Here is a 72,089-nt window from a genome sequence, read left to right as displayed (position 1 = left end):
TTCCATGGATAATGTGATTCTTGTTAACTTGTATTCAAATATGCTTTTGTCATGTTGTATGGATTACTCTAGACCTAGTTTAATTGTATTGAAAATGCAGTTCATGTTAATCTATGCTCAAGCATTCTTCTTGTCGTGTTCTTTGGATTATCCCAACCATGATTCGTTTCATACATGTATGTATATCATGATTCTTATTGCTTAGACTCTAAGGTAGCTTAGGATGCTCCCCGAGTCTAACTTGGACATAGATGTTAGGTGGCATGAGCCCCTTTAACATGTTTCACCTTAAGGTGATAAATTTGTAAAATGCTAGGTCGATGCATGCTCATCTCCTATGAGTAGCTTTATGTTACTCATTCATACGATACTGGGGCATATTTCAGGTACGAAGACTTGGTTCGTGAAGCCTAGCATTCCTTGGATGTCGAGTAGCTTTCAAGTTTCCATTTCATGCAAATGTTAGCATGAAATGTCATTTTGTAGACTTATATGTCCAAAATATGTATATTTGATTCCATGTATGTAATGTGTACTTAAGTACACTCCTTTTAATGTATTTGATATGTATGAGATGAGGTCGGAGGCCAATGACATGTATATTGTGTTCTATGTACTTTTTAACTTCATGAAATATTGTGAAAATCTTGAAAAATCGCAAGTCATTGCTTCACCATGGTTGCATCGGGTGTGGGAATTCCATTTTCATTCTTTTATAGGGTCTTATTAATCTTGTATGAAGTGTGGCCAAGGGCCAAATGGTCATTTGATCCCGTTTTGCATTTTTGGATTCCATGTTTTCCATTCCAAGTCCCTTTTTGTATCGGCTATATTTTTAAGCCATGGACCATTGTAGCGCGTCTAAATAGGTAAGTTACATTTGCGTGCATGGTCGTTTCCGTGCAAAACCTTATCGTTTGTGTTTTGAGTCTCTTGTGAATTCATTTCGCATTTTTTTTGCATATTCTGATCTAAGGCCATTATGGACCTTTCACATCAATTTTATTTTCTTTTTTTGACATGGTTGAATAGAAAACATGATTTTAGGGGGGGTTTCTTCTTCGTGTTTTTCCAGAAAATGTCGTCTTGGTACCGGAAATCCCTCATGAAGTTTCAGCTTCCAGTTTTCATTTAGCAGCTTTATGACCCTCTTGTTCAGTTCTGATCTAGGGGCATTTTTGGGATTTCACAGTGAGTTTTTTTCCATTCCATCCGTACTTTCGGGTAGAAAACTCGATTTTAGGAGGGGTTTCTTCTTCGTGTTTTTCTAGAAAAACTCGTCTTGACCTCCGTTTCAAGCCTCATCGGGCCACCGCGACGTCAATTCTTCTTTTGGACTTTTCTCCTTCGTCTGGATTCTGATTCAAGTGAATTTTTTTTTGAACTTTACTAATTTTTCACTGTCTTTCCAACGGTATGCTCAGTTGCACCCGGTTCTTCCTGAATAATTACCAGTTTACCCTTTTTGCTTTAAGTGCTCATTTTTCTTCGTCATGCTGTTTTTCCTTCGTTCGGACTCCGAATCATGCGATTCTTGGGTCCATCTTGATTAGTTTTTCGTTGTCCTTCCAGTGGTATGCTCGGTGGCACCCGAATCTATAGTTTTTAGAAATGACTATTTTGCCCCAAGGGGCTTATTTGTCATATTTTTTTTATCTTTTGCTTCCGCATCAGTTCTTGTTGAGTTCCATGACCTTATGAAAGGTCACTTTGACTTCTTAGAGTCTTGTTTTCTGTTTTCGCTTCCACATTCTGATCCGTTATCGGATCATCCTTACGGTTCATCACAGGACACGCTAACCAGGATCGTCAAAACAATAGGCATAAAACTCATTATATAAGCATACTTCTCATATAGCACAATCAAGACATGTCTTCACATACTCACATATATACAACCAAGACAATTTAGGCTACAATTAACGCAAATAAGCATACTATAACACAATTCATGTAGATTAACTCACAAAGGTGCATGAATAATGTGAATTAGGAAGCCCCTACCTCTTAAAATGCGAAAATTGTCACAATGGGTCATGATTTTAGGACTCCCTAGGCTGCACAAAGACTAAAATTGTTGGTACCCATGCGTAGAGCTCACCGTACTCTCCGTTTTGCCGCAAACGGCATTCCAAAATACCAAGTGTTGAAGAAGTTATCAAGCCTCAAAGATTGGAGCCAAAACAAAAGGAAAATGAAATGGAAACGGAAGGGAGGAAGAGAGCTACGGGAGAATGAGAGTTGAGATAAAAAATGTAGTCTCAAGACAAGGAATAGGTTAGTGGTGGGTCCCGCCACTATCTCATTTTCTTTTTGCCTTAATTTTTACACTACATACACACACAAGTGCACCACATGCAAATACTACTTAATGCACATAATTTAAAATGTACACAATGCAAATGGACCCAACCACAATCCCGTACACATAACGTGAAAAGACGAGAATGCCCTTGGGGGGACAAACTTCCAGAAAAAAAAAGAAAAAAAGAATGGTGAAAATCGAAAATGTCACAGGGCTATCAGAAATGAAGTACTGTACAATGGAGATCAAATCTAAGCTCATCTTGCTGCACAGTCTATTATTTGGGAGGTGTTGACTCATCTCAAAATCAGACTTGAAGATTTCCTTCTCATTTTTTAATGAGGAAGGCTCTGTTTTCTGTCTTTTTGCTGGGGTCTTGTTTAGTGTGTTATTGCTTTTGCTGATATGCTGCAGAGTGCTTGAACAAATGTGTAGATTTGGGTTATCACATTAGACAGTTTTGTTAGAGATTGCTCTAAATCAACCTTGATCATTGTGTTTGCCAGGGTTTGTTTGTTAGTTGGGATTTGCTGTATCACATTGGGCTGTCTTACATGTTATTTTGCATCAGAGTTATGTTTTTCATGTCAAAATAGGATGATTCCTTTTTGCTTTCATTTGGTTTATGTTTTTTATTTTTCAACCTTGACTTTTGGATTTTGTTTTGATAATGGAGTTACTCCATTGCTTGACTTGTATTGGAGGAGTGACCTCCTTTTGTAATTGTACCTTTATGGTTTTTATATAAAATAAAAAATCATCCCATTCAGGAAAAAAAGAAAAAAGAAAAAAAGAGAGATTGTTATAGATATGTTTAAGGAAGATGAGAAGTCCATTAATGATTATGTGGAATATGATGTAAGGAGGGCTTGGTTTGGTCTTTGGACCAACGTCGCCTACCAAACCCTAATCTCTCTCGCCATTATCCTTTCTTTCTATTCATCTCTATCTCATAACTCGATCTGTCATTCTACCATGCACTGTGATTGAGGAGGGAAAAATTGGCCCCACTAGCCGGCTAATATTTTGTGTACTTGGGTTTAAACCATCAATTTAGGGCTTATTCTTGTTCATTGTGATAATACTGTGATTGGCGCAATTTGTTGCAACGGTGTTGGTGGATTCCCTATAAATTACAACATGACATAGATGAATTGGGGGCATTGTTTGTTATTCTCCATGGCCGAAGGGTATAATACACCAATGAGTAAATCGGTGTTTTAATTTTTAAAAATATTTTTTAAGAATAAATTGGTCTTTTTAACAAAGTCAGAGGGCAATATGGACTTTCTAGGTTCTTAGCATGCTAACATCATCAATTAACAACATTAATCAACTTTGACTTAGACGGACATCATTTTAGGGGAGGTGAATGATATTCTTAAAAATTGAGGGGAGCTATTTGAGCTTTTAAATAAAAAGAGAGGAGGTGAGCGTAATTTACCCTATTATCTATTACCAATGGGTATTAGCCCATATAGTAAGTTTTTTCCTCTTCAAAGATAACCTTGTTGGGGTTATGTTTTTTCTTTTCCGAGATGGTTAAACAAGTATATATATAATTTGTAAATGCATAGTGTTGATCCTAGAAGGGCATGGACCTAAGGCCAATATGAATAAAACTTGGGAAGTTTTTTTTTTTTTTTTTTTTTTTCAAATCCGAGGGAAGGTTGAAGGATTAGACCTAACATAACCTATATAAATTAAGTAGCCCAATAACTAAGCTAGCTTAGTCGACCAAGTCCAAGTGGCAACCCATAGAATGTTAGGCCTAACACTCTATAATTCAAATGACTATTAGTGCCAACAACTATAATCTATTCGGATACACTTAGTTTGAAATCTCACTTCCTCTGGTTCCAAAGGAAGCTAAACACCATCCACAACTATAATATATCTAGACTATTGGGGAAATTGCATGTATTTATAAGAACACTAAGAACAATACATCGATTATATTGAGACACAATTAATTCATGATTCAAGACAATGATTGAACAATATATCGATATCAATTAAAAATTCTTTCAATAAAATAAATATTACATCAATGTATCACAGTATTTCAATAGTGTGAATAATGGTAATATCAATAAGCAATATCGTTTATACAATACAAATAACTTACTAAGGGAATATTAATTCTTTAATAGAAATTAAATTAGAAAATGACATTAAAAAAAGGTAGGAAAGTACTGGCCATGATAATGAGAGGTGTCGCGCCAAGATTTTTCCTTGGTAACCCACTCGAGCTTATCACCCCAGGTTGGAGGTCAGCTGTCACACCATGGAAAAGATCATGAACATATTTTGCGACAAAGTGTCTATGGACTTGAGATTTTATGATGTGGGGTGTGAAGATAAGGCCAAATCAGAGATTTTATGGAGTCACCACCTAACATTGGTTTTGTCATGTTAAGTCACCTGGAGTTGCGGACCCTAAAATGACTACCGGTTGGTCTTCTACACTAATGGTGGGTTTCAGGAGTTTATTTACACTTCAGGAAGGGGTTAGGCACCCCTAGGATGCCCATACTATGTATAATTACCAATTCTCTGTGTTAAATTCCACTTTCATTCTATGATTGCATTATAATAATGATGTTCTGTATATTTGGAGATTTACATGGTATGGCGATGAAGATTGTTGGTCCCACTTTTGAACTAGGGTTTGCCTTTTAAATGTTAAAAAGACTGTCGCGGGTCCACTTCATTGTGTTTTAAGTGATTCTGACATGCATAGTGTTTTATATTGATCTACAAGGGCAGCTTGGTCATTCCACATTGTTGAGAATACTATTTAAATGGCCTAAGTAAAGTATCTTGTGTTACAAGTTCACACTACAAGCCAATCATTACAGGCCCCTATACAGAAGTTGATATTTGGTTACAGAGTCTTTCAGGAGCAATTAAGTCTTTTAACAAGTGTATTATATCATAATACACTTGTTCATTGAATTGCTCTGATTCTCAGTTTGATAAAGTATTCACAGTAACAGCTGCAGAAGACAGTGTATATTGACAAGTGTCTCTATAAGGGCATTTTGGACCATGCAAATTACTAAGAATTCTTGTGACACTTGTTTTATGGTTCTAGTGTGAGAAGATGCAGGCTGTTATTCATTACTTAGTGATTAAGATTGATATATATTGTCATATATATACATACATAAGTTGTCAATTAGATTGTTATCTAGTAGACAATTTCTGTAAAGGTGGCAGGGGTATTATGGTCTATACACAAAGGGAATTTCATATTATTCCGTAGCCAATGATTGGATAATGGTGCTAGATATATTTCCTCATTAAGATAGGAATTGAATTTAAGGACTACTATATGTATATTGTCACTATAAGAAAAATAGTTTTTTACCACACATTTTTTACCGTGGTTAATGGAAAACCGCGATAGAAATTATATTCTACCACGGGTAAGCCCCGCGGTAGAAAAGGAATTCTTTTTTTCTAATTCACGTGGGTCTTATTCCCGCTAGTTTGAATTGCAGTAAATTAAAATATGTATATATATATATATATATATATATTATATACATCTGTACCCACAGAAAGATATATATCATATATCAATCTCCAAAGCCCCCTTTTCTCTATACTCTATTATATATACTCGATATACACACAAAAATATATATATATATCATATATCTCCAAAGCCTGTTTCTCTATCCTCAATCAATCATATATCTCCAAAGCCCGTTTCTCTCTACCCTCTTTCTCTCCAAGACTAACTCCTTTTCTCTCCAAGCCTAACCCTCTTTCTACCGAAACCACTGATTTTCGAAATCTCCACTATTAAGGAGCAACGGAGGGTTGAATCGACGGGCAGCGCAGTGTTGGAGAGAAAATAGCGGCACAGCTGATTGAAAAGTTCCCTGAGTTTTAGGGTGTGCAGTGCCCCTGTAAGGTCTATCACAAATAGGCGTCGAGATTGAACAAGGATTCACCCCTTTTTCTCTGATTTGAAGCAATCTTTTTGTAACATATCAAAATAATTTATCCAAGCCCTAACCCTTCATCTCTCATTCGAAGGCCTAACCCCCTTCCTCCCATTCGAAGAAAACTTTGGCGTCAAACCGAAGCCCTAATTTATCATGTATGCATTGATAAATTTCAAGGTTTCTATCTTCATCCTCCATAAATTGTTATCTTTATCAAATTGATACTCAAACAGGTATGGTATGGAAATCAATGTGTTTACTCATTTTCTCAGGGAATGAAGCATACTAAATGGTTTGTGCGCTTCAGATTCGTCATATGGTGTGCCTATCTTCTCATTATCATTAAGGAAGCCCCTTTCCCTAAAAGAGAATACCAACTTGTGTGGGTAGTTACTTCTCAAGCGTGAAGCCAAACTACTAACAGAGACAGTTAGGAATTCGTGGTTAATTTGGTGGGTTATATATATATATATATATATATATATATATATATAGTTATATTTATATCTTCTATTTGCTTCTTTTTTCTCTTGAACTTATTTTCTCTCTAACTGAACCTTTAAATTTTCTCTGCAGCTGTCCCGTATCTGAAAAACCCAAGCTTGGATCCGCAGTTTAGTGTATACTTTTCACAAAAGATGTTTGTGTTAGTTGAGGTTTGCCTTTTTAATGTCATGTGCTTATCAAAAGGGTTCATGGCTACTCATTCATTATTGGTATCTGTCACAGGGGTATTTAAGTCATTACACTTTGTGTTAATGGAGTACTTTTCCTAAAGGTTCTGTTATACAATGTAATGGTCATTTTCTGGTTTATATTCACACACACAAGGGGTAGCAAATATAACCCTGAAGTGAGGGCATTTCTGGTGTTACATTGATAATTCTAGTGCAATGAAGGACTCACAGTATTGTGCCACGTGCACAGTGGTCCTAGAGTGAGAGGACAATGGTAAGAAAATGAAATTCTTAGTTGTATATATATCAGCATTGTATAATATAACGACCCACTCCACCACATGGTATGATATTGTCCGCTTTAGGCCAGAGCTCGCACGGTTTTACTCTTGGGCTTTACCCCAAAAGCCTCACACCAAATGGAGTGACACACCTATATATAAGCACTTCACCTTTCCCTTTCCCAGACGATGTGGGATTGTGCAACCATAGCTCACCCAATATGGTAGCCTATCAGTGTCTCGCACCCGCCTACGACACACCCGCCCACAGGGTTATCATAATCCACCCCCCTTGGAGGCCCAACATTCCCGTCGGCACACTTCCTGCTGGGTTAGGCTCTGATACCATTTGTAACGACCCATTCCACCACATGATATGATATTGTTCGCTTTGGGCTTGAGCCCACACGGTTTTACTCTTGGGCTTTACCCCAAAAGGCTTTATACCAATTGGAGTGACACACCTATATATAAGCACTTCACCTTTCCCTTTCCCAGACGATGTGGGATTGTGCACCCGTAACTCGCCCAGTGTGGTAGCCTGTCAGTGTCTCGCACCCGCCCACGACACACCTGCCCATAAGGTCATCACAATGTTTGTAATGGCCTATTCCACCCCATGGTATGATATTGTTCGCTTTAGGCTTGAGCCCGTATGGTTTTGCTCTTGGGCTTTATCCCAAAAGGCCTTATACCAATTAGAGTGACACACCTACATATAAGTACTTCACATTTCGCTTTCCCAGGTGATATTGGATTGTGCACTCGTAGCTCGCCAGTGTGGTAGCCTGTCAGTGTCTCACACCCATCCACGGCATACCCACTCACAAGGTCATCATAATCCACCCCCCTTGGAGGCCCGATGTCCCTTTCGGCACACTTCCGGCTGGGTCAGGCTCTGATACCATTTGTAACGACCCACTCCACCACATGGTATGATATTGTCCGCTTTAGACCTGAGCCTGCATAGTTTTGTTCTTGGGCTTTATGCCAAAAGGCCTCATACCAATTGGAGTGACACACCTACATATAAGCACTTCACATTTCCCTTTCCCAGGCGATATGGGATTGTACACTCGTAGCTTGCCAGTGTGGTAGCCTGTCAGTGTCTCGCACCCGCCCATGACATACCCGCCCACAGGGTCATCACATACAATGATAGTATAGGCTGTAGAAAATGTGTTTTTGGTGACAAATACTGAGAGAGTATAGGGGTAGTTTATACCATTCACAGTATATAGCATCAGAATATTTCCTATCCAATGATTAGTGGACAATGGCTCACACTTATCCACACTAGGGCAGCACAATGGCAGTATAAATATATTATTTTAAATGGCTTCAGGGAGTGTGCATAGAAAAATGCCTTATGAGCTAAAGTGTAGCTAGTGTAAACAAGAGGTCTCGAGAGCTTAAAGTTTAAAAAGTTTTCAGAGGGATTAATTGATGATTTGTGTAGCTCTTATTATCTGAAAACAACATAAAAAAGATGAAAATCCTGTGAAGTAACTGCCTTCAGTTTTTCTAGTGCAAGAAGCAAGTTTGGAGACCCAAAATTTGTTGTGGTTGTTTTTTAAGTTGTAATGAGGGCTAAACATGTGTAACTTGGGGATTTACATTTGCAGAAGGCATCAAAACATTTATACTTAAGCTGGTATCATTTCTCATACCTCAAACCTACTCTAATTTGTTTTTCTGGTGCAAAACTATTGTAATTGAAACTTAAACTGGTTTATCTTGCTGTTAAATGGATATTTGTTGTATGAGCATGCTTAAAATGATGGTCTAAAGCATTGAACTCATATATACATTCCCAAGAATTGACCAAACCTGTTTTGAACTCTAAAACCCTTGAGGTTTAGGGTTTTGTGTTGAAATAATTGTTAAAGCTATGAAGTAGACTTGAATATCTTAATGCATATGTGATGATCTTTGTTTGAGCAAGTCTAATATATTGATTCAAGTCTGGAAGGGTAAATTCTAGGGCTGTGCGACATCAAAATTATAGAATTACCTCTAGCCATTAAGTTCTGCAGAATCTTGTTGAGAGCAGTATTTAAGACTGATATTTGAATATACATTGTTGTTCTTGAATTCTAAGCTTATGTAAAAAGATGACCTAAGGTTGAGAGAGTAATGTTCAGACCTGAGACACAGCAGAATTACCTTAATACCCTCAGAACAGAAACTTCTCTATTGCAGCAAACCAGAACCTTATGTGACTTGTTTTGCTATTGTATTTAAGCCTTATTGTTATATCCTAGCTTCTACACATTGAGTATTCAATTGAGCATGTTTTAAATGCCAAGTTGAAGCTATGAATGTCCGTGTTTGGGAAGAATTGGAGGTCCTTGAGTCAATGTTTGGTAAAAGCTAAAAGTTAGGGTTTATCCATATTATTGCTGATATGAACTTGAACAATGATATACCTTGCGATGTTTAATGGGTTTGATACTTAAGCAAGTGTATATTACCTATTGAAGATTGGGGGAGTAGTGTTTGAGGTGTTCCTAAGGCAGAATTACATTCTTACCCTTGAAAGGTCCAATTTGGGGTTTTGAAGAGAATAAGGCTGCAAAGCTGTTATGTACGTTGTTATACCTGATGGGTAGTGTGGAGCCTGATAGATACTGTACACCAAGACCCAACTTATTTGGAGGGTATTTTGGTTATTTTCGCACTTGTTATGTTGCCTTAATGCGAGAGTATTTATTCATTCTAAACTTTCTATATCTGTAGTCGTTTTTTATCATCATAGTGAAATCCCTGCAACCCTTGGACGTAGCCCTGAATTTTGGGTGAATCAACTAAAATCTGTATGTGATCTTGTTATGTGTGTGTTTGATCTATTTCTTCTGTTTTTCTATTTAATTTCGCAACAACTGGTATCAGTTCGAATGGGAGCGATGGGTATAGAAGAAGGAAAGATCAAGATCGACAAGTTCAATGGTGCAGATTTTGGGTTCTGGAAGATGCAGATTGAGGATTATCTGTATCAGAAGAAGTTGTATCATCCTCTTTCTGGAAAGAAACCATAAGAGATGAAGGATGATGATTGGGCTCTTCTTGATCGGCAGGCACTAGGGGTCATTTGATTGACACTGTCATGCAACGTTGCCTTCAACATAGCAAAGGAAATGACAATAGCAGGTTTGATGACTGCCCTATCAAATATGTATGAGAAACCCACTGCGTCTAACAAAGTATATTTGATATGGCGATTATTTAACCTAAGAATGTTAGAAGGCGCTTCAGTGACTGACCATCTGAACAAGTTTAACATTGTTATGACTTGTGATACCCCTCGGATCCGAGACGCGGGTTGATCAGGCCCAGGCCCAAACCCGAGGGATATCAAACAATTAATATGTTGACCAATGTGTCGCTGCACCACAATCAAGTTTAGAGAGTGTGCATTAAGGCGAGGGCCAAGAGTTTTACATTTATCAAAACCACTACTACCTTTCATTATAAATATAGCTAGGGAGAGTAGGGATCGTCCTAAGGGATTGTGAGGGTCGAACAAGGTTGTGGAATTACAATTAGGGCTAGTAGGTCGAGTGATCAAACAATTGGTTGGTTGGTTGATTAGACTAGAGAGCAACTAAATTAAACTAAGTGATAACAAAAGAATGCAACTAGGAGTAAGTAAGAGAGAGAAGAGTCATGGGGTTTAGAGATCACCACCAAGCAATACATTTCTATATCATTGACAAGTGACTAATGAGGGCAAATGGTGTGTTCCAATATTGGTGTGTGTGTGTGTGTTTGGTTGATTCTACAAGCAAGGATGACTAGTTAAGCATGTATTGTCTAAACATCATGTGAAAGGCACAATATATCTAAGCAATGAAGCATATATTATCTAAACAACATGTGAAAGGCACAATAGATCAAAACAAGTCATTAATCTTTTCATTAAGCTCACAATCCAAATACAACACAAGGTTAGAGACATATGCTACTTGCATTCAAAAGCTTGGATCATCAAACAATAAGCACTCCTGTTTAACACTACACTACAACTACACTACATCTATACTACTAGCATGAAAATAAACTAGGGGAGAGGCACTATCCATCAAGGAATAAGTATGAACCATCAAGAAAATCACAAGAGCATTCCATTGAGCACTATGTTTTGACAATCTCTAAATCTATAGCATTAATACATATAGACATGCATCAATAACACAAAATCTAGAGACAAGCACATGAACATCTATTCTAACATACATAGACATATGGATAGAATGAAATGATCAATTGAAAGCATTTAACCACATAAATCATTGAACAATCAAGATCTATATATATCAAAGTGTCAAAACATTAATTACAACACTAATCCCTCAATAATACACAAGATTAAGATAAAGAAAGCCTGCTTGGGGCTAACTCTAGCCCCAAGAGGATGTCTAGCCACTCATGATGATGTTGCTCCAACCCTCAAGGGCTAACTCCATGGTTGAGATTTGCTCCTTTGATGATGAAGAGTCTCCAATGGTGTCTCTAGCCTCCTCCTCTTTTCTTCTACACTAAGAATAGCCTCATTTGAGAATAATCCCTAGAATTGAATATACCAAATGCTCTCTCTCTCAAAAAGTGCATCATATTCCTTTTGTAGGTAGGTCAAGTGACACACAAAATAAGCTGGGGTCGTGCAAAGAATATTCTCTAATGATTGGATAGAGGACGGATTGAACAAGCTGGCTTTTTAACTTTTTCGCACTGGAGGAAGTTCGATCGATTGAACCTTGGACTTGGATCGATTGAACTAGTTGAGATCCATCAAACTGAGGCTTGATCGATCCAACTGGTTGAGCTTTTTGGGAAAAGACAAATCCGAGATATTTTTAGGAAAAGGACAAAAGTGGTTAGTGGGTGGTATAGCTGTGGATAAGATCAATCATTTGAATAAGGACAAAAGTGTTCGATCGATCAAAGGGTAGTGTTGGATAGATCGAACTTTGGACTTTATGCTTTGGGTCAAGGTTTAGATCTATCTTGAAGTATTGAGATCAATCAGTTGTTCGATCAATCGAACCTTGAAGTTTGATCGATCGAACTTTGCTGCTTCCCACATTTGGCTTCATTTGCTTCTTTCTTTCTCCACTTTGCTCATTTCTTTGTTTAATCCCAAAATTGCTTCAATTAAGCTCTTATTTGGTTGAGTTAGCTTATTTTCGGGATAAGTGCCTGAAAATGAAAATAATACGAAATCAATCTAAAACGGTAAAGTAAGATAGATAAAGGTACTAGAATACCTAAGCTTAAGGGGTTTAAATACGCACTTTTCAGCACTCATCACACCCTCAAACTTAAATATTGCTAGTCCCTAGCAATGAACTAGAAAGTAAAGGAATAAAATGAACAACTATAGAAGTATGAATCTAGAAAATAATAAATGGATAACGCCACTTTCGTAGGGAACATGATTGCATTTAGCGTATGTAACAAGCCTTTTAAACCCCTAGGTTACCCCTAGTAGACGAGTGAAGTCTCATAAGGGTTTCCAGAAATGGTACCCACAAACATTAAGCACATTCTTTCAAAAGAGATACCAATATTGCAAACAAGCATTAGGAGAAAACTACCTCAAGTGTGCAAATTTTCAAACATTTCCAAGCAATCTTCCAAAATCTCAACATTAAGCAAGCAAATATGGTCCTCCACACATCAAGAAAATGATCATGCAAATCAAAACAACTCTAGAATCCTTTTTGAGTGGACCGGCATCAAATATGTTGTTATCTTAGCCAACTAGAGAAATAATCACATCCTTACCCTTAAACTAGCACACAAATCTAGTACCGATTATCAAGACAAAAAGTGGACCTTTTATTAAAGCTTTATTGTTTTAGGTGCGCTTATTCTTTTCACTCGAATTTTCTTTTTCCTTTTTTTTTTTTTGTTTTGTTTTTTTTTTTTTTTTTTTTTTTTTTTTTTTTTTTAGGATCAAAGATGGAAGTATGGTGTAATGTGTTGATCTATTAAGCTTTCTAGTGATTCATGAGGTCAAGCGTTAGGTCAATGACTCCCAAACCAGATGGCTGATCGGTTGGTCAATTAAACATCAACCTTCGCAATAGCACGACTCATTGTAAAATAGGGCTATTGGTCGGGTAAGTCGAACCACTGGGACTGCGCTAGTCTAAGGCAACCTAAGTGTCTAGAGTCATTCTTAGGATGATGAAGGGGTATAGAGTGTTTGTTTGTCACTAAAAATAGGAATGTAAAGATGCATAAATTAAGAACTTGCAAGAATTTAAAAGAGATAAAATGTGGGTAAAAGAGACTAGGGAAGTAACTTCACCACCTACAACATAAACATGCTAGAATATGATTCATTCGGGGAAAAACAACATAAATATGTGGCTATGATAAGTAGTTACTCATGGTTACTACATTACCTTCAAAGGATTCATGGAATCAATAGGCAAGAACAATTTATCAAAGATTTTACATGCTCAATTACCTAAACTAAAGTGTAATTTAAGACATGTTCACTAAGCTAGAAATTGTCAAACCATCAATCACATGACAAGAGCACATGAAGCTAAGAATTAAGAATAAGCCATCAAAGGAAGAACCTAAGCTATGGCCTATCAAATCTCTCAACAACATGCCATTAAAACCATTCCAAAAATCTCATCTTCATTGTCACCATGAAAATGTAAACCATACAACCATGAAAACATATATTCTAAGACAAGAAAGTAGGTCCAACATGATCATTAGATCAAAATCAATTCATTACATCAAGTAAGATTTCTAGATTATGGAATCACCACAAAAATACATTATTTTTCCAAAACTAGAATCAAAAGTAAAGCATGCTTACAATGAGGGGTTCCATTACCTCCCTAGAGGAGGAGTTAGTTACACATGGGAGCCTTAGAATGAAGAAGAACCATGGATCCTCCTTCCATTTTCGAGCTCCCCTTTCTTGCTCCAAGAACTCTCCTTCCTTTGCTCTATCCTCCTCCCCTATCTTCTCAAAATGAAGCTTAAGAGATAATGAGTGGCTTTGCTTCCCTTATCTAGATCACTTATCCACCCCAAAAGCTACCAACCAACATCTCAAACCACTTCATAAAGGAGGCAATCCAAAAGGGCTAAAATCTGAGCACAAGTGGGCTGAGTCATGTAGAATTCTGCCCTAATTTTGAGTGCTCGAAATAGGGCCTCGAGCACTCGAAAATTGGGCAGAATGCCCTATGCTTGGTTTGCTCTACCCAGACCTACTTTGATGAAATGGCCATAACTTTGTGCTCCAAACTCCGAATGACAAAATGTTTGAAGATTTGGGGAGCTAATTCAGAAATTTAAATACTTCATGTTTTAGTGGAGATCCAATTCTCAAGGATGGTTGGTCGAAAATGAAGATCAAGGCAGAATTTCATTGCTGCCAGGCAGTTCTGCGCACCTCTGGTAACAAGGCCATAACTCTCTGCTACGAGCTCCAAATGACAAACCGTTTGAAGATTTAGAAAGCTAATTCAGAGCTCTAAATCTTTTATGTTATGATGGAAGTCCAGTTCTTGAGTTTACTAGGTCGAAAATGGCGACAAAAGTCAGGTTCCACTGCTGCCAAGCTTCAGCATTGTGCCTTTGCATTCAAAATTTCAACAAAACATCATTCTTGCTTCTTTTAAGCCAATGAACCTGAAAATAAACAAAAATACACAAATGAAGATAATCTACATAATAAAATCAAATAATGGACTTAACTAATGCAATTTAGGGCATTTGAATATGCAATATTCGGTGCTTATCAATGGCTTTAGGGCATTAGGCATTGAAATACCCCTACAAACTTATAAACTCAAGTCAACTAGGCTACAAATCAAGACAAAAACCATTTAATCATTTCCCCCTTCTCACCTTTTGGGAAAAGTCCTCACTTTTTATTGCTTTTTCACTTTTTTTTTTTTTTTGAACAATTATTAACCTAGAGTTTGGGCCCTCCACCTTTCGGGCGCGAGAAGTTCAGTGCTTGATGAGGCTAGAGTCCTGACTACTTAGTGAAAAGGGGTTGTTATCTACCTTTATCAAGAATGAAAGCTTTTAATGCACTACTAGCTCAATTGGGATATAACCAATTCAATAATCAACAAGGCATGTACCCCACAAATGAATGCTAGTGTGCGCCTGTGCTAGTGTACAATACTAGAGTGAATCTCAAAACAATCACAAAATCAAGATGATGTGGACCACAAGTGCAAGTAAGATATCAATCTTTCGAAAAATTTACTCCTAAATGGCTTCCACAAGGCATACAAGGAGTATTAGACTCTCAAGTCAAGTAATTTTTAAATTTTAAGCAATATAGTCCTCAAAAGATCAAAATCATAGCTGGATATGGACCAATCATAGAAATATCCCTCAAATACACAAGTCATGCTCAGAATTATGAATTTAAAACTAACATTGCAAAGCACCGTTCCCCCAAAATTAAATGGCACAATGTCCTCCATGTGCAAGAGAATAAAGAAAAGAGTATACCAGTGCAACTAAGCAAGAATGATCGGACTGAAGTATCCGAAGTGGGTGGCATGGCCCCCCTAAACTTGGGATGAACTGTGGTCCTGAAAATTGGCACTTGGATAAACTTATTAATTAGTGCCGAATATTTCATATTCAAGCGCCCTTATTTGCATTAGTTAAGTCCATTAGTTGATATTAATGCATAGTTTAGCTTTATTTGTTTGTTTTCATCTTCTTTCAGGTTGCTCTCCCCAATTATGGTTAAAGAAAGCGGTTTTGACACTCTTTTGAAGAATCGTAGCGCGTCGTTGCTAGGGACCGTTATCTAGGCCAAGTTCGTGAACCATCATGTGCACAAATGTTGTGGCATTGATTCCAGTTTGACGATTGTGCCGTCGGGCCAATCCAAAGTGGCCAAAGAGAAGACTGCAGGCCATGAGCAAAAGCCTCCGCGGGCGCCCGCGGAGCTCCCGTGATGTGCCTGCCAATAGCTCACCTCATTGCCTTGTTTCGCAACACCTTGCATTGTAGCCGCAGGAGCCCCCGCGCCCTCCCACGGGCGCCCGCCAAACACTCCAGTGCCATCTCGCGAGCCACAGCTCCGGCGGGCCGCGGGTGCCCGTCGCAGCCTCGCGGGCGCTCGCCGACCTTCTGCAGGCAGTTCACCTGCTCCTATTTTTTAGCATTTTTTTGTCCCCTTATCATCTTTTTGTGTGGTCTAGCTTCATGCAGAGGGGGATTTCGGGATTTCGGGGTATGGTGAGTAGGTATTTATGGATAAGAAGAGGAAGGATAGGCCATATCTCATAGACAAGATTAGAAAAGCAAGGAGGCTCTCACTTGGGAAGTTCTAGAAGAAAAAGAGGTGTCCTTAGAGAAAAAGGGCAGAAATGGAGGGATCCTCTTCTTCCTCTTCATTCCTTGTAGCATTAATGGGTAACTAAACCTCCATCTAGGGAGGTGATGAAGCTCATCCTTGTAAGCATGCATTAATTTTGATTTATTTCGGGGAATGTAATGTATGTATGGACTAAGTTTCATAATCTAGAGCATTTTACAATGTGTAATGAATATTATTTCTTATAAATGATCATGTTGAATCAATTATCTTGTCTTAGATCATTTGTTCTCATGCTTGTATGGCTAATAGTTCCATAGTGACAATGGAAACAAGATTATGGAATGGTTTTAATGGCATGGTTTTTGAGAAATTTGTTAATCCATAGCTTAAGGTTTTCTTTTGATGGGTTAATCTTGCATCTTGATTCCATGTGCTTTTACCATTTAATCTAAGGTTTGATAATCTCTAGCTTAGTGAGCATGTCTAAGGTTACACCATAGTCTAGGTAACTCAAGCATATGAAGCTTTGATAGGTTATTCTTACCTTGTGATTATTTGAATTTCTTAAAGATATTATAGTAACCATGGGTTGCTATGTATCATGGTCACATATATATATTAATTCCCCAAATCAATCATATTTTTAGCATGTGTAAAAGGTTGGAGTAGATTCACTTCCCTAGTTCTCTTTACTTGTATTTCATCTCCTTTAAATTCCTGCAAGCTCTTATTTTATGCATCTTAATTTCATAGCTTAAGTGACAACCAACAAATCCTCTATGAGCACCCCATATCAATTTAAAAAGACTCTAGACACTTAGGTTGCCATAGATTAGCGCAGTCCCAGTGGTTCGACTTACCCGACCAATAGCCCTATTTTACAATGATTCGTGGAATTACGACGATTGATGTATAATTGACAACCGATCAATTTTTGGCGTCGTTGCCGAGGACTGCAAATGGTTTAGCAACCGAAGTGCTAGGGTTAATTTTGGTTTGATTATCAATATTGTGAATTGTGAATATTTCTTGTGTAGTTTGACCATCTTGTATTGTAAGTGAGATTCTAGGGACTCAAAACTCGCCGAGGGAAAGCTAGCTAATTTGTAAGTCTAGAGGACCCCAGGTAAGTCTCTTGACCTTCTAGTTTCGACATTATGAATATTGTGCATGTGTTAAATTTAGTGATAATTTAGTTTTGAAGCCCTTGTTGAGGCTATTATCTTGTTTAAATTTCGTGTACATGCATCGATCCTTGTCGTGGCCATTTAAATTCTGTCTTGATAATTGAGGAGAATGGGAACATCTTATGTGGAGTTGTGAATGATGAATAGTTGCGTTGATAGCATTATGTATTGTTGATGTTCAGTCGTAGATCACTCTCCCTACCAATTCTTGACTCGCCAGTTGACATAAATTCACTTGAAAGAACTCTTAGACGAAACCTTAGGGAATCTTCTAGCATAAGAGAACTTGAAACTAAATTTAACACAATGGCTGAAAATGTAGGAGATGTCAGAAATGAGGGAATTAATAATGATAAGGCCAAAATTTCAAATGTAGAGCCAATGACTCTCAGGGACCATTTCATCCCTACTACCTATGCTTCACCTTCATACGTAGTGATGCCAAACATCGATGCGGCTTAATATGAGATCAAATCAAGTACCATTCAAATGCTTCCATCTTTCCATGGCCTTGATAATGAAGATCCGTATAAGTATCTTGATGAATTCCTTGAAATCTGTTCAACCATCCGGTTGAGAGGTTTCCCTTAGAATGCACTCCATCTACATCTTTTCCCATTTTCTTTAAAAGATAGGGCAAAGTATTGGTTGAACTCACTCACTCCAAATATTATCACTTCTTGGGCTCAATTACAGCAAGAATTCCTTAAGAAGTATTATTCGGTGAGTAAAACCAACCAAATGAGGCGTTCCATTCTTAGCTTTTCTCAAACGGATAGAGAACAACTCCACGAGACTTGGGAAAGGCTACAAGATCTTCTTAGAAAATGTCCGCATCATTTGATTCCAAAATGGCAATTAGTGCTAGGTTTCTATGCTGGCTTGACCGAACCCCATAGATTCATGGTTGACTCTTCTTGTGGTGGGATGTTCATGTCCAAGAATGCGGATGAGGCTTGGACCCTACTAGAGAATTTAAGCGAAAATTCACTTCAACATAATTCTCGTAGGGCTTTGACCTCAACCAATGCAAAGAACACCAACCCTTGTCAACCAAAATCAATAAGGGAGGAATCATCTCAAGTGGACGCCATAGCTCATAAATTCTATCAATTGATGGCACCACATCTCTCTCCTTCATTATCTTAAAATTCGGCAAGTTCAGTATGCTCATCATGTACTAGTCCATTCTATCTCACGGAAGATTGTCCCACACCGGAGCAATTTTCCAATCCAAATCAAGAGCAAGCTAATGCCATGTTCTCAAGATCCGGGAATAATCCCTATTCCAATACCTACAATCCGGGATGGCGAGATCACCTGAATTTCTTATGGAGGCAACAAGCCCCACAGAATTCGTAATTCCAAAATCCGGGGCATCAAAATCAGCCCCCTCCTCAATTTCAAAATAGGCAATTTCCAGCCTCTTCAAGCTACCGTCCTCCGTACAATCCAAATGTCTCTAATCAACCTCCGGCAAATCTCACACATGTTAACCCAAATGTGGAAACTACTTATGAGCCATAAGCTCTGTTTCCTCAACGTCTTCAAGAGTCAACACATATTGGGAACAAGAATTGTAAAATTCAAGACATGTGGGAAGTTTTTAAGCAAGTGAAGATCAACTTGCCCCTCTTTGATGCTATCAAGCAAACCCCTCCCTATGCAAAGTTTCTCAAAGACTTGTGCACTCAAAAGCGCACTTCTAAAAATCATTTGCCAAAGAAAGTGAGGTTAATTGAAAATGTTAGTGCTATCATTCAGCACAGCACTCCTCCAAAGTATAAAGATCCGGGTGCCCCCACAATCTCTTGCGTCATTGGTGACAACAAAATCGAGAGGGCCCTCCTTGACTTAGGAGCTAGTGTGAATTTAATTCCATACTCAGTTTACTTACAGCTTAGTTTGGGAGATCTAAAGCCGACTTCCATGGTTTTGTAACTTGCCGATAGATCACTCAAGCATCCACGAGGCATTCTTGAGGATGTTATTATCCAAGTGGACAAATTCTACTTCCCGGTAGACTTTATGGTTCTTGACACGGAACCGGTCCACGATCCAAAAAAGCACATTCCCGTGATCCTTGGTAGGCCATTCTTAGCTACGGCTAATGCATTAATTAATTGCCGAATCGGGGTGATGGACATTGCTTTTGGAAACATGTAAGTCAAACTCCATATCTTTCATGCAACTCAACATCCTTCCAATGAGGATGATTGTTTCCTTGTTGATGTTATTGATGAAGTGGTCGAAGAATCTCTCCCCTTCATGCTAAGCAAGGACCCCCTTGAAACTTGCATGTCTCATTTCGACTTCTCAAACTTTGACATTGATCAATCTATCCAAGAAGTTAATTCTCTGCTTGATGTTGCTGCTATCATGGACATTCCTTCTTGGAAAATTCCAAAAGAGCCGCTTCCTCAGCTCTCACCACTCCTCCGGTTCCATCTCTGAAATCTCCACCACAACTTGAGCTTAAGTCGCTCCTAGCCCATCTCAAGTATGTATTCCTTGGTTCAAATCAAACTCTCCAGGTCATCATTGCATCAGACCTTCTAAAGGACCAAGAAACCAACCTTTTAGCGGTGCTACAAGAGCACAAAGAAGCTATTGGTTGGGCAGTGGCTGACTTAAAAGGAATTGACCCCTCCATTTGTATGCACTGCATTCATATGGAGGAGGACTCAAAGCCTACTAGAGAGGTTCAGCGCCGGTTAAATCCTAACATGAAGGAAGTGGGAATAAAGGAAGTGATAAAATTTTTAGATGCAGGAATCATCTACCCCATCTCTGATAGCAAGTGGGTAAGCCCCACACAAGTTGTTCCCAAGAAATCCGGTCTCACCGTTGTTGAAAATTCAGCGGGTGAGCTCGTGCCGCAATGAACCACCACCGGGTGGCGTGTGCATTGACTACCGGAAGCTTAATTCGTCAGCTAGGAAAGATCATTTTCCACTCCCATTTATTGATCAAATCTTAGAAAGGCTAGCCGGCCAAAGCTACTATTGTTTTCTTGACGGTTATTCCGGCTATAACCAAGTGGCAATCGCCCCCCAACATCAAGAGAAAACAACATTCACATGTCCCTTTGGAACCTTTGCATATCATCGCATGCCTTTTGGGCTATGCAATGCTCCGGCAACGTTTCAAAGGTGCATGATGTCCATATTTTCCGATATGGTTGAAAAATTCTTGGAAGTTTTCATGGATGATTTTTTCGTCTTTGGCTCCTCCTTTGATTCTTGTCTCAAAATTTTATCTCTTGTGCTCCAAAGGTGTAAGGAGACAAATCTCATTCTAAGTTGGGAGAAAAGCCACTTCATGGTCCAAGAAGGCATTGTTCTAGGACATGTCATTTTGAAACGGGGAATTGAGGTGGACAAGGCAAAGGTTGAGTTAATCTCTAATTTTCCTCCTCCGAATTCTATCCATCAAATCCGTTCCTTTCTTGGCCATGCTGGATTTTATCGTCGCTTCATCAAGGACTTTAGCAAAATTTCTCGACCCTTGTGTAATCTCTTAGCTAAGGATGTTCCATTCAATTTTGATGAAGCTTGTATGGAAGTTTTCATTAAACTTCGCACTCTCCTCTCATCTGCCCCAATAATGAAACCGCCCAATTGGTCTCTCCCTTTTGAGATCATGTGTGATGCATCCGACTATACATTAGGCGCGGTTTTGGGCCAACGTGTGGACAAGTTCCCATACGTCATTTATTACGCTAGTCGAACTCTTTCTGATGCTTAATTAAATTACACCACTACTGAAAAAGAGTTGCTAGCTATAGTTTATGCCTTGGATAAATTCCGCTCCTATCTTCTAGGTTCCAAGGTCATAGTCTTCTCGGATCATGCCGCCCTTCGGCACTTGTTAGCAAAGAAAGAGACCAAACCCCACTTGATTCGATGGATACTCTTACTTCAAGAGTTTGATATTGAAATCCGGGACAAAAAAGGGGCAGACAATGTTGTCGCCGATCATATCTCTCGCTTACTTATCTAAAAATCTTCAGATTTCGCCATCATCCGTGATTCCTTTCCGAATGAGCAACTCTTCTAGATTTCTCATGCAAATCTTCTATGGTTTACGGATATTGTCAACTACCTTGCGGTAGGAAAAATTCCAACTCATTGGTCCAAACAAGAGAAGGACCAGTTCTTCTCCCAAGTCAAGCATTTCTTTTGGGAAGATCCGGAACTATTCAAGTATTGCCCGGACCAAATCATCCAGCGATGCATTCCTGAAACTATGACCACAAGCATCCTCAATTTCTGTTATACTCTTGCTTGTGGAGGCCATTTCAGTGCCAAAAAGACCACTCACAAAGTTCTTCAAAGCAGATTCTATTGGCCCTCCCTGTTTCAAGATGCATACAATTTCTGTAAATCATGTGAAAGATGCCAAAGGCTCGGATCCATGTGATAAGCACCGAATATTGCATATTCAAGCGCCCTAAATTGCATTAGTTAAGTCCATTATTTGATTTTATTATGTAGATTATCTTCATTTGTGCATTTTTGTTTATTTTCAGGTTCATTGGCTTAAAAGAAGCAAGAATGATGTTTTGTTGAAATTTTTAATGCAAAGTGCTCAAGGCTGAAGCTTGGCAGCAGTAGAACCTGGATTTCCTCGCCATTTTTGACCTAGCAAACTCGAGAACTGGACTCCCATCAAAACATGAAGTTTGTAAAGACCTAAATCAACTTTCCAAATCTTCAAATGGTTCATCATTAGGAGCTTGGAGCAGAGAGATATGGCCTTGTTACCAGAGGTGCGCGGAACTGCCTGGCAGCATTGAAGTACAGCCTTTATCCCCATTTTCGACCAACTAGACTTGAGAATTGGATCTCCACCAAAACATGAAGTTTCTAAAGCTCTGAATCAGCTTTCCAAATATTCAGACGGTTTGGCATTTGGAGTTCGGAGCACAAAGTTAAGGTCATTCTTCCACAGTGGGTCAGTGCTGAGCAAGAAGAGCATGTTGCACATTACACTAATTTCGAGTGCTCGAAAATTGACCAGAATGCAGCTCGGGACTCCTCATTTTCAGCCACTTGCTTCATTGGTTTTCTTAATTCGAATCTCCCTCTTTTATGAAGTGGTTGGGAATGTTTTTGGAGGAGAGAGAGGGCTTTGTTGGAGGAGATAAGGCAACCAAAGGCCACACATATCTATCTAACATATTTTTTTACAAGATTAGAGGAGAGAGAAGAGAGCAAAGAGGGTGGTGTTCTTGAGTGCTACAGTAGGAGCTCGAAAATGGAGATGGAGGCTTCTTCTTCTTCTTCTTCATTCCTTGTAGTCATGGGTAACTAAACCACACCTAGGGAGGTGATGAAGCCTCCCCTTGTTGTTCATGTTTTAGATTAGGCGATGTTGGGGATTATGATGTATACTTTTGGCATTTTCATAGTTAGAGCATATCATCTCATGTAATGAACTCTAACACTTTTAAATGATTAATGCGAGTTTCTTTTGCTTGTCTTAATGATCTTTGTATTAATCTTATTACTTGCATTCTCATAGTGACAATGGGAATCAAACTATGATTTGTTTTCAAGGCATGTTGTTAGAAAAATGGATAGTCCATTGCTTAAGAATTTCCTTTGATGGGTTATGCTAGTTTCCTACCTCATGTGCTTTATAATTTGGTTATAAACTTGATAGTTCTTGCTTGAGTGAATATGTTGAGGGCTACACTTTAGTTTAGGTAGCTCAAATGTATGAATTTTTGAGGGATTATTCTTGTTTAATGATTTAATGAACTTTTCCAAGAGTGTATGGTAACATAGTGTTGTTATATATTCCATGACCATTTTATACATTGTACCTCCCCAATTTAGCCTTAGTCGAGCATGTACTTAGGGTGTAGTGTGGATTCATCTTCCTAGTATTTTCTACTAGTATCTCACTTCCTTTAATTTAATTGCAATTTATTGTTTTATGCATTTCAATTTCTTAGTTTAGTGACAAACACACAAACCTTTTATAAACCTCCCTCATCATTCTAGAATGATTCTAGACATTTAGGTTGTATTAGACTAGCGCAGTCCCAGTGGTTCGACTTACCCGACCAATAGCCCTATTTTACAATGATTCGTGCTATTGCGAAGGTTGATGTTAATTGACCAACCGATCATCATGTCCCGAAGAGACATGATGCCCATCACTCCCATCTTAATAATTGAAATTTTTGATGTGTAGGGAATCGACTTCATGGGACCATTTCCACCTTCTTATGGCAATGAGTACATCCTTGTAGCGGTGGATTATGTTTCCAAATGGGTGGAAGCCACAGCTACCAAAACTAGTGATCATAAAGTCGTGATCGATTTCATTCAATCTAACATCTTTAGTCGTTTTGGTACGCCCCGAGCAATCATCAGCGACTGCGGATCACATTTCAGAAATCGTTATCTTAAATCCGTCCTTTCTAAGTATTCCGTCATTCATAAGGTTGTTACACCCTACCATCCTCAAACGAGTGGTCAAGTGGAAGTATCTAATCAGGAGATTAAGCACATCTTTAAAAAAATGGTTCGACCGGACTGTAAAGATTGGTCGTTGAGACTAAACGATGCGCTCATATCGGCTTGTCGCCATATCGGCTTGTCTTTGGAAAAGCTTGTCATCTCCCGGTAGAATTAGAGCACCGTGCTTTTGGGCCATAAAAAGGCTCAACTTTGATCTCAAACAGGCCGGCTCTAATCGTGCTTTGCAATTAAATGAACTCGAGGAAATGCGTAATGATGCGTATGAAAGTGCCAAAATCTATTAGGCAAAGGCCAAAGCATTCCATGACAAGCACATTGTCAATAAGTCTTTTGCCCCTGGACAAAAAGTTTGGCTTTTCAATTCCCGCTTGAAACTCTTTCCTGGTAAACTCCGGTCAAGGTGGGATGGTCCATACCTCATCAATTCTGTCTTTCCTCATGGAGCAGTTGAGCTTCAAGATCCTGCTAATGGATCTCTCTTTAAGGTTAACGGCCAACACCTTAAGCCTTATGTTGATGGCATAGTCCCTATTAGAAAAGTTGAGAAAGTCCTATTGACAGACCCAATTTATGAGGACTAGTGCGCTATGCTAAGCCTAGTTCGTCTAGCTATCGACATTAAATTTAGCATTCATGAAAAGCAATTCTTCCGAATTCTTAGCTTCCGTCTTCTACATGTCCAGTGACAAGACTTCTCCGAAAAGTGGCGAAGTCGACCAAGAATGTGCATGTTTCTTAAAATGGTTCATCGGGCACTTTGGAAATTCCATTTAGTCATTTTCATCATGACTATATCTTTATTCAACTTCGGGAAATATTCGAAGCCATTTGGACATGTCTCCCGTTCTATCCAAAGTTCTTAGTGTTTGCATCTTATGACCGTTGTGGTGAATTAGTTCATTCCATTTCATTCTTCGCAGTCATCACGACCCAGTTGCTCTCCAATCTATGTTGGAAGTTCATGTACTTCTGCCAGTGTGTTGGAAAACCTGAATTGGCTAAACAAGGTAGCATTACAAGAGCTCCGCGGGCGCCCGCGAATCATGCCAGTGCATTCAGCAGCACCGCTGGCGCTCTCCGAGCGTCCGCGGGCGCCCGCGATTTCCCTCCGCTGCCAATTAAATGGGCTTTCAAGCCTATTTGGTTTCTTTTAAACTCTTCCCATTCTCTCTACTCTCGCCCCAACCCTCTCAAACCCTACAACCATCCGTCTCTCTCTCCCAATATTCATCTTCCCATCTCCAATCTCTATCATCATCATCCAATATCAAAATTCCATCCTCCTCATCCATCATTCAAGCTTACAAAGCCTTGGTTCCTCCACATTGGGTAAGTCTCTCTTCTTCTTCTTTTACTTCTTTGATTTTGTGATCAATGGAGGATGGATGTGGTGAAGGTTGGTGAATTTGTTGGAGTTGTGCATGGTTGATTTTAGGTACAAAATTTTTGGGTTTTTCAGTCTTTAACCAACATTTTGCTCTCTTCCCAATTGTGCTGCACACCAGGTGTTTGCTAAAAGTCCTGAACCAAATTTCTTCATTCCTATGGCTCCTAGGGTTATTTCCAAGCGTGCTAGGTCATCCGAGGGCCCTTCTAATGCTCCTCCGCCCCCAAATTGGGCTGAATGGCCAATTGAAACTGAAGCTCGTTTTGACATTACACCTATTTTTGAGAGTAATGTGGAGACCGCATGGTCCGTCTGCCAATTGAGGGCTCGTGGCCTATCCTCTATTTTCAAACCGCGCGCTTATTCATACTTCCCGTGTGTGGTCCGGCTGTTCTATGCTAACATGGTCCACTCATGTGAGGAACCAGACAAAATCAAAACCACCATTGATGACTATGATTATGAATTTGACCTCGATGCCTTGCTATGGCTATGGATTGCCCCTTGATTTCGCCAGTAGATGAGGCGGGCCTCCCCCTTTATGTTGAAGGTCCCGATCAGCCTACCTTAGCGGACATTGTGGGAGAAATTTGTCACGGTCAATTCACCAGAAATAGAACCACAAGCACCAATAAATCTTTCTTACCTTACCGGCTATGGTTTCTCGATTCAGTCCTGGCCAAGAATGTCCTACCTGTGCCAGGCCATTCCGAGCAAAAGGGGGAATTTTTTAAAACCCTCTACTATGCTGAAAAGGAGTGTTGGTTTTGTGTCCCACAACTTGTCTGAGACCAATTGCTTAAAATCTACAAGGAATTAATCTTGGTTCGGTCACGCACCACCATAACCTGGGCATTCCCATTTCCATACCTTATTAAAGGTTGCTAAAAAATATAGGGTTCCGAGCTCCCCGTGGTGAACAAAAAGAGAAAAATGTGTTGCACTTCAACCTTGGGGTTTGGAAGTCCAGCACAGCTCAACTTCAGACGTCCCATCAGGCCTGCATTGGTGAAGCGCTGGATTGGGGTGCTCCAGCCCCCCTATGGCTCCTGCACCTCTTGATGCCCTCGTTTCTCCAGCTGCCACTTTTGTCCAGCCGCTGGATGTCATGACTTGAGCTGACTATCTCGCCATAAATGCTTGATTTGATGTATTTGATTTACGCTTTGACGCCATTGAGGGCACCGTCCAAAAGACCCAGGAGAATCAAGAGATTTTTCAGGCTATGCTCCAGTCATTGATTGACTGGGCGCCGGGCCCACCTGGTGCTTCTTCCTCCACGCCGATGGAGGATTGATTTCCTGTTTCTCGTTTTATTTTCCTTTTGCAGTAATATTACTTTTAGACTTCTTTTGGGCCGCGTTTGGCATTTCTTTTCCCGTTCTTTTAAACTTTTAACTGCATCTCTTTTGTTAGTTTGCATGAATTTTAGCTTTGAAATAAATTGCAGTTATCGTTAGTAATTTTTGGATTCATTTGATTCTTGCTCTGTATAGATGCTTTTGACAGGTTTTTGATTTCAAGTTTGGGGGTATGCTCTTGGAATTCACAAAGTGGCTTATTTTTGCACCGCCACTCTATTCCTCATTAACTTGGTACTATTGTTCTTTGCACTCTCCAGTTTCTTTCTAATTCTCTTATCATTTGTCTTCTCACATTGAGGACAATGTGGCATTCAAGTTTGGGGGTGCATGTGCTTTCATTCGTATGATTTTTGCTCAATTTTTTTTTATGCTCATAAGTTAATAAAATCTTGTTGTTGAAAGCAATGATAGTGTAACCATGGAACTTGTTGAAGGTTGAAGCATATACTTAATACTTTGTGTATAGAAGCCAAGATAATTTTTGAAAATAAAGAAACTTTTGAAATAAGCATGTTGATTCATAGTTGGTTTGTATAAAGACTTCAATTAAATTCTTGTCGGATTTCATACTCTTTTATGTTTCACATTGCACATTTACACACCGGAAACCTAATCGTGAGGCATGCAACCCAAATTGACCTTGATCGGGACTCAGTGATCTGAATTAATGACCCTTGTGAATGGATACCCTTGGCATATTAAAAGAAAAAAAAAGAAAAAAAAAAAAGAAAAAGAAAAAGCAATTAATGACCAGTCGAAGTTCGTTGGCTTTCCAGCTCTAGTTATTAAGCCCTAGGAGTGTTTCTACACTTAGCACCCTAAAACCATCTAGTTTGGGAGTTGTTGGCCTAACACTTGTTACATGGGTCGGTTAGAAAGCCTAAAGAACCTAGACATTACAAGGTTATTCAAAAATAAATAAATTTGGTTCGTTGAAGTTCGTAGCCTTTCCAGCTCGAGTTATTAAGCCCTAGGAGTGTTTCTACACTTAGCACCCTAAAGCCATCTGGTTTGGGAGTTGTGGGCCTAACGCTTGCTACATGGGTTGGTTAGAAAGCTTAAGGTATTTCGGCAGTGCACAACCAATAGTATGTTTTTTTTTGTGTTGAACAATAGAGTTCTCAATAAGCAACAAAAGTTGCATTGTGAATAAACTATGCCATGGGGACCTCATTTTAAAGGAGATTTAAGGATGTGAAAATGTGTTCTTGGGATTGGAAAAAGAGGGTAAATTCCGCATATTGGGAATTCGGCCCACTATCACTGAAGTTAGAGTTCATGTTATTCAAGAGATGATAATTGAAGTTTTTATATAGAGCTTAATGATTGATGCATTTAAGATTGAACTCATTTTAGCCATTTTGATTATTAAGGCTTCAAATATGCAAGGTAGTCTGTTTAATGGAACTTCCTCCAATATTTTTTATTATTATTATTATTTTTTTTTGTCATTCCATGTTATATTTGAGCTTCATAGATAAATTTCTTACTTAATGATTGATGCATGTTGTCATTTTTGCTAGATTCTATATTTTGTTTTGCTAAGGGACTAGCAAAATGTAAGTTTGGGGGTGTGATAAGCGCCGAATATTTCATATTCAAGCTCCCTTATTTGCATTAGTTAAGTCCATTAGTTGATATTAATGCATAGTTTAACTTTATTTGTTTGTTTTCATCTTCTTTCAGGTCGGTCTCCCCAATTATGGTTAAAGAAAATGGTTTTGACACTCTTTTGAAGAATCGTAGCACGCCGTTGCTAGGAACCGTTAGCTAGGCCAAGTTCGTGAACCATCATGTGCACAAATGTTGTGTTATTGGTTCTAGTTTGACGATTGTGTCGTCGGGCTAATCCAAAGTGGCCAAAGAGAAGACTGGAGGCCATGAGCGCAGGCCTCCGCGGGCACCTGCGGAGCCCGCCAATAGCTCACCTTACTGCCTTGTTTCGCGGCACCTTACATAGCAGCTGCAGGAGCCCCCGTGCCCTCCCATTCGTGCCCGCCAAACCACCGCGAGCGCTCACCAAACACTCCAGTGCCATCTCGCGAGCCACAGCTCCCGCGGGCGCCCAAACAGAGCCTCGCGGGCGCCGCCGACCTTCTACAGGCAATTCACCTGCTCCTGTTTTTCAGCATTTTTTGTCCCCTTATCATCTTTTTGTGTGGTCTAGCTTCATACAGAGGGGGATTTCAGGATTTTGGGGTATGGTGAGTAGGTATTGATGGATAAGAAGAGGGAGGAGAGGCCATATCTCATTGACATGATTAGAAAAGCAAGGAGGCTCTCACTTGGGAAGTTCTAGAAGAAAGAGAAGTGTTCTTGGAGAAAAAGGACAGAAATGGAGGGATCCTTTTCTTCCTCTTCATTCCTTGTAGCATTAATGGGTAACTAAACCTCCATCTAGGGAGGTGATGAAGCTCATCCTTGTAAGCATGCATTAATTTTGATTTATTTTAGGGAATGTAATGTATGTATGGACTAAGTTTCATAATCTAGAGCATTTTACAATGTGTAATGAATATTATTTCTTATAAATGATCATGTTGAATCAATTATCTTGTCTTAGATCATTTGTTCTCATGGTTGTATGGCTATTAGTTCCATAGTGACAATGGAAACAAGATTATGGAATGGTTTTAATGGCATGGTTTTTGAGAAATTTGTTAATCCATAGCTTAAGGTTTTCTTTTGATGGGTTAATCTTGCATCTTGATTCCAAGTGCTTTTACCATTTAATCTAGGGTTTGATAATCTCTAGCTTAGCGAGCATGTCTACGGTTACACCATAGTCTAGGTAACTCAAGCATGTGAAGCTTTGATAGGTTATTCTTACCTTGTGATTATTTGAATTTCTTGAAGATATTATAGTAACCATGTGTTGCTATGTATCATGGTCACATATATATATTAATTCCCCAAATCAATCATATTCTTAGCATGTGTAAAAGGTTGGAGTAGATTCACTTCCTTAGTTTTCTTTACTTGTATTTCATCTCCTTTAAATTCTTGCAAGTTCTTATTTTATTTAACTTAATTTCATAGCTTAAGTGACAACCGATAAATCCTCTATGAACACCCCATATCATTCTAAAAAGACTCTAGACACTTAGGTTGCCATAGATTAGCGCAGTCCCAGTGGTTCGACTTACCCGACCAATAGCCCTATTTTACAATGATTCATGTTATTGCGAAAGTTGATGTATAATTAACAACCGATCACTCATCAGATAACAAAATGGGATAATTAATTCATAGTGGACATGCAAGTGTAAATGGGATAACAGATAAAGAGACGAGAGAGGTATGAGGGTGGTCCTGAAAATTGGGTAGCACTCTCTCACTGAAGTCACTGTGATGCACCCGACAGAGTCAAACATATAGATATGAGAATATAATCATATGACATCCATAACAAAAACAGATATATAAAACAGATAAAGTGCAAGTACAACAGAAATATCAAAGTCGTCAGACCGGCTCCAAAAGTAATTGTACGTACAATGACAAAAATAGAAACCAGAGAGGGATCAAAAGATAGAAGGAACTGGGAACTCAGGACAATAAGGTAGGTCGGGCAGGTCGAGCTCCGCGGATAATTCTAGATAGATCTCGGAACATCGTCGTGACATCCATACGGAATGTAGCAAAATCAGCTCTGTGGGCCGTAAGATCGGCTCATATGGCAACAACAGCATCCTCAAGAGTCTGCAGGCGTACTCCAAAGCCGGGGGTCAGATCTAGAGCCTCAAGTATAGATGAATCAGAAGAAAACTCCTAAGTCTGCTCCTGGTCGTGAATGGGCGACTCAGCTGGAGAGTACTGCTCTGTGTCATCTACAGGGCGTTCTAAATCAATATCTATATGCTTGGTAGCTAGATCGACTGGTGCGTCGTCTGCTGCGAGATCTGCTGCTGCTGCCTGAGCTGCTGCCTCAGCCTCTTCAGCCTCTAGCTCCTCTGCAGCCACTATCGCGTGGTCCTTCAGTCTAGTAATAATGGCGTTGTAGCTCTTGTTCCAGTCCTTCTTCAAGAAGTGACAGGAACCTCTCTCAGGGTGCTCCCAAGGATGAATAGGGTAGCGCTGGTCAATAAAAATCTTGGTGATGAGGTGGCCAAAAGGGAGAGACTTAGCCCGTCCGAGCGTCTCCTTGCTAATATACTCATCAAATAGCTTCCTCATCACACTCCGAATGAGGGCGGGAATAGATACCCAGTGGCCCGTGTAGAAAGCATAGAGGGCTGTCAAATAATCTCCCCTCATCTGAATCTTGTGCCCTAGCATATAGATGTTCCGGTAGAGCACGGAGTCGAAAAACCATAGGTCATCTTGAAGGAATGTGCGGGTGGCGAAAGTCTCGCCAGCGGCATGGTGAACTGTATGAAATACTGCCATGTTGGCATAAGAAGGCCTGTATAGCCTCAGATATGTCTCCTGAAGCTCTGGAGGACAGCGGTGTGGACAATGGCAAGAGCGGGCCAATGAGTCCACTGTGATAGTGATCTGATGGCCATCTATAGTAGTGACTAGCTCTGCTGTGGTACGTGGGGATGGTTGGAGGTTCTAAAAGAATAATCGTACCAGCCGCGGGTACACTGGCTCTGTGACTAGGGTAAGAATAGCTGTAAGGCCCCTCTGAATGATGTCGTGGTAAATTGATCGGGTCAGCACCGATCTGGAGAAAAAAGTTGTGTCGAACATTGACTCATGGTCGACTGCCATATGCGCATCTCTAGGTGCGGGCCTATCGCTCTCCTGAGCTAGCTGAGCTGGCTGGCGTGGTGGAGATGGTACTGGTGAATACTCAGCTCCATCATGTGGTGGAGATGGTGATGGTGTAAATGCAGGATGAGCCGTAGAGGTGGATGGAATATAATCATCCTCAGCCTCATGAGCTGGTGACTGAGGTGGTGTAGGCTGTACTGGCTTTTCCTGTGCATGAGAGGGCTCTATTGGCTCCTCTAGCCGTGGTCTGATATGGCACTGAGGCCTGTGTTGCCTTTTGGCAACAGTCTTTTGCTTAGTCATAGCCTGAAAAAAAATTAAAAACTTTTAAGGGGAGTTAGTATTAGAGTTAAGAATTGAAAGTACAAAATAGAAACATGCATGTCAAATAAGATAGACAATACATATATGACATGAATCTATGCAAGTGACAAGATATGAAACATGCTAAACAATGTAAGTATGAAATACATCCAATGTGGAATATTACAGGCATTGGGCATATATGAGATAGCATGAACATAAGGCATGATGAATGAAGTGTGTGTGTGAGATCTGTGAAGTTCGATCGATCACAAAAAGGTGTGAGATCAATCTCACAACTTCGATCGATCTGAGTTAGGAGTTTGATCAATCTCTCAAGATTGATCTGAGATACAAGTTTGATCGATCGAACTGTGCGATGAATGTAAACAGTCGCACATCTGTGACTTTAGAAGCATGGGCCCATACGAACGTGTTCGTGGGCCCGTCAACACAACACATCATCAAATCCCATCACTGTAGAAGGCCCATTCTCCTAAAAATAGATCAAACACATATATACATATGAAGCATATACACATATATATAACATGTAAACTCAGTGCTTCGAAGCTTCAAAAATGGAGATTCAATCATGTATAAAGCATGAATGTAACATATAAAGCATGTAATCATCATATCGAGGCTTAAATCATATATGAGATCTCGGATTTTACCTCAAAACGATGAGAAAAGTGGAGAAGGAACGAAAGAAGTGAAATCCGAGATGAGGGAGAGAGTGTAGCTTGGATCTCGCCGGAGATGGAAGAGATGAGAGTGCACAGTGGTGAAGAGGGAAGCAAGGGTTTGGAGAGGGTTGGATCGATCTAAATGATCGATCTTGAGACCCTTCAGGTCTATTTTAAAGACATTCCCGATATAGTTCGTTCGATCGAACTTTAATGAACTCTCCTTAAAGTATTTTTGGATTTTTGAAATTTTTGAAAAATGAAAAACTAAAATTAAAAATTAGAATTAAAATTAAAAATTTCAAAATAAAATAAAATAGAATAAAATATTTTTGGATTTTTTTTTTCGTTTTTGTTTTTTAATAATAAATAAAATAAAACAAAATCTTTTTGTATTTTTGAGAAATAAAATAAAATGAAATGAAATGAAAATAAAATAAAATAAAATAAAAATGAAAATATTTTTGGATTTTTGAAATTTGAAAAGTCAAAATAAAGTCAAAATAATGAAATGGATAACTGAGATCATTCAGAACAAGAGTTCGATTGATCAGACAGAGAGCAAAAATATGCAGGTTTTTGGTTCAGAAAATTAGCTAAATGTTGGAACTTGAAGATTGATCGAACTTTAAAGTTGGATCGATCGAAGAACTTCAGATCGATCTTGGAATGTTTTCGATCGATTAGACAGAGAGCTGAAATATGCAGGTTGATGCAGGCTCAAAATTTTTCTAAGTGTTGAATCATGAGATCGATCAAACTTTGAAGTTGGATCGATCGAAGGTCTCTTGATCGATCTAAGAATTAGTTTAAACGATGGGACAGAGAGGTGATTTGGATGCAGGTTTCTGCAGATCAAAAAATTTTCTAAGTGTTGGATGCAGAATGGAGTTCGATCGATCAAACTCAGGTTTGAGATCGATCAAACTATGCAGAATGCTCAATAATGACATGAAAGCTCATGCAATCCTCACCAAAGTTCCTTTCAATGCATATGAGATCCAAAAATAAGTATCTAGACTTCACAAGAAACAAAATGAAAGATAGAAAAGAGGGAGGAATAGGGTTTTGACACCCTACGAAATGTTTTTGCTAGTCCTTAACGTCTCTAGCAAGATATTGGGCTCTTTTAGCCCAGATCAAAGATCTTATAATGCATCCCCTCCTTGTTTGGGTGATAGATGCTTTGAACTCCACCCAACAAATGGTTCTTTGAAGAACTTGTTAGATTAAGCTCAAATGAGCTTTTGATCCTTTGTCTATGCAATCACAACCTTTGGGCTTCCGTGCCCTTTCAAAGCAAGAATTTGAAACAAGACTTTTAGAATACAAGGTTGAAGATGATTCTTTGGAAGTTTTGGTCTTACACAAAAGCTCACTTCCTTGACATTGAAGATCATGACATTTATCTACAACATTAAGCTCTCCTTCATATTTGTCAAATGAATTGGGTGTGGGATTAAAGATATTCAACTTCACCTTCATATGGCCAAATGAGATCTTCATTATCCCCATCCTACAATTGATGTTGGCATTAGCGGTTGCCAAGAAAGGACGGCCAAGGATAACGGGAATTTGGCTCTTAGGATTGGGGACCGGTTCCGTGTCAATGAATACGAAATCAAGCGGGAAGAAGAATTTATCAATTTTAATCAAAATATCCTCAATTATACCCCTAGGCTTCTTAATGATCAGTCGGCAAGTTGTAAAACTATCGACGTCGGTTTCAATTCACCTAGGCCCAATTTGACATAAACCGAGTATGGAAGAAGGTTAACACTTGCTCCTAAGTCAAGAAGTGCCCGATTAATGACATGATCACCAATAATGCATGAAGTATTAGGTAAACTGGGGTCCTTAAACTTTGGCAAAGTGTTATGTTGCAAAATTAAGCTTACTTGCTCGGTTAAAACCACTTTTCTTGGTGCTTGACTCTTGTTCTTCCGCTTTTGGGTGCACAAGTCTTTCAAGAATTTGGCATAAGCCGAAATTTGCTTGATTGTATCCAAAAGTGAAAGATTAACTTTCACTTGCCTAAACATTTCCATAATTTCATTGGTTTTTGCCTTTTGCTTGTCTCTTGAAATAGATCCTTTTAAGGCATCCAAAAATGGAACTTTTGGTTCAAACACTTTTTCAAAATTTTCTTTTGAACTCTCTTCAACACAAGAAGTTTTTAAATCATTTTGTTTCAAATCATTTTAAAGCAAAACTTTTTCAACATCATTTTTCAAAACTTCTTTTTCAAACACATTTTTTAAGACTTTCTCATTCACAAGATCATGTATATGAAATGAAGGAGGAATGGGATGTGAAACGGGATGGGTGACAACTTTAGCTTGCACCGGTTCACTTTCTTCATTGGACATTTCAACTTGATTGTCCACAATCCTACCACTCCGCAAGTTAGTCACCGCATTAACATGTTCAATGGTTTAGCTTTCCGATGAGGAATGGGTTTCCACAACACATTGTTGCTTAGGTGGGGCATTAATAGGCATCTTTCCCTTCTCTCTTGTATTAAGAGTGCTTGCTATTTGCCCTACTTAGGTTTCTAGCTTCGCAATAGATTGAGAGTGAGAATGGAGCAATTGTGTCTTAGCCTCTAAAATGCCAAAAGCATTCAAAACTTTTTCTTCAAAGGTGGGACTTCTACTATTTCCTAGGGAATAAGATTGGTTGGGAAAATGAAAATTAGCAAATTGATTCCCTTATGATTGATAAGGTCTGTAACCTTGGGATCCTTGGTTTTGAAGTGGTGGTGAAATGTACTTCCCTTGAAAACCGCCTTGGGAAGGGTTTGAGCCAACTCCTTGGTTTTTCCAACAGAAATTCAGATGATTCCTCCAACTTGGATTATAGTGAATACCGTAAGGATAGTTCTATTGGCTCACAAAAGCTGCATTGACTTGTTCATTAGGTTCATTTTGCACTTTTCCGTGAGGACAATGAGAAGTAAAATAAAGAACACTAGAACAAGTCATGCATGTTTCATTTGATGCACGATGAGAATGGTTAGGGAAGGAAGATACTTGGTTCGCCGAGTTTTGATTAATTAAAAATTGATCAAACCTTTGAGATGAAGACTTCATTTCGGTGGCTATTTCATTTGAATGGTCGACTTGATGTAAGCCAACACTCTTCCTACCTTGTGAATTTTTACCATTCTTGATTGATAATGTTCTATGCAAAGAATTTTCACTCATGCTCTCATAAAGACGCCACACGTTATCCTCATGCCTATCAATGTATGAGCCACCCATGGAAGCACTAACCATACCCTTATTGTTGTCCGATAAGCCCTCAAAGAAATATTGAACTAATTGCTATTTGGGCATGTCATGATGTGGACACTTCCTAAGCAACTCATTGAAGCATTCCCATGCCTCATGAAACGTTTCTCCATCCCCATGTGAAAATTCTCGAATTGAGGTTCTCATGGCATTGGTCTTAGAAACCGGATAGTACTTCTTCAAGAATTCTTGTTGCATTTCTGCCCAAAAAGTGATTGAAAAAGGCCTAAGATTGTTAAACCAATACTTTGCCTTGTCTTTTAAGGTGAATGGAAAAAGTTTGAGTCTTAAAATCTCTTCTGGCATGTCTGTATATTTTACGGTGGAGCATACTTGAAGAAACTCATCCAAATTCTTGTATGGTTCTTCACTTGGAAGTCTATGATAGTTAGGAAGCATTTGAATGGTTTGTGGCTTAATTTCATAATGATATGCTCTAAATGGAGGCAATTGGATGCATGTAGGTGCATTATACTTATTAGGCACATAATGGTCTCTTAAAGCAAAAGGTGGATTAGCTACTTGAGGTGTAACATGAACACCTTGGTTTTGAATTCCTTAATTGATGATTGGAGGTTGTGGAGCATAGATTGGCCTTGGCATTCCATATGGAACTTGGCCTTGTTGTTGTGGTGGTTGGTGAATGTATGGCCTAGGCATACCTAATGGTACTTGTATGTTCTCATTTTGAAGGAGATTTAAGGATGTGAAAATGTGTTCTTGGGATTGGAAAAAGAGGGTAAAAGCCGCATATTGGGAATTCGGCCCACTATCACTGAAGTTAGAGTTCATGTTATTCAAGAGATGATAATTGAAGTTTTTATATAGCGCTTAATGATTGATGCATTTAAGATTGAACTCATTTTTGCCATTTTGATTATTAAGGCTTCATATATGCAAGGTAGTCTGTTTAATGGAACTTCCTCCAATATTTTTATTTTTTATTTTTTATTTTTGTCATTCAATGTTACATTTGAGCTTCATAGATAAATTTTTTTGCTTAATGATTGATGCATGTTGTTATTTTTGCTAGATTCTATATTTTGTTTTACTAAGGGACTAGCAAAATGTAAGTTTAGGGTGTTATAAGGGCCGAATATTTCATATTCAAGCGCCCTTATTTGCATTAGTTAAGTCCATTAGTTTATATTAATGCATAGTTTAGCTTTATTTGTTTGTTTTCATCTCCTTCCAGGTCGGTCTCCCCAATTATGGTTAAAGAAAGCGGTTTTGACACTCTTTTGAAGAATCGTAGCGCGCCGTTGCTAGGGACCGTTATCTAGGCCAAGTTCGTGAACCATCATGTGCACAAATGTTGTGGTATTGATTCCAGTTTGATGATTGTGTCATCGGGCCAATCCAAAGTGGCCAAAGAGAAGACTGCAGGCCATGAGCATAAACCTCCGTGGGCTCCTGCGGAGCTCTCGCGATGCGCCCTTCAATAGCTCACTTTACTACCTTGTTTCGCGGCACCTTGCATAGCAGTCGCAGGAGCCCCCGCGCCCTTCCGTGGGCGCCCGCCACACCACCGCGAGCGCCGGCCAAACACTCCAGTACCATCTCGCGAGCTATAGCTCCCGCGGGCGCCCGCCGAAGCCTCGCGGGCGCCCGCCGACCTTCTGCAGGCATTTCACCTGCTCCTGTTTTTCAGCATTTTTTGTCCCCTTATCATCTTTTTGTGTGGTCTAGCTTCATGCACAGGGGGATTTTGGGATTTTGGGGTATGGTGAGTAGGTATTGATGGATAAGAAGAGGGAGGAGAGGCCATATCTCATAGACATGATTAGAAAAGCAAGGAGGCTCTCACTTAGGAAGTTCTAGAAGAAAGAGAGGTGTTCTTGGAGAAAAGGGGCAGAAATGGAGGGATCCTCTTCTTCCTCTTCATTCCTTGTAGCATTAATGGGTAACTAAACCTCCATCTAGGGAGGTGATGAATCTCATCCTTGTAAGCATTCATTAATTTTGATTTATTTTGGGGAATGTAATGTATGTATCGACTAAGTTTCATAATCTAGAGCATTTTACTATGTGTAATGAATATTATTTCTTATAAATGATCATGTTGAATCAATTATCTTGTCATAGATTATTTGTTCTCATGGTTGTATGGCTAGTAGTTCCATAGTGACAATGGAAACAAGATTATGGAATGGTTTTAATAACATGGTTTTTGAGAAATTTGTTAATCCATAGCTTAAGGTTTTCTTTTGATGGGTTAATCTTGCATCTTGATTCCATGTGCTTTTACCATTTAATCTAGGGTTTGATAATCTCTAGCTTAGCGAGCATGTCTATGGTTACACTATAGTCTAGGTAACTCAAGCATATGAAGCTTTGATAAGTTATTCTTACCTTGTGATTATTTGAATTTCTTGAAGATATTGTAGTAACCATGTGTTGCTATGTATCATGGTCACATATATATATTAATTCCCCAAATTAATCATATTCTTAGCATGTGTAAAAGGTTGGAGTAGATTCACTTCCCTAGTTTTCTTTACTTGTATTTCATCTCCTTTAAATTTTTGCAAGTTCTTATTTTATGCATCTTAATTTCATAGCTCAAGTGACTACTAACAAATCCCCTATAAACACCCCATATCATTCTAAAAAGACTCTGGACACTTAGGTTGCCATAGATTAGCACTGTCCCAGTGGTTCGACTTATCCGACCAATAGCCCTATTTTACAATGATTTGTGCTATTGCGAAGGTTGATGTATAATTGACAACCGATCACTCTACAGATGACAAAATGGGATAATTAGTTCACAGTGGACATGCATGTGTAAATGGGATAACAGATAAAGAGACGAGAGAGGTATAAGGGTGGTCCTGAAAATTTGGTAGCACTCTCTCACTGAAGTCACTGTGCTGCACCTGATGGAGTCAAACATATAGATATGAGAATATAATCATATGACATCCATAGCAAAAACAGATATATAAAACAGATAAAGTGCAAGTACAACAGAAATATCAAAGCCGACAGACCGGCTGCAAAAATAATAGTACTGTACAATGACAAAAATAGAGATCAGAGAGGGATCAAAAGATAGAAGGAACTGGGAACTCAGGACGATGAGATAGGACGGGCAGGTCGGGCTCCGTGGATATCTCTAGATAGATCTCGGAACATAGTCGCGACATCCGTACGGAAGGTAGCAAAATCAGCTTTGTGGGCCGTAAGATCAGCTCATATGGCAACAACAGCATCCTCAAGAGTCTGCAGGCATACTCTAAAGCCGGGGGTCAAATCTGGAGCCTCAGGTATAGATGAATCAGAAGAAAACTCTTGAGTCTACTCCTGGTCGTGAATGGGCGACCCAGTTGGAGAGTACTGCTCTGTGTCATCTGCAAGGCGCTCTAAATCAATATCAATATGCTTGGTAGCTGGATCGACTGGTGCGTCGTCTGTTGTAGGATCTGTTGCTGCTGCCTCAGCCTCTAGCTCCTCTGTAGCCACTACCGCGTGGTCCTTCAGTCTAGTAATAATGGCGTTGTAGCTCTTGTTCCAGTCCTCTTTCAAGAACTGATAGGAACCTCTCTCAGGGTGCTCCCGAGGATGAATAGGGTAGCGCTGGTCGATAAGAATCTGGGTGATGTGGTAGCCAAAAGGGAGAGACTTAGCCCATCCGGGCATCTCCTTGCTAATATACTCGTCAAATAACTTCCTCATCATGCTCCAGTTGAGCGCGGGAATAGATACCCAGTGGCCCGTGTAGAAAGCGTAGAGGGCTGTCAAATAATCTCCTCTCCTCTGAATCTTGTGCCCTACCATATAGATGTTCCGGAAGAGCACGGAGTCGAAAAACCATAGGTCATCTAGAAGGAATGTGCAGGTGGCGAAAGTCTCGCCAGCGGCATGGTGACCTGTATGAAATACTTCCATGTCGGCATAAGAAGGCCTGTATAACCTCAGATATTTCTCCTGAAGCTCTAGAGGACAGCGGTGTGGACAGTGGCAAGAACGGGCCAGCGAGTCCACTGTGATAATGATCTGATGGCAATCTATAGTAATGACCAGCTTTGTTGTGGTACGCGGGGATGGTCGGAGGTTCTAGAAGAATAATCGTACCAACCGCTGGTAGACTGGCTCTGTGACTGGGGTAAGAATAGCTGTAAGGGCCCTATGAATGATGTTGTGGTAAGCTGATCGGGTCAGCACTGATCTGGAGAAAAAAGCTATGTCAAACACTGACTCATGGTCGACTGCCATATGCGCATATCTAGGTGCGGGGCTATCGAGCTCCTAAGCTGGCTGAGCTGGCTGGCGTGGTGGACATGGTACTGGTGAATGCTCAGCTCCAGCATGTGGTGGAGATGGAGATGGTGTAAATGCAGGATGAGCCGTAGAGGTGGATGGAATATGATCATCCTCAGCCTCATGAGCAGGTGACTGAGGTGGTGTAGGCTGTACTGGCTCCTCCTGTGCATGAGAGGGCTCTGCTGGCTCCTCTAGCCATGGTCTGATATGGCACTGAGGCCTGTGTTGCCTCTTGGCAATAGTCTTTCGCTTAGTCATAGCCTGAAAAAAAATTAAAAACTTTCAAGGGGAGTTAGTACCAAAGTTAAGAATTGAAAGCACAAAATAGAAACATGCATGTCAAATAAGATAGACAATACATATATGACATGAATGTATGTAAGTGACAAGATATGAAACATGTTAAACAATGTAAGTATGAAATGCATCCAATATGGAATATTACAGGCATTAGGCATATATGAGATAGCATGAACATAAGGCATGATGAATGAAGTGTGTGTGTGAGATCTGTGAAGTTCGATCGATCACAAAAAGGTGTAAGATCGATCTCACAACTTTGATCAATCTGGGTTAGGAGTTTGATCAATCTCTCAAGATTGATCTGAGATACAAGTTCGATCGATCGAACTGTGCGATGAATGTAAACAGTCACACATCTGTGACTTTGGAAGCATGGGCCTACACGAACGTGTTCGTGGGCCCATTAACACAACACATCATCAAATCCCATCACTGTAGAAGGCCTATTCTCCTAAAAATAGATTAAACACATATATACATACGAAGCATATACACATATATATAAACATGTAAACTCAGTGCTTCGAAGCTTCAAGAATGGAGATTCAATCATGTATAAAGCATGAATGTAACATATAAAGCATGTAATCATCATATCGAAGCTTAAATCATAGATGAGATCTCGGATTTTACCTCAAAACGATGAGAGAAGTGGAGAAGGAACGAAGGAAGTGAAATCCGAGATGAGGGAGAGAGTGTAGCTTGGATCTCGCCGAAAATGGAAGAGATGAGAGTGCACAGCGGCGAAGAGGGAAACAAGGGTTTGGAGTGGGCTGGATCGATCTAAATGATTGATCTTGAGACCCTCCAAGTCTATTTTAAAAACATTCCCGACAGAGTTCGATCGATCGAACTTTGATGAACTCTCCTCAAAGTATTTTTGGATTTTTGAAATTTTTGAAGAATGAAAAACTAAAATTAAAAATTAGAATTAAAATTAAAAATTGTAAAATAAAATAAAATAGAATAAAATATTTTTGGATTTTTATTTTCATTTTTTTTTTAATAATAAATAAAATAAAACAAAATCTTTTTGTATTTTTGAGGAATAAAATAAAATGAAATGAATTGAAAATAAAATAAAATAAAATACAAATGAAAATATTTTTGGATTTTTGAAATTTGAAAGTCAAAATAAAGTCAAAATAATGAAATGGGTAACTGAGATCGATCAGAACAAGAGTTCGATCGATTAGACAGAGAGCAAAAATATGCAGGTTTTTGGTTCAAAAAATTAGCTAAGTGTTGGCAGTTGAAGATCGATCGAACTTTGAAGTTGGATCGATCGAAGAACTTCAGATTGATCTTGGAATGTTTTCGATCGATTAGACAAAGAGCTGAAATATGCAGGTTAATGCAGGCTCAAAATTTTTCTAAGTGTTGAATTTTGAGATTGATCGAACTTTGAAGTTGAATCGATCGAAGGTCTCTTGATCGATCTAAGAATTAGTTCGAACGATGGGACAGAGAGGTGATTTGGATGCAGGTTTCTATAGATCAAAAAAATTCCTAAGTGTTGGATGCAGAATAGAGTTCAATCGATCGAACTCAGGTTTGAGATCGATCGAACTATGCAGAATGCTCAATAATGACATGAAAGCTCATGCAATCCTCACCAAAGTACCTTTCAATGCATATGAGAAACCAAAATAAGTATCTAGACTTCACAAGAAACAAAATGAAAGTTAAGAATGAGAGAGGAATAGGGTTTTGACACCCTACGAAATGTTTTTGCTAGTCTTTAACGTCTTTAGCAAGACATTGGGCTCTTTTAGCCTGGATCAAAGATCTTATAATGCATCCTCTCCTTATTGGGGTGATAGATGCTTTGAACTCCACCTAAGAACTTGTTAGATTAAGCTCAAAAGAAGCTTTTGATCCTTTATCTATGCAATTACAACCTTTGGGCTTCCATGCCCTTTCAAAGCAAGAATTTGAAACAAGACTTTTAGAATACAAGGTTGAAGATGATTCTTTGGAAGTTTTGGTCTTACACAAAAGCTCACTTCCTTGACATTAAAGATCATGACATTTATCTATAACATTAACCTCTCCTTTATATTTGTCAAATGAATTGGGTGTGGATTAAAGATATTCAACTTCACCTTCATATGGCCAAATGAGATCTTCATTATCCCCGTCCTATAATTGATGTTGGCATTAGCGGTTGCCAAGAAAGGACGGCCAAGGATAACGGGAATTTGGCTCTTAGGATTGGGGACCGATTATGTGTTAATGACAATGAAATCAAGCGGGAAGAAGAATTTATCAATTTTAATCAAAATATCCTCAATTATACCCCTAGGCTTCTTAATGGATCGGTCAGCAAGTTGGAAAACAACCAACGTCGGTTTCAATTCACCTAGGCCCAATTTGACATAAACCGAGTATGGAAGAAGGTTAACACTTGCTCCTAAGTCAAGAAGCACCCGATTAATGATATGATCACCAATAATGCATGAAGTAGTAGGTGAACCAGGGTCCTTAAACTTTGGCAAAGTGTTATGTTGCAAAATTGAGCTTACTTGCTCGGTTAGAACCACTTTTCTTGGTGCTTGGCTCTTGTTCTTCCGCTTTTGGGTGCACAAGTCTTTCAAGAATTTGGCATAAGCCAGAATTTGCTTGATTGTATCCAAAAGTGGAAGATTAACTTTCACTTGCCTAAACATTTTCATAATTTAATTGGTTTTTGCCTTCTGCTTGTCTCTTGAAATGGATCATTTTAAGGCATCCAGAAATGGAACTTTTGGTTCAAACACTTTTTCAGAATTTTCTTTTGAACTCTCTTCAACATAAGAAGTTTTTAAATCATTTTGTTTCAAATCATTTTTCAGCAAAACTTTTTCAACATCATTTTTCAAAACTTCTTTTTCAAACACATTTTTCAAGACTTTCTCATTCACAAGATCATGTATATGCAATGAAGGAGGAATGGGATATGAAACGGGACGGGTGACAACTTGAGCTTGCACCGGTTCACTCTCTTCATTGGAAATTCCAACTTGATTGTCCACAATCCTACCACTCCACAAGTTAGTCACCGCATTAACATGTTCAATGGTGTGGCCTTCCGATGAGGAATGGGTTTCCACAACACATTGTTGCTTAGGTGGGGCATTAATAGGCATCTTTCCCTTCTCTCTTGCATTAAGAGTGCTTGTTATTTGCCCTACTTGGGTTTCTAGCTTCGCAATAGATTGAGAGTGAGAATGGTGCAATTGTGTGTTAGCCTCTAAAGTGCCCAAAGCATTCAAAACTTTTTCTTCAAAGGTGGGACTTCTACTATTTCCTTGGGAATAAGATTGGTTGGGAAAATGAGAATTAACAAATTGATTCCCTTGTAATTGATAAGGTCTATAACCTTGGGATCCTTGGTTTTGAAGTGGAGGTGGAATGTACTTCCCTTGAAAACCGCCTTGGGAAGGGTTTGAGCCCTCTCCTTGGTTTTTCCAAGAGAAATTCGGATGGTTCTTCCAACTTGGATTATAGTGAATACCGTAAGGATTGTTCCATTGGTTCGCAAAAGCTGCATTGACTTGTTCATTAGGTCCATTTTGCACTTGTTCGTGAGGACAATGAGAAGTAGAATAAAGAACACTAGAACAAGTCATGCATGTTTCATTTCATGCATGATGAGAATGGTTAGGGAAGGAAGATACTTGGTTCACCGAGTTTTGGTTAATCAAAAATTGATCAAACCTTTGAGATGAAGACTTGATTTCAGCGGCTATTTCATTTGAATGGTCGACTTGATGTAAGCCAATACTCTTCCTACCTTGTGAATTTCTACTATTCTTGGATGATAATGTTCTATGCAAAGAATTTTCACTCATGCTCTCATAAAGACGCCACACGTTATCCTCATGCCTATCAATGTATGAGCCACCCATGGAAGCATCAACCATACCCTTATAGTTGTCCGATAAGCTCTCAAAGAAATATTAAACTAATTGCCATTTGGGCATGTCATGATGTGGACACTTCCTAAGCAACTCAGTGAAGCGTTCCCATGCCTCATGAAACGTTTCTCCATCCCCATATGAAAATTCTCGAGTTGAGGTTCTCATGGCATTGGTCTTAGAAACTGGATAGTACTTCTTCAAGAACTCTTGTTGCATTTCTGCCCAAGAAGTGATTGAAAAAGGCCTAAAATTGTTAAACCAATACTTTGCCTTGTCTTTTAAGGTGAATGGAAAAAGTTTGAGTCTTAAAACCTCTTCCGGCATGTCCGTATATTTTACGGTGGAACATACTTCAAGAAACTCATCCAAATTCTTGTAAGGTTCTTCACTTGGAAGTCCATGATAGTTAGGAAGCATTTGAATGGTTTGTGGCTTAATTTCGTAATGATATGCTCTAAATGGAGGCAATTGGATGCATGTAGGTGCATTATACTCATTAGGCACATAATGGTCTCTTAAAGCAAGAGGTGGATTAGCTACTTGAGGTGCAACATGAACACCTTGGTTTTGAATTCCTTGATTGATGATGGGAGGTTGTGGAGCATAGATTGGCCTTGGCATTCTATATGGAACTTGGCCTTGTTGTTGTGGTGGTTGGTGAATGTATGGCCTAGGCATACCTAATGGTACTTGTATGTTCTCATTGTGCACATTAGGATGAAGAATACCTTGTTGGTCTATGTGACCTAGGTCCTCAACATGATCATCATTATGGTCATCCATTGATAGATTGGTTCTATTTGAACTTTTTCTTCCCTTAGGATTTTTAATTACGGATTCAAGATGCAAATCAAGAGGGATAAGAGTTGGTCTCAATGAACGACGTCCTTGTATGCATAATGCAAAACACAACAAGCACAAAGAATGACAAAGACTATGCCTTCACAACAATGCAATTAGACTTCTTCCACAAACACTTAATTCATACTCCCATGCTTTAATAATAATGATGCAAAGAACAATTAGAAACAAGCCTCCACGCGGGCTGACGATTTAACTAAGGGATTGAGTAAAGAAAGTCTCACAATGGTCCTTTAGCACTTCAACTCCAAATTTAAAGCTTAGCTTAGCAAATTTTTAAAATTTTTGGCTTTTTACTTTCTTTGCTTTGCTTGCTTCCTCTCCAACAGTGCACCTAGTCAAGTAAGAACAACACAATAAGTAACCAAAAAGAAAAATAAAAGTAAAATAAAGACACGATCAAAAGAGTATTAATCTTAATTGATTCCACAATTCCGACGTTGCCAAATCAAATCAATCCCCGGCAACGGCACCAAAAACTGACCGGTGTGTCGCCGCACCACAATCAAGTTTGGAGAGTGTAAATTAAGATGAGGGCTAAGAGTTTTATATTTATAAAAGCCACTATTACCTTTCACTATACATATAGCTAGGACGAGTAGGGATCGTCCCAAGGGATTGTGAGGGTCGAACAAGGTTGTGGAATTGCAATTAGGGCTAATAGGTCGAGTGATCAAACAATTGGTTGGTTGGTTGATTAGACTACAGAGCAACTAAATTAAACTAAGTGCTAACAAAAGATTGCAACTAGGAGTAAGTAAGAGAGAGAAAAGTCTTGGGGTTTAGAGATCACCACCAAGCAGTGCATTTCTATATCATTGACAAGTGACTAATGAGGGCAAATAGTGTGTTGTAATTTTGGTGTGTGTGGGTGTTTGGTTGATTCAACAAGCAAGGATGACTAGTTAAGCATGTATTGTCTAAACATCATGTGAAAGGCACAATATATCTAAGCAATGAAGCATATATTGTCTAAACAACATGTGAAAGGCACAATAGATCAAAACAAGTCATTAATCCTTTCATTAAGCTCATAATCCAAATACAACACAAGGTTAGAGACATATGCAACTTGCATTCAAAAGCTTGGATCATCAAACAACAAGCATAGATTGTCCTCCCATTTAACACTACACTACAACTACACTACACCTACACTACTAGCATGAAAATAAACTAGGGGAGAGGCACAATCCATCAAGGAATAAGTATGAACCATCAAGAAAATCACAAGAGCATTTCATTAAGCACTATGTTTTAACAATCTCTAAATCTATAGCATCAATACACATAGACATGCATCAATAACACAAAATCTAGAGACAAGCACATGAACATCTATTCTAACATACATAGACATATGGATAGAATGAAATGATCAATTGAAAGCATTTAACCACATAAATCATTGAACAATCAAAATCTATATATATCAAAGTGTCAAAACATTAATCACAACATTAATCCCTCAACAATACACAAGATTAAGATAAAGAAAGCATGTTTGGGGCTAACTCTAGCCCCAAGAGGATGTCTAGACACTCATGGTGATGTTGCTCTAACCCTCAAGGGTTAACTCCATGGTTGAGATTTGCTCCTTGGATGATGAAGAGTCTCCAATGGTGTCTCTAGCCTCCTCCTCTTTTCTTCTACACTAAGAATAACCTCCTTTGAGAATAATCCCTAGAATTGTATATACCAAATGCTCTCTGTCTCAAAAAGTGCATAATATTCCTTTTATAGGTAGGTCAAGTGACACACAAAATAAGCTGGGGTCGTGCAAAGAATATTCTCTAATGATTGGATAAAGGACGGATTGAACAAGCTGGCTTTTTAACTTTTTTGCACTGGAGGAAGTTCGATCGATTGAACCTTAGACTTCGATCGATCGAACTAGTTGAGATCCATCGAGCTGAGGCTGGATCGATCCAACTAGTTGAGCTTTTTGGGAAAAGAAAAATCTGAGATATTTTGGGAGATATTTTTAGGAAAAGGACAAAAGTGGTTGTGGGTGGAACAGCTGTGGATAAGATCAATCATTTGAATAAGGACAAAAGTGTTCGATCGATCGAAGGGTGGTGTTGGATCGATCGAACTTTGGACTTTATGCTTTGGGTCAAGGTTTGGATCTATCTTGAAGTACTGAGATCGATCAGTTGTTCGATTGATCGATCGAACCTTGAAGTTGGATCGATCAAACTTTGCTGCTTCCCACCTTTGGCTTCATTTGCTTATTTCTTTCTCCACTTTGCTCCTTTTTTTGTTTTATCCCAGAATTGCTTCAATTAAGCTTTTATTTGGTTGAGTTAGCTTGTTTTCAGGATAAGTGCCTGAAAATGGAAATAATACGAAATCAATCTATAACGGTAAAGTAAGATAGATAAAGGTACTAAAATGCCTAATCTTAAGGGGTTTAAATACGCACTTTTCAGCGCTCATCATATGTTAAAACGAACACGGAATACAAAGTGAATAAAGAAATAATATAATGAGCGGAAAAAACTAAAATATAAAATCCTTTAATATTAAATACTTAAAATCCCATATAATAATAATCCAACTCCAAAACCTCCAAGGGTACAACTTGGGAATCCATCTTGTGGACCCCTAAAAAGAAAACCAAACTGAACTGAAAAACTAAAAGAAAACCATCTGAAAGAGCTCCTACGTCATTGGAAGAATGAGTGGTCGCCTCTGCTCAGTACGAACAAGCTCAAGACTGGAAAATAAGAGTGGATCAGGTCCATGAACAAGTTCTATCCTACTACAATCTAAGTAGAGACTCGATACGCATATACACTCTAACCAACTCAACAATAACTATAAAATCTGTGTCTATATATATATATATCCACACTATGGACTCTCACTGGACGACGATACTAGTCTCAATCTGAGTAGAAGGTAACATGCAAAACGCACCTGAGTGGGCATGACTATCTAAGCCTAACAAGGTACACCTCAACCAGCATAGCCAGCTACACGTCCTACTACATATATGCTCCCTAACCGTCGACTCTGAGACTCAAGCTCATGTCACGGTACCATAATAATATATTTAAAATCAGTTCATATTCATCCATAAGAAATCCAGTAAGTCGTTTAGCTTATTCAACTACACAGACTTAAGTCATTCAGCTTATTCAACCGCACAGACTTATACATAAGGAGGATTCTTTTTTTATAATCCATTCCTTTAAGTAGGCCTTAGCAATTTAAGCTAATCCAAACCTAGTATGTCATAATCCCATACCGGTACATACAATCCAATCCATCCAACAGTTAATAGAATACATAATCAATGCACATAGCAACTGAACCATAATAAGCATAAATAGAAATATAGACTAACATGCTTACTCTAGTAACGAATAGATCAAAATAATAAGACATATCAATTAATTGATGATGAATATAAATTAAATAGATAAGCTTCATGTTCATCCCGTTTCTCCGTTACAAATTAACTTACTCTGAGCATGCAGATAAATTATTCTTCTCGTCTATAAAACCATGACAAGTCTGATAAAACTATATTAATTATCATGCTTGTCCACTATTAATAATATCATATTAATAAAATTTCCACTCACAGAGAATAAATAAACTAAGGTTTAGTAATTTAGAATTCCTCTGCACTGAAATAAAACACTTTCCGTCGAGACTTACCAGTGTTCAAGCTATAAACTCCTACTGGTTTATTAAGCATTAATCCACTCTCTCAAGTGTTAACTAGAATTAGAACATCTCAAAACACCCAAGGATAGCTTCCTACAGAATTTGAAGATCCCAAAATCCGAGTTCCGTAGCCCAAACTATCGCAAAAAAACCAAAACTGGAAAAACCTTGAAAAACCATGAAGGAGCCGGCTCCAAACAAGTTGGAGCTGCCTCCAAGCATGATGGAGCCAGCTCCAACCTATTTGGAGCCACCTCTAAATCCTTTTAGAGCTGGCTCCATGATTCCATGGAGCCGCCTCTTCCCCATCTCCTCCTCTCTGCTTGTTTTAGTCCCCTGTGTCTATTCCGGCAACGTCCAGTTTGTCTGTCCTCCTAACCTAAGGTTTAAAAAGGTCTGAACTAAACTCTAAGGTGTTTTAGAGACCATTAACCTCTTTGTCTAGTGACCAACAATGATTTAAACCCGAATTATACATTAAGGATTCAACATAGACAATTTATAGTTTGTAAACGCTTATTGTTTAAACAATTCAAACACTGTAATCCAGATTACTTCTAGTGGTCTCCAACATGTTCCAGACTAATTAAACTCTTAAAACACCAATTGACATGAATTTAAAACAAAAGTTATACAAAGAAGAAAATTAAACTAACAATATACATCTTGTAACCACGTCCAGTTTAAAAAATTCAGACATGCATACTAGTTGAATTTTAAACCTTATATGATCCTAGAATTGTATTAGAGATACAAAGAACATGAGTCTAAGGAATAGAGATAGGATTAGAACTTGCCTTTGAGACTTTTGTTCAAAATTTCTACGTCGTTTTCTAAGGTTCAGGCGATTCCGACTACAAAATTCCTCCTCTATTCTCTCTCTGCCTCCACAGACGTGAATAGGTTTTATTATTTTTTTTTTATTTTAAACCCTAAACAGACATATCCTACATATTTATAGAGTTATACCAAACCCTAAATTAATTCAATCCTCAAACTAAATCCTACTCGGCCAATAAAAACTTAATTAAAACCTACGTCGGCTACAACCGTGATTTCTTAAAAAACCCTAATCTAAATCATTAAATGAAAACAAATAAGTAAATTAAAATAGTGATTCAAGGAAATAAAAATTATGTCATATAAACAACTTACCAATTTAAAATTAAGTCAAATAACTCAACTAATTCACATAAGTCAAATAATTCAAATAATTCAAGTAATTCAAGTAATTCAAATAATTCAAATAAACAATTAAATAATTAAAAATTCAATTAAAACAATAAATTAAATACCAGGACTATCCTTTTGAAATTAGGGGTATTACATTCTTCCCCCCTAACAAAAGGAATTTCGTCCTCGGAATTCGCTCTTACCTTCTTCCCTTAATTCAGGAAACTGTGAGCGAATGACATCCTCCCGTTCCCAAGTGGACTCAGCCTTATTGTGATAACTCCACTGAATACGAACTAAAGGGATAACCTTGTTATGAAGGATTTGATCCCGACGAACGACAATACGACACGATGGCTCCAAATAAGTTGCATCCGGCTGCAACTCAATCTCCCCAACATCAATATGCTGATACCGAGTAGAAATTTCCGCAACATGGAAACATGAAACACGTTGTGTATATGATTCAAATTATCCGAAAGTGCCAACCGATAAGCGACAGCTCCAACTCGATCCGTGATCATGAATGGACCGACAAAACGAGGTGACAACTTCCCTTTCTTCCCAAAGCGCATAACACCTTCATAGGCTACACTTTGAGTAAAACTTGATCTCCAGCCCTAAACTCCAAAGCACGAGTACGCTGATCAGCATAACTTTTTTGCCTACTCTGAGCAGTACGCATGTGATCCTGAATAAGAGCAATCTTCTCAAAAGTATCCTTAATAAACTCAGGACCCAAGAATCTGCTCTATCCAACCTCCATCCAACAAACAGGCGATTGACACGGTCGACCGTATAATGCCTCAAATGGTGCCATACCAATAGTCTTCTGGAAACTATTGTTGTAAGCAAACTCCACAAGTGGAAAATAATCCTCCCAGTGGCCCTTGAAATCAAGAACACATGACCGAAGCATATCTTCCAGAATTTGATTCACCATCTCAGTCTGTCCATCAGTCTGAGGATGATAAGCAGTGTTAAGATGCAATTCTGTACCCAAAGCTTGCTGAAAGCTCTTCCAAAATCCAGACACAAAGTTCAAATCCCTGTCTGATATAATAGACAATAGAATACCATGTAGCTTTATAATCTCTGAAATGTAAAGCCTCGCCAATTGCTCCGAAGTGAAGTCAGTGCGAATAGGTAGGAAATGAGCTGATTTGGTCAACCTATCCACGATGACCCAAATGAAATTGTGACCCTTGAAAGAAGTGGGCAATCCCTCCACAAAGTCCATAGAAATGTGCTCCCATTTCCATTCCGGTATCGATAGTGGTTGTAGAGCTCCTGGCGGCCTCTGATGATCAATCTTAACCATCTGAGAAGTACTACATTGAGAAACAAACATAGCAATGTCCCTCTTCATACCTGCCCACCAAAACTGCCGCTTCATATCTTGATACATCTTGTCTCTGCCTGGATGAATCGAAAACTTAGAATGATGAGTCTCCATCATCACGTCCTTCCTCAAATCATCAGCAGATGGTACCACTAAGCGTCCCTTATACCTCAAGCTCCGTCAGTCCCAACATGGTAAAATGGAACCTCCTCAGAAGCTATCTCTGCAACTTTGTCGATACACTGCTGGTCAGTGAGTTGTGCTTGCAAAACCTTGCGAATGATGGAAAGTGTAAGCACTATGCAAGCCATAAAAGCATCCGACAACTCATCCACATTCTTCAAAGCATTCCACTCAGTGGTGAATAAGGCAGAAAGACTACCAACAGGTCGGCGACTGAGTGCATCTACCACCGCATTCGCTTTCCCTGGATGGTACTATATAGAGAAGTGATAGTCTTTTACAAGCTCCAACCATCTACACTGTCTCATTTTCAACTCCCGTTGAGTGAACAAGTACTGCAAACTTTTGTGATCACAAAATAACCTAAAGGACTCACCCAACAGATAATGCTTCCAAATACGTAAGGCAAAGACCACAGCTGCCAACCCCAAATCATGTGCTGGATAATTAAGCTCGTGAGGCTTAACCTTCTGAGATCCATACGAAATCGATCGCCCCTCTTGCATCAAAACACATCTAATACCCTACAAAGAAGCATCCGTGTAAACCAGATACTCTATTATGCTCTGTGGGGTAGACAAAACCGGTGCAGAAGTCAACTTAGTCTTCAGCTTATCAAAAGCTTTATGACAATGTTCATCCCACACGAACCGTACACCCTTCTTAGTCAGATGAGTGAGTGGTTCCACTATCTTTGAGAACCCCTAGATGAACCTCCGATAATATCTTGCCAAACTGAGGAAACTTCGAATCTCGGTAGGTGAAGTAGGTTGTCCCCACTCAACCACGGCTGAAACCTTGGCTGGATCCACAGCTATCCCCTTTTCTGACACCATGTGACCCAGAAGCTTCACTTCCCTCTGCCAAAATTCACACTTCTCGAATTTGGCATATAACTGGTGTTCACGAAGCTTCTGCAACACTATCCGAAGATGTCTCGCATAATCATCCTCAGACCTAGAATAGATCAAGATATCATCAATGAAAACAATGACAAACTGATCCAAATAAGCCCTGAAGACTCTGTTCATTAAGTCCGTGAACACTGTTGGTGCGTTAGTTATCCCAAACGGCATAACACGGAACTCATAAGAACCATATCTCGTGAGAAACGCGGTCTTTGGAACATCCTGCTCCCTAACTCTAAGCTGATGATACCCAGAACACAGATCAATCTTGGAGAAGTACGTGGCTCCCCTTAACTGATTAAACAAATCATCAATCCTAGGTAAAGAGTACTTATTACGAATAGTAACCTTGTTCAACTCCCTGTAATCTATACACAGGCGAAGCGAACCATCCTTCTTCTTTACAAACAGAACCGGTGCTCCCCAGGGTGATGTACTCCTCCGAATAAAACCCTGGCTGAGTAATTGCTGAATCTGATCCCTCAGCTCCCTCATCTCCACTGGTGTCATCCTGTATGGTGTCCTAGCAATAGGCGTAGTGCCTGGAGCTAAGTCAATAACAAAGTTGATCTCGCGACTAGGTGGCAACCCTGAAATCTCCTGAAAAACATCCGAGAAGTCCTGTACAATCAGTATGTGATCCAATGACACAGTAACCTCCTCATTCGTTTCCTCCTCCACATAGAACAAATATGTGCTACCGCCCCCTTATTACGTGGCATAGCTACAAAATACATATCCTGACTAGGTATGGCAAACACAATAGACCTATCAAAATAATTAACTTGGGCATGGTAGTGAGATAACCAATCCATCCCAAGTATCACGTCATATGTGTGCATGTCCAGGACCAGTAAATTAGTTAGAAATCTGAGTCTACCAATATCTTGTGTCACAGGCCCATCACTCTCATGTAAAATGGCTGTATTGCCCAATGGTGTAGAAATACCGTAAGGTCTAGTGCATACCCTCGTCCTCATCCCAGATAAAGCAACAAAATTCCTAGCTACAAATGAGTGTGTAGCACCCGTATCAAATAAAACACGTCCATGCAAACCATGAATAGGAAACTTACCCTCAATAGCCTGAGGTACCTGAACATCCTGTGGCTGGGGTTGTACACCCTGCCATAGTACAACTAATGTTGTGCCTGTCCTTGAGTCTACGGCGGTGCCGGTAAAGCCAGATGTGTCTGTCCCTGAATCCGTGGAACCTGTGGAGCTGGTAGAGGTACTGGCGCCCTCTGTCCTTGCTGCACATGTTGTCCCTGTCCCTGTCCCTGTTCCTGTCCTGCTTTATGACACTGCCTAGTAGTATGACCATACTCTCCACAAGTGTAACAACTACCCTGGAAAGTACCAAATGGGCTCCTCTATCGGTTAGCTGGTGGCTAACCCTGTCCTGTTTGTGGTCCCCCATTCGGCTGTCTCTGAATAGGTGCCCCAATCCTGTGAGCATCTGAACCACCCTTGTGCTTCTTCCAAGGCTGTTGTCCCTGGAACTTGCCCTTGTTATTCTGTCGGTGACCATTGTTGTTCCCCTTTTTAGCTGAATGATTAGTAGAGTCTTTATCACCCCGCTTCTCACTATGAGCCTGTCTAAAGTCCATGGTCAACTGATACTACTGTAGAGCGGTGTCTACCAACTGAGCATATGTAGTATAATCTAGACTACCTGTAATAGCTCTCTTGATAGACCACATCAGTCCCTTAACAAAACTGTTGCGTTTCTTCTCCTCTGTATCTACCTCCTCCGGTGCAAAAAGAGACAAGCGCATGAACTGCTGCTCATACTCCGCCATTGTCATGCTCCCTTGCTGTAGATTAAGAAACTCAGTCTTCATGGCTGCCCTGACTGCATAAGGGAAGTACTTCTCATCAAAGCGTGCACTGAACTGATCATAGGTCAATGACATCCTCTCCTCTGCGGTGGTAACTAACTCCCACCATTGTAGTGCATCACCAACTAGCTTGAAGGTAGCAAGCATCTGCTTCTGAACCTCCGTACACTGAACCAAACGAAGATGACGCTCAATGTCCCGTTTCTACTGATGAGCTGCTCTCACATCGGTGGAGCCTGAAAACACAGGTGGACTCCCCTTTGTGAAAGAGCTCCTAGCCTTTTCTTATGAGTCAGTCTGAACAACCGGTGCTGGTACAGGTGCCTGCTAAACCGGTGGTTGATTCTGAAGTGCAGCTGTTACCCCAGCTTCTATGGCTCGAGCAACAAAGTCATTAAGGTGAGGAGGAAACTCTAGATCTCTAACCTGACCCAGAGTCTGTTGAAATTCCTCCTGCTCATTACGAAACTGACCATTATCATCCTCAAATCCAAGCAATTGTTGCTCCTCTTCCATTAGCTGATGCTGTAGGTGTTCTTACTGCCTACGTGCCACTCTCCTCTGCCTATTATTTCCTTGCATGTTCTGTCCTCTTCTCCTACTGTTAACCATCTATTAACACGGAAAGATAGACATCATTACGTTCTAAGCGAACTGTAAAAGAATTCAACAAATCCTAAACTTAAGCTCTAATCAAGAGAAAATGCTACGCAAAAGACTTAATAGGAAACGTCCTAAAGACACTTGAACCTGGCTCTAATACTAACTGTGATACCCCTCGGATCCAAGACACAGGTTGATCAGGCCCAGGCCCAAACCCAAGGGATATCAAACAATTAATATGTTAAAACGAACACGGAATATAAAGTGAATAAAGAAATAATATAATGAGCTGCAAGAAACTAAAATATAAAATCCTTTAATATTAAATACTTAAAATGCCATATAATAATAATCCAACTCCAAAACCTCCAAGGGTACAACTTGGGTATCCATCCTGTGGACCCCTAAAAAAAAAAAAACCAAATTGAACTGAAAAACTGAAAGAAAACCATCTGAAAGAGCTCCTACGTCATCGGACGAATAAGTGGTCGCCTCTGCTCAGCATGAACAAGCTCAAGACTGGAACTGACATACACCTGAAAAATAGGAGTGGGTCAGGCCCACGAACAAGTTCTATCCTACTACAATCCAAGCAGAGACTCGATACGTATATACACTTTAACCAACTCAACAATAACTATATAATCCGTGTCTATATATATATATCCACACTATGGACTCTCACTGGACCATGATATGGGTCTCAACCTGAGTAGAAGGTAACATGCAAAACGCACCTGAGTGGGCATGACAACCTAAGCCTAATAGGGTACACCTCAACCAGCATAGCCAGCTACACGTCCTACTGCATATACGCTCCCTAACCGTCGACTCTAAGACTCAAGCTCATGTCATGGTACCATAATAATATATTTAAAATCCGTTCATATTTATCCATAAGAAATCCAGTAAGTCGTTTAGCTTATTCAACCTCACAGACTTAAGACGTTCAGCTTATTCAACCGCACAGACTTATACATAAGGAGGATTTTATGTTTATAATCCATTCCCTTAATCCAAAGTAGATAGGACTTAGCAATTTGAGCTAATCCAAACCTAGTATGTCACCATCCCATACCAGTACATACAATCCAATCCATTCAACATTTGATAGAATACATAATCAATGCACATAGCAATTGAACCATAATAAGCATAAATAGAAATATAGACTAACATGCTTACTCCAGTAACTGATAGATCAAAATAATAAGACATATCAATTAATTCCATAATGAACATAAATTAAATGGATAAGCATCATGTTCATCCTATATCTCCGTTACAAATTAACTTACTCTAAGCATGCAGATAAATTATTCTTCTCGACCATAAAACCATGACTAGTCTAATAAAACTATATTAATTATCATGCTTGTCGACTATTAATAATATCATATTAATAAAATTTTCACTCACAAAGAATAAATAAAATAAGGTTCAGTAATTTAGAATTCCTCTGCACTGAAATAAAACACTTTTCGTCGAGACTTACCAGTGTTCAAGCTATAAACTCCTACTAGTTTATTAAGCATTAATCCACTCTCTTAAGTGTTAACTAGACTTAGAACATCTCAAAACACCCAAGGATAGCTTCCTACAGAATCTGAAAATCCTAAAATCCGAGTTCCATAGCCCAAACTATCGCCAAAAAACTAAAACTGGAAAAACCTTGAAAAACCATGAAGGAGCCGGCTCCAAACAAGTTAGAGCCACCTCCAAACATGATGGAGCCAGCTCCAACCTATTTGGAGCCACCTCCAAATCCTTTTAGAGCCAGCTCCACGATTCTATGGAGCCACTTCTTCCCCCTTTCCTCCTCTCTGCTTGTTTTAGTCCCCTATGTCTATTCCGGCGACGTCCAGTTTGTCTGTCCTCCTAACCTAAGGTTTAAAAAGGTCTGAACTAAACTCTAAGGTGTTCTAGAGACCATTAACCTCTTTGTCTAGTGACCAACAATGATTTAAACCCGAATTATACATTAAGGATTCAACACAGACAATTTACAGTTTGTAAACGCTTATTGTTTAAACAATTCAAACACTGTAATCCAGATTACTTCTAGTGGTCTCCAATAGGTTCCAGACTAATTAAACTCTTACAACACCAGTTGACATGAATTTAAAATAGAAGTTATACAAAGAAGAAAATCAAACCAACAATACACATCTTGCAACCACGTCCAGTTTAAAAAATTCAGACATGCATACCAGTTGAATTTTAAACTTTATATGATCCTGGAATTGTATTAGAGATGCAAAGAACATAAGTCTAAGGAATAGAAATAGGATTAGAACTTGTCTTTGAGACTTTTGTTCAAAATCTCTACGTCATTTTTTAAGGTTCCGGCGATTCCGACTACAACATTCCTCCTCTGTTCTCTCTCTGCCTCCACAGACGTGAATAGGTTTTATTTTCTTTTTATTTTAAACCCTAAACAGGTGTATCCTACATATTTATAGAGTTATACCAAACCCTAAATTAATTCAAGCCCTAAACTGAATCCTACTTGGCCCATAAAAACTTAATTAAAACCTACGTCGGCTACAACCGTGATTTCTTAAAGAACCCTATTCTAAATCATTAAATGAAAACAAATAAGTAAATTAAAATAGTGATTCAAAGAAATAATAATTATGTCATATAAACAACTTACCAATTTAAAATTAAGTCAAATAACTCAACTAATTCACATAAGTCAAATAATTTCTGTAATTCAAGTAATTCAAATAAACAATTAAATAATTAAAAATTCAATTAAAACAATAAATTAAATACCAGGACTATCCTTTTGAAATTAGGGGTATTACACGACTCAGTTAAGCTCTGTAAAGATCGATTTTGATGATGAGATTATGGCACTGTTTCTCTTATCCTCTTTACCAGAAAGCTAGAATGGTACTATTACAGAAATGAGTAGTTCTTCAGGAAAAAGAATATTGAAGTTTGATGATGTTTGGGACTTAATCCTCAGCAAAGATATTCGCAGAAGGGAAACAGGGTAATCATCTGGATCAATTTTCAATACCGAGGGCAGAGGAAGAACTTCTGAAAGATTAGACTCGGATTGCAGTAAATCTAAATCCAAACACAGAAACAAGTCAAAAATTAGAACCTGCTGGAACTGTGGAAAGAAGGGGCATTAAAGGTTTGAGTGTTGGGCACTAAAGAAGAAGAGCGAAGGAAAACATGAATCTGTAAACGCCATCAGAGAATAGATTGTTGATGCTCTAATTTTGAGTGTAGATAGTCCGGTTAGGTCTTTGGTTCTAGACTCAGGTGCATCCTTTCACTCTACCTCTCTTCGTGAAATCATGGAAAACTATGTTAGTGGTGATTTCAGAAAGGTTTATCTAGCTGATGATGAGCCTTTGAATATTATGGGTAAAGGTGATGTTCAGATCAGACAACCTAATGAGGTTGTATGGAAGATTCAGAATGTGAGGTATGTTCCTGGCTTGAAGAGAAATTTGATCTCTGTGGGACAACTTGATGACAATGGGCACGCAGTTAATTTTGTGGGTGGCTTGTGGAAAATCACCAAGGGATCCTTGGTCGTGGCTCGTGGAAGTAAGACAAGTACTCTATACATGACAACAAAGACTAAGAACGCCATTGTTGTTGCTGATGCTGGCGTAGATGATGAGCGCTGAAAAGTGCGTATTTAAACCCTTAAGATTAGGCATTCTAGTACCTTTATCTATCTTACTTTACCGTTTTAGATTGATTTCGTATTATTTCCATTTTCAGGCACTTATCCCAAAAATAAGCTAACTCAGCCAAATAAAAGCTTAATTAAAGTAATTCTAGGATTAAACAAAGAAAAGAGCAAAGTGGAGAAAGAAGGAAGCAAATGAAGCCAAAAGTGGAAAGCAACAAAGTTCGATCGATCCAAGTTCAAGGTTCAATCGATCAAACAATGATCGATCTCAGCACTTCAAGATAGATCCAAGCCTAAACCTAAAACCATTAAGTCCAAAAGTTTAATCGATCCAACACCATCCTTTGATCGATCGAACACTTTTGTCCTTATTCAAATAATTGATCCTATCCACAGCTGTACCACCCACTAACCACTTTTGTCCTTTTCCCATAAATATCTCTCCAAAATATCTTAGATTTTTCTTTTCCCAAAAAGCTCAACCAATTGGATCGATCCAGCCTAAGTTCGATAGATCTCAGCCAGTTCGATCGATCCAAGTCCAAGGTTCGATCGATCGAACTTCCTCCAGTGCGAAAAAGTTAAATTTCCATCTCATTAAAAGTTATCCTTTATCCAATCATTAGGGAATATTGTGTGCACGACCCCAGCTCAGTTTGGGTGTCAATTTGACCTACCTATATAAGGATAAGGATTGCTTTTTACAAGGAAGCCAACATTATTTTTTTTTTATCATCTCTTGGAGAGGAAGCTTAGAGGAAGAGGAGGCTAGAGACACCATTGGAGACTCTTCATCACCAAGGAGCAAATTTCAACCATGGAATTAGCCCTTGAGGGTTGGAGCATCATCACCATGAGTGGCTAGACATCCTCTTGGGGCTAGAGTTAGCCCCAAGCATGCTTTCTATATCTTAATCTTGTGTATTATTGAGGGATTAGTGTTGTAATTTATGTTTTGACACTTTTAAACATATAGATCTTGTTTATTCAATGATTTCTATAGTTTAATGCTTCCAATCAATCATTTATTTTTATCCATATGTCTATGTATGCTAGAATAGATGTTTATGTGTTTGCCTCTCTTTCTTGTGTAATTGATGCATGTCTATTTGTATTAATGCTATAGATTTGGAGATTGTCAAAACATTGTACTTAAAAGAATGCTCTTGTGATTTTCTAAATGGTCTATGCTCATTTCTTGATGGATTATACCTCTCTCTTAGCTTAGTTAGTTTAATTTTATGTTATTAGTTTAATTATAGTGTAGTGATAACATAATTGTTAGATGAGAGGACAATCCATGCTAGTTGTTTGATGTTCTATACTTTTGAATGCAAGTAGCATGTCTCTAACCTTGTGGTGTGTTTGGCTTGTGAGCTTAATGAAAGGATTAATGACTTACTAGATATGTTGTGCTTTTCACATGCTATTTAGACAATATATACTTAATTGCTAGATATATTGTGCTTTCCACATGTTGATTAGACAATGTATGCTTAATTGGTCACCCTTACTAATTGAATCAACCGAACACACACACACAAGTATTGCAACATACTTTACCCTCATTAGTCACTAGTTAGAAGTGTAGAAAAGCATTGCTTGGTGGTGACCTCTAAACCCCAAGATTTCTCTCTCTTTTCCTTACTCTTTGTTATACTCAATTACTTAGTTTAATTTAGTTGCTCTCTAGTTTAATTAACCAACCAACCATTTGTTTGATCACTCAACCTACTAACCCTAGTTTCATTTTCACATTCAAGTACGACTCCAATCCCTTGGGACGATCCCTACTCACTCTTGTTACTGTAGTAGTAGTATTTGTAGTGGTTTTTATAAATTTAAGCTTGACCCAAAAGGCTTTTCTTGAACCGCACATTCACTACATCAAATTTGGCGTATATCAAGCGGCCTCGTCAGCAGATTCAAACCTATGGAATTGTAGACTAGGTCATATGAGTGAGAAGGGGATGATGGTACTTCTGTCGAAAGGAAAACTGTCGGGTATTAAATCAGTTGAAGTTAGTTTGTGCGAGGACTGTATCTTCGGGAAACAGAAGAGGGTCAGTTTTTCAAAGGTTGGCAGGACACCTAAGATAGAGAAATCAAAGTTGGTTCATACAGACATGTGGGCGCCTTCTCCAGTTTCATCTCTTGGCGGCTGATCGGTTGGTCAATTAACATCAACCTTCGCAATAGCACGAATCATTGTAAAATAGGGCTATTGGTCGGGTAAGTCGAACCACAGGGACTGCGCTAGTCTAATACAACCTAAATGTCTAGAATCATTCTTAGAATGATGAAGGGTGTATAGAGGTTTTGTTGGATGTCACTTAAGCTAGGAAATTAAAAATGCATAAAACAATAAATTGCAAGAATTCAAGGGAGTGAAGTACAAGTAAAGAAGGCTAGGGAAATGAATCCACCTCCATCCCTACACACATGCTAGGTTAAGATTAATTTAAGGGGAAAACAACATATATGATAGTCATGATACATAACAATACTAGGTTGCTATAATATCCTTAAGAAGTTCATTTAATTAGAAAGGCAAGAATAAACCATCAAAGGTTCACATGATCAACTACCTAAACTAAAATGTAGCTTAGAACAAGCTTACTAAGCCAAGGATTATCAAGCCCTAATTTAAATGGTGAATGCACATAAAGCTAAGAATCAAGTATAGCCCATCAAAGGGGAAACCCTAAGCCATGAACTATCTAGGTTCTCCAACTCCATGCCATTAAAACCATTCCATGATCTAACTTCCATTGTCACCATGGAAGTGCAAGCAATATGATTAAGAAAAGCAACCATCCAAGACAAGATGAATAACTCACAATAATCATTTAAAACATTCAACATTCATTACAACAAAAATGAGGCTCTTGACCATGGAAAGACTATCAAAAATACATTGTAATCCCCAAAAATAAACTATACTAACACATGCTTACAAGGGAGGGGTTTCATCACCTCCCTAGATGAGGTTTAGTTGCCCATTGGTGAGCTAGAAGAAGGAAGAAGCATCATCCTCATCTCCATTTTCGAGCTCCTACTGTAGCACTCAAGAACACCCTTCTCCTTGCTCTCTTCTCTCTCCTCTCTCTTGCTAAAGATATGGGATCATGATATGTGTGGCCTTCCTTGCCTTATCTCCTTCAACAAAGCTCTCTCTCTCCTCCAAAAAACATCCCCAACCACCTCATAAAGAAGTAAGTAGAAAATGAGGAAACCAATGCACAAGTGGCTGCCAAAATGAGAATTCCCGAAGGCAATTCTGCCCCAAATTCGAGCACTCTAAGCAAGGCCTCGAGCGCTCGAATTTAGTGTAAAAATGCCCATGCTTCACTTGCTCCGCCCAGACCTACTTTGGTTAAACAGCCATAACTTTACGCTCCGAACTCCGAATGACGAACCGTTTAAAGATTTGGAGAGCCGATTCAGAACTTTAAAAACTTCATGTTTTGATGAAGACCCAAATATCAAGTCTGGTTGATCGAAAATGGGGAGAAAGGCAGTACTTCAGTGCTGTCAGGCAGTTCTGCGCACCTCTGGTAACAAGGCCATAACTCTCTGCTCCGAGCTCCGAATGATGAACCGTTTGAAGATTTAGAAAGCTAATTCAGAGCTCTAAATCTTTCATGTTATGATGGAAGTCCAGTTCTCGAGCTTTCTGGGTCAAAAAGGCGAGCAAAGTCCTAACTCCACTGCTGATCTCGTGAAGCAATCTGCCCTAATTTCGAGCACTCGAAATTAGGCCTCGAGCACTCGAAAATTGGCCAGAATGCCCTATGCTTGGTTTGCTCATCCCGGACCTACTTTGGTAAAACGGCCATAACTTTGTGTTCTAAACTCCAAATGATGAACCGTTTGAAGATTTGGAAAGCTAATTCAGAGCTCTAAAAACTTCATGTTTTGGTGGAGATCCAATTCTCAAGGATGATTGGTCGAAAATGAAGATCAAGGCAGAATTTCATTGCTGCCAGGCAGTTCTGCGCACCTCTGGTAACAAGGCCATAGCTCTCTGGTCTGAGCTCCGAATGATGAACTGCTTGAAGATTTGGAAAGCTGATTCAGAGCTCTAAATATGCCATTTTATAATGGAAGTCCAGTTCTCGAGTTTGCAAGGTCAAAATGGTGAGCAAAGTCCTGACTCCACTGCTGCCAGAAATTCAGAATTGTGCCTTTTGATGGCCAAAACTCCACAAAGCCTTGATTTTGCTCCTTTTTTGGCAAATGGACCTGAAAATATATACATACACACAAATGAAGATAATCTACTTAAATAATCAAACGATGGACTTAACTAATGCAATTTAGGGCGCTTGAATATACAATATTCGGCGCTTATCACACCCCCAAACTTACATTTTGCTAGTCCCTTAGCAAAACTACAATGAAAAACTTAATGAAAAGACAACCATGGGCATGCTACTACAAAAATATCATCCATGGTAAAATGAGATAGATACATAGCTCAAATACAACTTGAAACAGACAAAAACTAGAGATGGGGTCATTGAGAAAACTACCTTGCATATATGAAGCATTGATACAAAAATTGGCTAAATACATTTCCATATACATGCATCAACATCAAAGTCTATATAAATAACTCAATTATCATCTCTTGAATGGAAATCAACTCTAGCTTCAGTGAAAGTGAATTGGATTCTCAACATGCAGCTTTTACTTTCTTTTCTAATTCCAAAGCACAAGTTTTCAAATCATTGAATTCCCCTTTAAATGAGGTTCCTAAGGCATGATTTTATTTACAAGACAACTTTTATTGCTTGTTGACAATTTATTGTAACTCATAAGCGAAACATAGAATGGTTGTGCAATGCTGAAGTCCCTTAAGCTTTCTAACCAACTTATATAGCAAGCGTTAGGCCAACAACTCCCAAACCAGATGGCTTTAGGGTGTTAAGTGTAGAGACACTCCAAAAGGCTTAATAGCTCAAGTTGGAAAGGCTACGAACTCTAGCAAACCATGTTTATTACCAGTTTATTTTTTGAATGACCGTGCAATGTTTAAGTCCCTTAAGCTTTCTAACCAACCCTTGTAGCAAGCGTTAGGCCAACAACTCCCAAACCAGACGGCTTTAGGGTGCTAAGTGTAGAGACACTCCTAGGGCTTAATAGCTCGAGTTGGAAAGGCTACGAACGTCAACTGGTCATTATTTTCTTTCCTTCTCAGTTTTTTTTTTTTTTTTTTGTTAGATTCATGCCAAAAGTATTCATCCATTAGGTTCATCAAATCAGATTAACTAGGCCAAGATCAAGGTCAATCAAGTTGCATGCCTCACAGTTAAGTTTCCAATGTGCATCTGTGCATTGTGAAGCTTAAAAGAGTGTCAAATCCGGCGAGAATCTAATTGAGACATTTATATAGACTAATTTGAATCTACATGATCATTTCAACTCAAATTTTTCTTTATTTTCAAAAATGTCACAATTGCTTCTATACACAAGGTATTAAACATATGCTTCATCTCCAACAGGTTTCAAATTACAATATCATTGCTTAGCAAAAATGCAAAACCAAAAATGCATAAATGCACCCCCAAACTTGAATGTCACATTGTCCTCAATGTGAGAAGACAAGTAAATGAAAATAAGAACAGAGAGGGTTAAAGAACAATAATACCAAGCGGAGTGAGGAAGGCAAAGGTTTCCATCTATGTGAATGTGCAAGTGCCTCCCCCAAACTTGGACATGAAGACCTAGCAAAACACAACTAATATACAAATGTAAAAGCATAGGCTCTTAAGGAAAATCAAAACAGAATTAAAAACACTAACCTGAATTGTAGTGCAAGATAAAAATCCAAACAAAACACAAATGCAGACATTAGCCACAAGTGTAAAATGGATAGCAAAAGAATGCCAAAAGTGTGCCATTTTTTTTTTGAATGGCATGCATGAGGGTGTTGTGGAGGAATTGAGGATGGGGTTGATTGAGTGCGAAGGGTGGTGGGTGGTTAGGGAGTGAAGGTGCCGATAGAGAGATGGTGGCATGTATGGTGGGGTGAGGTGAGGAAGTTTGGTGAGGTTGGTTGGATGGTTGGGAAAAAAAAGGATGCCGAGAGGGGCATGCATGGGGGTTGCATGGTGTTGGTGTGTGTAGATGCCGAGAGAAAGAAGGCTTGTGTGAGGGTTGGTTGGTGAATGAGAGAGGGGTGAAGTTTGGGGTGGTGGTCGGTTTGGTTGGTGTGTGCATGGTGTTGATGTGAATGGTTGGGATTGTGTTGGGAGGGTGGCCGTGGAAGGCATGCATGGTTGAGGATGATGAGGGGTTGGTGTTGTGTGAGGTGGTTTAGGAAGGTTGGCATGCATGTTTGGATGGTGCCGATGGTGGTTGGTTTCATAGTTGGATGCCTTGGGTGAGAAAGAGATTTCGAGCACTCCAAATGGGATTTCGAGTGCTCGATTTGAAGACAGAGAGTTCGGTATGTTGGGTTACAGTGGGATAGCAGCTGCGAGCACTCGAAACTTGGCCTTCGAGTGCTCGAATTGGAGACAGTGGTTGCCGGATGTTGGGCTGAAAATTTAGAGCACTCTAAATGGAAGCTAGAGTGCTCTAAATGAAGGCAGTGAGCGTGGGATTGATGGTTCACATTTAGAGTGCTCCAAATAGGAGCTAGAGTGCTCTAAATGAAGGCAGTAGCTTGGGATGAGATTGGTTCACATTTAGAGCACTCTAAAATGGAATTAGAGTGCTCTAAATACAAGCAGCAGCCTCGGAATGATGGTGGAGAAGTTTGGAGCAATCCAAATGGAAGCTAGAGCGCTCCAAACTTGGGCAGTGAGCATGCAAAATTGGTGTGGTAATTTGGAGCAATCTGAATGGGATTTGGAGGGCACGAAATTGGCTCAGTAGGCTAGGGGGTGAGCTTGGCTGTGAGGACTGAAACAAGGAGTGAAAGGGAAAACATGCAAGACAGTGAGCACCATGGAAGTTGAATTTGTTGCAATGGAATATGGAATGTGAGCAACATGGAAATGGAAGCTGTTCAAAATGGAGTCCATGCATGGAAATTCCATGCATTTGCATTTGCAATCTCATTCCATGGGAGACAGTGAGCACTATTGCATGCACTTTCATGCCATTTGATGCATTTGCAACATCATTCCAGGAATTTTGCAAGTTGGCGACTTGGAAACAAAAAAATTTTGCATGTCATTCCCATGGAATGGAAGAATTTCTGAAAATTTTCAAATTGTCTCATAATGCTTGAATGAACTGAAGAAAATTTTCAAATTGCATCATCTTTGGAAAATTTCCAGACTTTGAATGAATTTGAAAATTTTGGAATTTTTGAATATCTCTTCAATGCAACATCACACAATTCATGGAAAATTTTTAAAACTTAGCACTTTATCTCTAAAGCATGGAAAAAATTTTAAAATTTGCAAATTCAGTCCATTCCACTGCATGGATGGAAAATTTTTGGAAAAATTGTCGAATTGCTCAACATTTCTAATGCCTAGATGAAAAATTTTCAAACTTTGCATTTCATCTCCAATGCATGGAAAATTTTGGGGAACCATGATCCAACAATGCGTTGAAAATGAGAGGTTGTGCACATGAGTTGCATGCCAAAGATCCTATGAACTTGCTCGAAAGCGATGGAAATTTCCGGGAATGAAAATTAGAGCTGAGAAGGTCTAAGAGGCCAGTCTAAAATTGCGGAACGCAACTGAAGATCATTTCAGAAAAATCAAATTTTTGGCTTTTCTAAACCATTTCCCAGAAAATTTCAAGGCACGAGCAATTTGAGAAGGTAGGGAAGCTTGGAACATCGAAAGAATTTCTTCCCTTGCTTTGCTAAATTTAATGTCAATAGCTAGACGAACCAGGATCAGGATCCATTGGAGAGATGGATCCTTAACGCTCCGTATGCAACTTGCCTCCTTCATATGGTCTCAAACTTAGATCAATGAATGGTGAGGGATATTGATCCTTCCGAAGAGAAACAAGTTTGGCCTTAGAGGATTTGAGCATCGCTTTTAATCTCACTTCTTTTATTTTCAGATTTAAGCAAAGGTGTTGCTTGTTCGAGATTATGGAGGCTCGTTGAATGTCATTGTTTTGACTAACAATGGTAGGATCATGACCTTCCATATTTGCAATCTCCAAGTCATATACCTCATTGTACTCAAATGGTTTGTTCACAGGTTGAGTATCATGGACAATGATTCTAGATTGGGCTGGAATGATTGGAAGAATTTTCAGCAACTTGTCAACATTCTCCTTACCTTTGTCCGGTGGTTCACCCTCAAAATGTTGAGGTAACTCCGGTGAAGAAATGGAAGGAGATGGACAATCCCACGATAGAGATGGATTTGGTGCTTCCCATAAAGGAGAGGAAAATGGTGATGGAATATCAAGCAAGGAGTTGACTTCCCGAATGGATTTGTCCACACCAAAATCCTCAAAATCAAAAGGGACCAAGCAAGCATGTAGGGGATCCTCCGTTAAAGGAGGTGGGATTGGATTTTGAATGTGTTCATCAGCAATAGTGATTTCAAAACACTCATTGTCATCTGAAGGAAGTTGCACAACATTGAAGATATTGAGCTTAACATTCATATTCCCAAAAGAGATATCCATCAATCCGGATCTACAGTTAATGGAAGCATTAGCTGTAGCTAGAAAAGGACGTCCGAGAATTATGGGAATGTGTTTTCTTGGATCATGGACTGGTTCCGTATCAAGAACCACGAAGTCTACCGGGAAGTAGAATTTGTCCACTTTTATGATCACATCTTCAATAATTCCCCGTGGTTGCTTAATAGATCGATCAGCAAATTGCAACACTATCGGAGTTGGCTTTAGATCTCCCAAACCAAGTTGTAGGTAAACCGAATATGGAATCAAATTCACACTAGCTCCTAAGTCAAGGAGGGCCCTCTCGATTTTGTTGTCACCAATGACACAAGAGATTGTGGGGGCACCCGGATCCTTATACTTCGGAGGAGTGCTGTGCTGAATGATCGCACTAACATTTTTGGTTAACCTCACTTTCTTTGGTAAATGACTTCTGGAAGTGCGCTTTTGAGTGCACAAATCCTTAAGGAATTTTGCATAGGGAGGAATTTGCTTGATAGCATCCAAGAGAGGAAGATTGATCTTTACTTGCCTAAAGACCTCCCACATGTTTTGAATTTTGCAATTCTTATTCCCAAAATGTGTCGACTCTTGAAGACGTTGAGGGAACGGAGCTTTTGGCTCATAAGTAGTTTCCACATTTGGGGTGACATGCGTGGGACTTCCGTGAATGGTATTTGGACAAGAAGAACTTAGATTTGGACTTGAAGAGCTTGAATTTGGATTTTTCAATGGAGGGTTTTTCTCACTTGCGTCTCCATCAACCTTGTTGTCAACCACTCTACCACTCCGAAGGGTGGTGATAGCTTGAACTTGTTCATGAGTCGGCCCACTCGGAGGAGGGGTTTCATCAATCACATGCATTCCTCTAGGATTTTCAAATGGTTGAGCGGGAAGCTTAACCTTGTCTTTTTGAAGAAGTTGGTTCACTTGGTTAGCTATTTGTCCCATTTGATTTTCGAGCCTAGCTATGGATTGAGTATGGGAGTGAACCATTTGGAGAGTAGGTTGCAAGGATGTCAAGAGATGCTTGTTGGAATCTATGATTTGCTTGTTTAATGATTCCATCATTTGCACATTTAATGATTCCATCATTTGCTTGTTTGCAGCCACTATCTCATCAATTGGATTCACAGGAGGTTGAGTGGAGACATTTGGATTGTATGGAGGTTGGTAGCTTGAAGAGGCTTGGAAAGGCCTACCTTGATATTGAGAAGAGGGCTGATTTTGAGGCCCTTGATTTTGAAGTTGGGAATTTTGTGGGGCTTGTTGCCTCCACGAAAAATTCGGATGGTCTCGCCAACCCGGATTGTAGGTGTTTGAATATGGATTGTTCCCGGGCCGTGAGAACATGGCATTAGCTTGCTCTTGGTTGGGATTGGGAAATTGCTCCGGTGTGGGGCAATCTTTCGAGAGATGAAATGGACTATTACATGAGGCACAAACCGAACTTGCCGAATTTTGAGACAATGAAGGAGGAAGATGTGGTGCCATCAATTGGTAGAATTTATGAGCTATGGCATCCACTTGAGATGATTCCTCCCTTATTGATTTTTGTTGACAAGGATTGGTGTTCTTTGGAGTGGTTGAGGTCGGAGCCCTACGAGAATTGTGTTGAAGTGAATTTTCACTCAAATTCTCAAGTAAGGTCCAAGCCTCATCCGCATTCTTGGACATGAACATCCCACCACAAGAAGAGTCAACCATAAATCTATGGGTGTCGGTCAAACCGGCATAGAAAGCTTGCACTAATTGCCATTTTGGGATCAAATGATGAGGACATTTTCGAAGAAGATCTTGTAGCCTTTCCCAAGTCTCGTGGAGTTGTTCTCCATCAACTTGAGAAAAGCTTAGAATGGAACGCCTCATTTGGTTGGTTTTACTCACCGGATAGTACTTCTTAAGAAATTCTTGTTGCAATTGAGCCCAAGAAGTAATAGAGTTGGGAGCGAGGGAGTTCAACCAATATTTTGCCCTATCCTTTAGGGAGAATGGGAAAAGATGGAGATGAAGTGCATTGTCCGGAAAACCTCTCAACCGGATGGTCGAACAGATTTCAAGGAACTCATCAAGGTGCTTATATGGATCTTCATTATCAAAGCCATGAAATGATGGAAGCATTTGAATGGTACTAGACTTGATCTCATATTGAGCTGCATCGATGTTTGGCATCACTATACAAGAAGGAGAAGCATAGGTGGTAGGAATGAAATGATCTCTAAGAGTCATTGGTTCTACATTAGGAATTTCAGCCCTTTCATTCCCCGGATTTCCTACGTTATCCCCCATTATATTGAATTCAGTTTCAAGGTCCCTTGTAAGAGTGGGTTCCCTAAGGTTCCGTCTAAGAGTTCTTTCAAGAGAGTTAATATCAATGGGAGAATCGATTGTGGGTAAGGAAAGTGACCTACGACCGAACATCAACAACAAAGCATATACTCAACAAAGCAATTCATCAACCACAACTCCACATACGATGTTCCCTTTCTCCTCAATTATCAAGACAGAAAATGTAAATGGCCATGACAAGGACCGATGCTTGAACACAAAATATAAACAAGTTAAGAGCCTCGACAAGGGCTTCACAACTAAATTAAACACATACACAATATACACAATGCGAAACTAGAAGTCAAGAGACTTACCTGGGGTCCTCTAGACTTACAATTTGCTAGCAATCCCACGGCGAGCTCCGAGTCCCTAGAATCTTATAACACAAAGATGATCAAAACATGCAAGGAATATTCACAAGACACAATATTCACAATCAAACTAAAATTAACCCTAAACTTTGGTTGCTAAACCGTTTGCAGTCCCCGGCAACGGCGCCAAAAATTGATCGGTTGGTCAATTAACATCAACCTTCGCAATAGCACGAATCATTGTAAAATAGGGCTATTGGTCGGGTAAGTCGAACCACAGGGACTGCGCTAGTCTAATACAACCTAAATGTCTAGAATCATTCTTAGAATGATGAAGGGTGTATAGAGGTTTTGTTGGATGTCACTTAAGCTAGGAAATTAAAAATGCATAAAACAATAAATTGCAAGAATTCAAGGGAGTGAAGTACAAGTAAAGAAGGCTAGGGAAATGAATCCACCTCCATCCCTACACACATGCTAGGTTAAGATTAATTTAAGGGGAAAACAACATATATGATAGTCATGATACATAACAATACTAGGTTGCTATAATATCCTTAAGAAGTTCATTTAATTAGAAAGGCAAGAATAAACCATCAAAGGTTCACATGATCAACTACCTAAACTAAAATGTAGCTTAGAACAAGCTTACTAAGCCAAGGATTATCAAGCCCTAATTTAAATGGTGAATGCACATAAAGCTAAGAATCAAGTACAGCCCATCAAAGGGGAAACCCTAAGCCATGAACTATCTAGGTTCTCCAACTCCATGCCATTAAAACCATTCCATGATCTAACTTCCATTGTCACCATGGAAGTGCAAGCAATATGATTAAGAAAAGCAACCATCCAAGACAAGATGAATAACTCACAATAATCATTTAAAACATTCAACATTCATTACAACAAAAATGAGGCTCTTGACCATGGAAAGACTATCAAAAATACATTGTAATCCCCAAAAATAAACTATACTAACACATGCTTACAAGGGAGGGGTTTCATCACCTCCCTAGATGAGGTTTAGTTGCCCATTGGTGAGCTAGAAGAAGGAAGAAGCATCATCCTCATCTCCATTTTCGAGCTCCTACTATAGCACTCAAGAACACCCTTCTCCTTGCTCTCTTCTCTCTCCTCTCTCTTGCTAAAGATATGGGATCATGATATGTGTGGCCTTCCTTGCCTTATCTCCTTCAACAAAGCTCTCTCTCTCCTCCAAAAAACATCCCTAACCACCTCATAAAGAAGTAAGTAGAAAATGAGGAAACCAATGCACAAGTGGCTGCCAAAATGAGAATTCCCGAAGGCAATTCTGCCCCAAATTCGAGCACTCTAAGCAAGGCCTCGAGCGCTCGAATTTAGTGTAAAAATGCCCATGCTTCACTTGCTCCGCCCAGACCTACTTTGGTTAAACAGCCATAACTTTACGCTCCGAACTCCGAATGACGAACCGTTTAAAGATTTGGAGAGCCGATTCAGAGCTTTAAAAACTTCATGTTTTGATGAAGACCCAAATCTCAAGTTTGGTTGGTCGAAAATGGGGAGAAAGGCAGTACTTCAGTGCTGTCAGGCAGTTCTGCGCACCTCTGGTAACAAGGCCATAACTCTCTGCTCCGAGCTCTGAATGATGAACCGTTTGAAGATTTAGAAAGCTAATTCAGAGCTCTAAATTTTTCATGCTATGATGGAAGTCCAGTTCTCGAGCTTTCTGGGTCAAAATGGCGAGCAAAGTCCTAACTCCACTGCTGATCTCGTGAAGCAATCTGCCCTAATTTCGAGCACTCGAAATTAGGCCTCGAGCACTCGAAAATTGGCCAGAATGCCCTATGCTTGGTTTGCTCATCCCGGACCTACTTTGGTAAAACGGCCATAACTTTGTGCTCTAAACTCCAAATGATGAACCATTTGAAGATTTGGAAATCTAATTTAGAGCTCTAAAAACTTCATGTTTTGGTGGAGATCCAATTCTCAAGGATGATTGGTCGAAAATGAAGATCAAGGCAGAATTTCATTGCTGCCAGGCAGTTCTGCGCACCTCTGGTAACAAGGCCATAACTCTCTTGTCTGAGCTCCGAATGATGAACTGCTTGAAGATTTGGAAAGCTGATTCAGAGCTCTAAAT

General features: G+C 39.3%; 1 long non-coding RNA gene and 1 pseudogene across 1 annotated transcript; both read left to right on the top strand.

Moving 5' to 3' along the window:
• Positions 1-5,949: 5,949 nt before the first annotated feature.
• Positions 5,950-7,202, top strand: LOC132268676 (uncharacterized). The gene is made up of 3 exons (XR_009469337.1): positions 5,950-6,441; positions 6,537-6,716; positions 6,841-7,202. It is a non-coding gene; the product is annotated as an uncharacterized LOC132268676 (long non-coding RNA).
• A 28,830-nt stretch (positions 7,203-36,032) lies between these two features.
• LOC132272149 (small nucleolar RNA R71) lies at positions 36,033-36,131 on the top strand (annotated as a pseudogene).
• Positions 36,132-72,089: the final 35,958 nt, after the last annotated feature.

Source organism: Cornus florida, unplaced genomic scaffold (genome assembly GCF_030987335.1).
Source record: "Cornus florida cultivar Cherokee Brave unplaced genomic scaffold, ASM3098733v1 CherokeeBrave_3.0.0_Hap2_Chr08, whole genome shotgun sequence".
NCBI classification, from domain to species: Eukaryota; Viridiplantae; Streptophyta; class Magnoliopsida; order Cornales; family Cornaceae; genus Cornus; species Cornus florida.
This window is presented reverse-complemented; position numbering and strand designations above follow the sequence as displayed.